Raw genomic sequence first — 72,089 nt, forward strand, 5'->3', positions numbered from 1 at the left:
TACCAAAGTTGTGCCAAAGCATCATTATATGTAAACTACACTTAAAAAGCTCTCTCTAACATTCACAGAAAACATTATTATTAGTCCAAATAAGTTATTATTGAAAAGTAATCTAACCACACCCTAATTCCAGCCTTTAAAAGGAACTGTAAAAATTATAATTATTAATTAAATTATAAGGATATGAAAATTTTAATAATTAATCTTTTAATCAACCTTATAAAGTACACTGAATTTTTCAAAAGGAGTAAATTCTAGTTTAACTAGTATAATAACATTAATCTCTTCCACATAGTTCAATATTAACCTGCTACACCTTATGCTTTTTCAGGGTCAAACCATTTCATTACAGAAAAGCCACACATTCACACATTTGGATCCCATAAGGCACCTTAATTTTCAAGAAGCACTTTCATTAGCAAAAGAGTGTCAAGAAAAAGTGGATTCATCTTTCTACATTCCCTTATTACAACAATGCCTAGAAAGTTGCTCCTTTTCAGCTACACAAATCATTCACTGTCACATAGTGAAAACAGGTAGCCATGAAGACCCTTTTACAACAACATTTCTTTTCAATGTTTATGCTAAATGTGGTAACATGGAAGAAGCTCAAAGAGTCTTTGATCACATGAAAATAAGAAATGTTGTTACTTGGACAAATTTAATGATGAGTTATGTGCAAAACTCAATGCCAAAAAATGCTATAAATTTGTTTCAAGAAATGTTGCATTCAGAGTGTTATCCTTCAATTTACACTTTTGCTATAGTACTTAATGCTTGTACAATTTTGCACTCATTGAAGTTAGGTGAACAGTTACATGGTTACATAATTAAATACCAAGTTGATTATGACACAAGCATTGGAAATGCACTTTGTAGTTTATACTCTAAATGTGGTAGATTGGAGTTTGGTCTAAAAGCATTTAAGAGAATCAAAGAAAAGAATGTTATTTCTTGGACTTCAGCTATTTCAGCTTGCGGCGAAAATGGCGAAGCTATGAAGGGTTTGAGACTTTTTGTTGAGATGCTTTTAGATGAGGTAAAGGTGCAGCCTAATGAGTATACTTTAACTAGTGTGTTGAGCCAGTGTTGTGAAGTTAAGTGCTTAGAGCTTGGTATTCAAGCTCATTCTTTCTGTATTAAATTTGGGTTTGAATCCAATTTGCGAGTTCGGAATTCTTTATTGTATTTGTACATTAAATGTGGTTATGTTGGTGAGGCTCAAAGATTGTTTAAAGCAATGGATGATATAAATTTGGTTACATGGAATGCTATGATTGCTGGTCATGGACAGATGATGGAACTTTCAAAGGATAATCTTTCTGCATACCAAAGTGGAATCGAAGCGCTAAAACTTTTCGCTAAGTTGAATCGGTCGGGCATGAAGCCTGATTCCTTTACATTCTCGAGTGCGTTGAGTGTTTGCAGTAGAATGATGGCTTTAGAACAAGGCGAACAGATTCACGCTCGGACGATTAAAACCGGGTTTTTATCAGAGGTTATTGTAGGTTCTTCTATGATTAATATGTATAACAAATGTGGAAGTATTGAGAGAGCAAGCAAAGTTTTTGTAGAGATGTCTATTAGAACAATGATATCATGGACTTCCATGATAACTGGTTTTGCACAGCATGGTTGGTCTAAGCAAGCTTTGCATCTTTTTGAGGATATGAAACTTGTAGGAGTTAGGCCAAACCAGATAACTTTTGTTGGCATTTTATCGGCTTGTGGAAGCGCTGGTATGGTCGATGATGCATTCGATTACTTCGAGATTATGCAGAAGGAGTATAAAATTAAACCTGTGATGGACCATTATGCTTGTTTGGTTGATATGTTAGTGAGGCTCGGTCGACTCGAGGAAGCTTTCGATTTTGTAAAGAAAATTATAAAGAAAATAGATCATGAGGCTTGTGAGTTTATTTGGTCAAACTTGCTTGCTGGTTGTATAAGCCAAGGGAATCTGGAATTGGGATGTAATGCTGCTGAACATTTACTAAGTCTCAAACCGAAAGATGCAGAAACGTATGTATTGCTGTTGAATACATACGTCTCGGCGGGGCGATCTGAGGATGTTTGTAGGGTGAAGAATATAATGAAAGAAGAGAAAGTTGAAAAGTTAAAGGATTGGAGTTGGATTAGCATCAAAGACAAAGTGTATTCATTTGAAACAAATGACAATGAAGAGGAGGAAAAGACATACTCTCCTACCATTTATCATAGTGAGAAGCTGGCCATTACATTTGGGTTGGAGAATTTGCCAAATTCTTCACCAATAAGAGTTGTCAAGAATACCTTAATGTGTAAGGATTGTCATAACTTTGTTAAGTACATCTCAACACTGACTAGTAGGGAAATCATTGTTAAAGATAGTAAGAGGATACATAAATTTTTCAATGGACAATGCTCGTGTGGGAATATTGGTGGTTACCATTTACCAATCAAGAGATGACCAAAAGCAGATAGATACATTTTCACTACCCAAAAAAAAGAAGATACATTTTTTACACCTTTCTACATTTAATTCTATAACACAAATGTTAACTCTATATATTAACAAGTTTTGAATTGTTCTAGGAAGTTAAGTTTTGAATTTTGATTGTAGCTTCACAAAACAAATTTTACCATGTATTAACTAGGTAACACATGAACTGTTTTACATATGATAATTAAGATATGCACAAATGGCTTGCCTATTAAAAGTAGTGTACAAGTTCAAGTGTAAACTATGATATTGGAAGTTCACTAGCTCTGTTTTTAGAATTTGAGCTAAGCCTAACCAATCCAAAAATTAGCTTTAGAGGAGAGGATGCCTTAATATTATAAATAGGCTTAATTGCACTTTTGGTCCCCCTATTATAGGTGAAAATCGAAAGTAGTCCCCCCATTTTGTTTGTCCCCAGTTTTAGTCCCCCAAACAGAATTTGAGTCCAAATCATGATGATTTGTGATTTTTTTAATGACGTGTCAATAGAAGGGTGACGTGGCAGACGCTTATGTGGAATAAACTCATTATTATATTATTTCTAATTAAAAAATATCATTTATATTTTTAAAAACCATTATTATAATTGTGACAATATTTTTAAAAATACAATTTAGTTGTTAAAATTAAGTTAAAAGAAAAACAGCTCCAATTCAACAAAACCCTAAATCAAAATCTGAAGCAGAAGCATATGAACTAGCTTGAACCCTAAATCAAAAAACAGCCCCAATTCAACAAAACTCCCAAATCGTAGATGAACTAACGGATAGGAATGAACCAAACAGACAGGAGCAGATGAAGCCACATAGGAATGGGATAATTCAGGGAAAACAAGAAGAAATAAAGACACAAGCAAGAATACAACACCAAATGCTGGAATAAGAAACAAACAAACGGGGAAAGAACTAACGGATACAAACATTGCCAGATAATAGGAGTTTTGGATGCTTTGGAACTTCAGAATCAGCTATTGGTTGGGTGTTTCAAGGCAGAAATGGCTATTTCTAGGTTTTTCTTTTGGTACGAAAAAGTCTAGGCAGAGAGTCGGTTGCTCCATTCCAAGGTTCAGGCATGCCTCAAGCCTCAAAGTAGGCTATTCATTTCTTTGTTTCTTTACTTCATTTGTTGCCTTAAAGTATTGATCCCAAACTGGGTTGAAGTGTTACTTGCATCATGAGAGAAAGAATACAGTTGGTTTCTTGAGATGAATGATTCATGGTTCTTTATCATTCTTTTACTGTTTCGAAAATGTTGATACCGAAACAGTTAGGCGAGAAACAAGTTCCTCTGGTATGTTGTAAAAATGGAGTTGGATTTGTAAGAGGTGTTTCATTGCAAGTGGCTCAATTAATGATATGTAACAAAGAAAATGGTTGAACCGTGGAGTTTTGTTAATTGGGGCTGTATTTTGATTTAGGGTTCAAGCTAGTGTTTATATGCTTCTGCTTCAGATTTTGATTTAGGGTTTTGTTGAATTGGGATTGTTTTTCTTTTAACTTAATTTTAACAATTAAATTGTATTTTTTAAAATATTGTCACAATTATAATAACGGTTTTTAAAAATATAAATGATATTTTTTAATCAGAAATAATATAATAATGAGTTTATTCTACATAAGCGTCTGTCACGTCACCCTTTTATTGACATGTCATTAAAAAATGACAACTCATCGTGATTTGGACTCAAATTCTGTTTGGGGACTAAAACTGGGGACAAACAAAATGGAGGGACTACTTTCAATTTTCACCTATAATAGGGGGACCAAAAGTGCAATTAAGCCTTATAAATATTACTTTAGTTATAGTTAATGTAGAATCTAAGATGTGACACACACCTCGTGTCCAAGTAAATAGATATGGAACATGTGAAGTTTGTAGGGCATTCTAGATCCTCTTCATTTGAAGAGAAAATTGTCATCTTTATTTTCATCCATTAAAATCAGACGCGTGGAAGGTAAATATATGATGGTCCAAATTTATTGCATACATTATTAATTAAAAAATGAATTATCTCTTCTTCTTTCGCGGCCCTTTCCATACCGATTAAAGATCTTCTCTATCTTTTACTCTCTCTATTTCTAAAGTTTTTTTTGTATAAATACATACATTTTGGAAATTGTGACTTTTATATACGCAAAACATTAGTAATTGAGCTATCCATTTCTTTTGAAAAATGGAGAGGATTCTAACTCTCTCATACTCGAGATTTGGCATTAACGCCCTTTGTTGTAATCTTTTTTTCCAATATTGTTTTCTTTATGAATAAATAATACAACTTGTCATCCGTAAGACTAGTTTAACTTGCAAATATCGATATCGTTAGGTTGGATATCATGTCTCAAGTTCGAACTCGATACATTTTGTGCAAATTTCTTACGATTTCATCTAAACAAAAAAAAAGTATGATTTCATCTTCTTTTCTTGATAATATGATTTTTCTTTAAAATGATGAAAATCAACCACAACAAAACATAAACTAATTGTAGTTTTTATACCAATTGATTATGGGGACAATGGAATCTTCTAGACATAATTGGTTCCTAAACTATTAGCCATGCATGGTTTCATGTTGTTGAATATATTAATGAACATGAAAAATGGTTCAATTATTTTTTTTTTAATTTATTCATTTATTTATTAATCAACTAATTGAACAAATTGAACCATAACCCGAAATTGTGACCCTCAACTCATTCTAAGAGGTGAAAATATAATGAAGTAGCAAAATGACACTGTGAAACAAGGCTGACTTGTAGCTTGTAAACTGCATATGGAAGTGCAAAATAAAAAACTCTCTCTAGTAGAAATTTGAAACACAAATGTGCTTATCAAAAATTTGAAACGCTAGTGGACATCTGCCAACAACAATTTGAAAGCATGAAATAGACGAGCTGAAATGAAATGAGACGCATCTATGTTTAGAAAGGTGACGTTTAGTGTACAAAGTTGTGATGAAAACATGAAATAGATGAGATGTGATGAGATAAAATGAAATGAAATAAAATAACATGAGAGGAAACTATTTATTTTTTTAGAAAGATGACATTTAGTGTACAAAGTTGTATACCATACAAAAAAATTACTTTTATACACTATTGACATTATCCCGTAATATAAATAAAGTTTATTAATTATTATTTTAGTCTTTTATTTTATTTGTTTTTTAATTATGTTTTGTTCGGTTTTTCTCCTTTAACTATATTTATGTTAATTAAGTTGATCATTTTCATTAATTTTTATTATTTTCTTCATATCACTCACCTTTAAATCCATAAACTAAAAAATCTTATATTTTTCAATTTAAGAACTTAGAAAAATTATCAAACCTATAACCTTCAAACATAATCTTTCAAATCTTTAACTCAAACTCATCTCTATAACATTTCAAACTCGTAAAAATGAAAAATTCTTTTTTTTTGTTAATTCACAAGAGATTTTAAACAAGAAGGTTTACTTCTCTTCATCAATTTCATATTTGTTTCTTAATTACTCGATTTATATAGTTGTGTTAGAAGTTTCTTTCAATTTTACAGATTCAAGATGTTTGAATTTGAGTTTTTCAATTTTTTATTGGTGTTTGGTTTTAGATAGATTTGTGTTTTTATGTGTGTATTGCGGTTATCACACAAGGTTGTGTTTCATATCTCTTTTTATATGTGTGCATTTGGCTTCCAAATTTTTTTTATTTTAAGGTCGTCTTAGAATTTCATGCTCAACATTGATTTGATATCATCTATGCCTCTTTTAAATTTGAAAGGTTTGAGGTTGAGTTCGAAGATTATAGATTTGATGAATTTTTTTATTTTTTTATATTAAATGGGTGATAAATTTCTTATTTTGGATGACGAAGATGATAAATTTATTAATTTTTATTTTAAAAAAATTATTTAAAGAAAATTAAAGAATTGATTTGGTCATTCACACGAAAATTCTAGAGAAGAAGAATTAATTTAGAGATTTTTCATTGTTTTAAGTTTGAAATATTATGAATTTGAATTTGTAAATTATAAATTTGATAATTTATAAATTTTAAGATAATAAGTTTAATGAATTTTCTGAATTTTAGATTGAATGAGATAAAAAAAATTATGTATTTATGAGCTTCAAGATGAGTGTGACGAAGAAGATAACAAAATTTAATAATTTTTAACATAAATGATCAAATTGACTAATATAAATATAGTTAAGGACTAAAACAAGACAAAAAATAATTAAAAACTAAAAGAAAATCAGAAAATAAATTAAGAGACTAAAAAATCAATTTAGCATATAAATAATATACATTTCACCCCTAAACTTATTTGTAAGACCGAGTATTTTAACTATTATTCAGATGGCCTAAGTATTTTAATTTCCCTCTTTTTATATTTAATAAAACATAAATCAAAAGAAATTCATTAAAAACAAAACTCAAATTAATCAGTATAAATTATTAAAATACATCACTACCTAAGATGACAACAATACACTAACATGGTTAATTAATATCAATAATCCTTTAAACCTTACAAACCAACAAAAACATGAACAACAAGGGTCAAACAGAAGGCAATATACTACCCTAACAATATTAATTAATTTAAATAAGTACTTAGTTTAAACAACTATTTTTTAGATTTTAAACCAATAAATTTTAAGAAAAAATAAGAGAGGTACTTGTTTATGCTAAATGTCACCGTGTAAAAAATGTGGTTTGAGAGGCATGTAGGAAAATGTTTTTACCTTTTTGGATTAGAAGTGTAGAAAATATTACTTTTTTTTTATTTTATACGTTGGTTCAAATAATTTTTTTAAAGTCTAGTAAAGTTGTGTCTACAATTTTGAATTAGTGAGTGGATAATGATTTCCTTTAAATGAATCATCTCTCAACTTTAGTTTTTTCTGGAAAACCTTAATAATCTATATACGAATAATCTTACAAAAAACTACAATTATTTTTTTGGTAAAATAGTGAAATTCATGTGTACAAGCCCACATATGATGAAAATAGGATTTGATAAATTTTTATTAGTCCCTATAAAATTTATAAATTTTGTTTTTAGTCTCCTTTAAAAACTCTTAACAATGTTTTTTTATTAATCCTTGGAGCTTGTAGCTGATGCAAACAATAAAAAAAATTAGACATTTTTTTAAAAAAAACAATAAGAAACTATGGAGAAACTAAATATATACCAAAACCAATAAAAATATGTGAAACTAATGTTCCATAACACAATTTGCTCATAGTAATATTTTTTAAAACTAAAGGACAACTAATAATTATTGATATTTTTATTTGCCTAAAAATCAGCTTCATCACTCCACAACATTCATTTTTGCAAACACTGTCGTTGATTTAATTCATCGCACTCCTTGCACATGATTGATACCTATAGAGAGAAAAGAAACATCACACAAAGTAATTAAGAAACAAATTTACTCTGAGCCGTATAAAAATATACACAATTTAGAAAATACACATAGAAATCTTCATAAATAAGAAATAAGTGGAAGATTTTTCACCCATCTTTAAATGAAAAATCATACATATGAAGAAAAAAAAATAAGTGAACGAAAAACATCATGAATTAAAAAAGAGAAACTTTAGAAAATAGGTTGTGTTGAGACAAAATCTCTCAAATGATTTTAATGATAACAAAATTACTTAAGAGATTATGATTGTGGTTAATAACTAATTTTTTGCTTTTGAGTAAATTCATATAAGAAAACAAGTTATTAATCATTAAGGCAAAAAGGAGAAAAATTTGATACAAATCTGGAGGATTGAAATTCCTGAGGATAGCCTCGTGAAGAGGATGAAACTTCAAATCTGCACAATATTTGTCCTCTCTAGAACAAATATTTTTATTCATTAAAGAAATGCACAACAGTATCAAAGAATGAATAAATAAAGCATTTGAAATAAAGACGTTAGAAGGCCAAAGGAATAGGTACGAGAATGGCCAAATCTAGACAAGAGGATGACAGTGCTAGACTGGAGGACGGTTCTATAAAGTTGAAAGCAACCCATCTAACATGTGCAAATGCTAAAATAAGACCTATTTATCATCCTTGTATGAATGAAAACAATGAAGAAGTCAATCCACAGAAAGGCAACAACAAACAAGCCAAAAATAGAAGCTTTCACATGTTATGAAAAAAACAGATCTGAACCTCGTATAAGAGGATGTCAGTCCTATGTAAGAGGGTAGCTCTCTATTCTCAACATCACTCTTAAAAATTGAACTCAACCTAGTCCTTCAAGTTTCTAAAAAGGTTGTAGCTCACATAGTTAAAAAAACAGCCTTACATGCTTTGAAGAATGAGAAAAGAAAAGAACAACTCAAGATCAAGTTCCAAGGAGGATGATCCTCCTGAGCGAGGATGGACTCAGCCAGTCCAAGCACAGCTGGATGACAGTTCTATAAATATGATGAAAGACCTTGGATCTTTTGTAATGAATTCCAAAGGTCATAAAGTGCTTGGCACATGGAAGGATCATCATAAGACTTCTATAAAAGGCAGCAAGCTCTTCATCATCAGATACACAACAATATTGCATAACAAGATCAAGGATCTTAAAGCTATCAAGAGCAATACCCATCCTCTCTTCATACTTTCTATAATCCTACATTAGATCTTTGTAAATCCTTTGAGAAAGTATTTAGAATCAATCACTCTCATATCACTTTGTAATTTTCATGTGAGATACACTTGGAAATAGTTGAAACTTGATTGTAAGTGTAACATCCTCTAAATTTACTATTTAAAAATAATTAGAAATTATCAATATTAAAATACGTGTGATAATTATTTGTCTTGTTCGACTTACATTAGTTGATAAAGTTGTTAGTAATAATTATCTAGTAGAAGCTAACAATGTAATTGAAATATGTTTCATTTCACCCCAATTAAATCTAGTAAGTAATTACCAACTAAGTCTATATATTTTATTTGTAGATTATAGTGAGTGACTCTATGGTATGGTCGTCCATAATTGAATGCTAAATGTATTATGTGTTGTTAACTCATGTTGCACTTAAATAAATTATAAATGCCCTCGCCATGTTTATTATATCTTCAGAGACTAAGCTCCAATCTTGATTGTGGTAATTTAAATAATGATTTGTCTTTTCTTCATTACAAATTTCGAGGACGAAATTTCTCTAAGTGGGGTAGAATTGTAACATCCCAAATTTCATTATCAACTATTTTATTAATTAAATAGGATTTTAAAGAAATTAATTTGGTGTTAAAATTATTTTAGAATATATATTGATTAGTTGTCCTTATATGTGTGAATTTCTTATGGTTTGATGATCGTATATATATTTGATTTAATGAGTAATATAAATTATAAATATTATGTTTAGTTACTTAATTTATTTTAAAATAGTAATTACTTAAATTACTTTTTATAAATATTAGTTTTGAAATAGTGGTAATACCTTATTAATAAAATTGTGTCAACAAAATTAGTTCTGGTAATAGTTGGTTTTATTTAATAATAATAATAATAATAATAATAATAACAACAACAACAACAACAACAACAACAACAATAATAATAATAATAATAATAATAATAACAACAACAACAACAACAACAACAACAACAACAATAATAATAACAATAATATTGTCTACTTTCTATTCCTCATTTAGGCCCAATACTAAGAAAAAGATACTGAAATCCTAGCCGCTACTACGAACCATATTTTACAAACCCTTTTATAAATAAAACCAAAATCCTAACCACCAATACCATCACCTCCTCTTTTTCGGCATCAAAAGCTTATAACTTATTTTCCTTGTGAACGACTTGGTGGGGCTTAGAGCTTTGTGCTAGGAAGAAAAGCGGCCGAGGTAAGGGTTTTTTCCCACACAAATTATAGTTAGGTCGTTAGTTGAATGACATGAAATAAATAATCGTGATTACTTATATTTTAAAAGAAAATAAATGTAGACTAATAAAACCCCAATTTTTGTGAGATTGAATTTAATATTTGACTCTTATGTAGTGAAGTATGAAATTTTATGCGATGTATGATAAACAAAATTTAATTGATACTATATATATTAGTTGGAGTGTGAATTTTATTGTTATATGTGTTAAAGTGTTAATTTTTATGGCCTATATGATATCAAACTTTTATCTTTATGTGATAGTCCTAATTTTTATCATTATTTGTCTATGAATATGTGATATTCATGATATGGATGTATGTATGTGTTCTTAATGATGTGTGAATAAGGTGATGATTTTAAAAAAGTGATTTTTGAATGCTCATGGCATAATTCTTAGTGGGTTGTGTGGGAGTATATCTATTTCACAGTGCATCTTCATGGCATGGCATATGCATTTTCGTGGAAGTTGCCTTAGTGGCAGGTTTTGATTTTCTGTGTGGAAGTTGTCTTAGTGGCAGATGTGATTTTATGTGTGGAAGTTGCCTTAGTGGCAGGACTATATCCGGATCATGTAGTTTTAGGAGCATTCATCATGCATATGTGTTGATATAAAATTTATTAGTTTGTGCATTTTTTCTTTTAAAGTGGAAAGTTTTTACGTTTATGAGTTTTGTGTTATTCTTCTATATGTCTTGCTTTGGTTTGATGTGGATGATGGAAAAAAATTGACCCTTACAACAACATTTTAGGTACTAATGAGTTCGAGTAGATTCAAGAGTAGTTAATGAGTATTGACGTGTGGCGAACGCGGTAAACATGGATTTTTCTTTCAAGACGATTTTGTAATAATAGAATTGTTCAATATTTTTAAGTTCTTTTGATCCTTTGTCACAAACTTTTAAAATGTACTAAAATTCTACAAATACGGAAGTGGTTTACCTTCCGTTAAAAATAAATGTCTTCATATTATTTTAATTTTGAATAAATATTTTCTTAATGATATTGAATAACGTGATTGTTACTATTTATGTAAAATGAATAAATGTTAATTATTCAAAAAAACAAAAGATTCATAAACTTTTCTACGAAATAAGTATTTTTTAAAGCAACGTTTTGGATTAAAAAATTCAGGGCATTACAGTATGGTATCAGAGCAATGATTCTCGGACTTTTGGGGTAGACGCTTCGTGTATGTCGTATATATTTTAACATTGATTGTGTTAATTGTTTATTTCCGTAATTATTAGACTTTACTGATTTTTAAAGTGCTATTATGTGGCACTAATTATGCTAACTGTTTGATTTTCCATTTTTTTTTTTTTTTTTATTTTAGTAAGTACATAATTTCCTATTATGTATCTTTAATTGTGTAATCTCCTTGAAATTCGTTAAAGAATATATGCCTTAAATTCCTATGGTTGAAAATAGTTTTAATTTGATTATATGCAATAATTGCTTTAAAGTGCTATTATGTCTTACTAATTATGTTAATTGTTTGATTTTCTATTTTTATTTTTGTGTTATTTTAGTAAGTACATAATTTCCTATTATGTACCATTAGTTGTGTAATCTCCTTGAAATTTGTTATTGAACATATGCCTTAAATTCTTATGATTGAAAATTGTTTTAATTTGATTCTATGCAATAATTGCTTTAAAGTGTTATTATGTGCCACTAATTATGTTAATTATTTTATTTTCTATTTTTGTTTTTGTTTTATTTTAGTAAGTACATAATTTCCTATTATGTATCATTAATTGTGTAATCTCCTTAAACTTTGATATTGAATATATGCCTTAAATTCCTATGATTAAAAATAGTTTTAATTTGATCCTATGAAATAATTGTTTTAAGTTTAATGATGTTATGAATTTAATATGATTACGTTACGAATTTATTACTTAAGAATTGATTTTTGTATTATGAATTTAATACTTGTGATTTGTTGATATTAGGAATTTATTACTTGTGATTTGATTTTTTTTTTAATAATTCTTTATATGTTATATGATTTAATACTTGTGAATTAATAATATTATGAATTTAATATTATGACATTACAAATTTACTACTCAAGATTTGAATTTTTGTGTGTTATGAATTTAATACTCATGATTTGTTGACATTAAGAATTTATTACTCGTGATTTAATTTTTTATAAATAATTGTTTATATATTGTAAATTTAATACTTGTGATTTAATAATGCTATAGATTTAATAGTATGACATGATGAATTTATTAATCGGGATTTGAATTTCTTTTGTTTGTATATTATTAATTTAATAACCGTTATTCATTGACGTGATTAAATTACTACTTGTGATTTGAATTTTTTAAATAATTGTTTGTATGTTATGAATCTAATGATTATGATTTAATAAGCTTATGAATTTATTATTATGGTGTTGTGAATTTCCTACTCGTGATTTGAAGTTTAAATAATTTACTACTCTTAATTTAATTTGATGTTATGCATTAATTGGTTCTATATTTATGACATTATCAATTAATTGCCATGAATTGACTTTTTTTTTAAATCATAAAAAGATTAGTTTTATTTTGCTATAATGTGGAACTATTGTGTATTGATTTAGATTGATTTGATTTGAAAGTATACAATAATTAATTGGTCTCCCATTTAATGACGTTATTAATTAGACCAATTGAATTATAATAATTATGAATATTCCTTAATTATTTCATTTTTGTGTTATAATTGAAATTTTTGTAATAACAACAATGCTTTAAACATCTAACCTATATAAAATTTTAGAATCTCCATATTAGGAGGGAAGAGTAACACCGTAAAAAGTGGTATTAGTGGATTCTGGCTAAGGAAAGACTTGGTTATTAAGTGGTTCGTTGACCCACCTCTCTTTCCTGGGAACCCCTCTTGTACATGAATTACCGTGTGACCTGAACCTGTTGTCCCCATAATAGAAAGAAAAAGTAACACCGTAAAGGGTTGTATTAGCAAGATTCTGGCTAAGGAAATATTTGGTTATTAAGTGGTCCATTGATCCACCTCTTTTTCCTAGGAACCCCTCTAGTGCACGACTTACTGTGTAACTTAGTGGCAAGACTATATCTGGATCATGTAGTTTTAGGAGCATTCATCATGCATATGTGTTGATATAAAATTTATTAGTTTGTGCATTTTTTTCTTTTAAAGTGGGAAGTTTTTATGTTTTATGAGTTTTGTGTTATTCTTCTATATGTCTTGCTTTGGTTTGATGTGGATGATGGAAAAAATTTGACCCTTACAACAACATTTTAGGTACTAATGAGTTCGAGGAGATTCAAGAGTAGTTAATGAGTATTGACGTGTGGCGAACGCGGGTTAAACATGGGTTTTTCTTTCAAGACGATTTTGTAATAATGGAATTGTCCAATATTTTTAAGTTCTTTTGATCTTTTGTCACAAACTTTTAAAATATACTAGAATTCTAGAAATACGAAAGTGGTTTACCTTCCGTTAAGAATAAATGTCTTCATATTATTTTAATTTTGAATAAATATTTTCTTAATGATATTGAATAACGTCATTGTTACTATTTTTGTAAAATTAATAAATGTTAATTATTCAAAAATACAAAAGATTCATAAACTTTTCTACGAAATAAGTATTTTTTAAAGTAACGTTTTGGATTAAAAATCTGGGGCGTTACAGTAAGCTTGGTGAGGCTAAAGAATACACAAATCATAATCATCCTCAGTGAGAGGTTGATCTGGTTGAACATTAGTGAAATCTCACAAGTGTGTGAGGACTGGACATAGCCTTCATTGGGTGAACCAGTATAAAAATTGTGTGTGTCATTCTCATATTTTTCTGTCACTCTTTAGCTCAACTCAAATTTGAAGGTTTGAAAAACCATCCTCGGGTTTGCGATCCTCTATTAAAAACACTTGAAAATTATTTTTTACAGAAAAATCCATATTCAACCCCCCTTCTAGTGATATTTAGCCACATCAATTGGCATCAGAGCAAAGTTCTCTAAAAAAATACACCTAACAGTGTAAGAGAAAAAGATCCAAAAGGAAAAATGTCAAAAGCTAAGTATATTCCTGCAGGAGGATCATCCAACCGACCTCCCTATTTTGATGGGACATATTACTACCACTGGAACAGTAAGATGAGACTATTTCTCATATCACAAGACAACAACATGTGGTATGTGGTGGAAAATAGGGATCACGTCATCAGAGCCAACAACACAGATGCAACCTCCGATGAGAAACCTCAAGCACAGTGGACAGCTGATGAAAATGCAAAGGTACTCCTAAACTCTAAAGCTCATTTATTTCTAACGTGTGCTTTGAGCAGAGAAGAATATGACAGAGTTGAAGAATGAAAAAACGCTAAGGAATTCTAGGACACTCTAAGGATACATCATGAAGGATCAAGCCATGTAAAAGAAGCGAGGATAGACATGGGAGTAAGATATTTCGAACTATTTTAAATGAAGGAGGAGGAAACTATTGATGAAATGTTCTCAAGGTTAACAATCATATTAAATAACTTGAGATCTCTTGGAAAGGTATACTTCGTTTAAGAAAGAATAAAAAAAATCCTATGAAGTTTACCAAAAGAATAGGGGCCAATGGTAACTTCCATTACAGAAGCAAGAGACTTGACCAACATGAAATTAGAAGATTATTTGGAACTCTAAGAGCTCATGAACCACTGTTGCTGGCAGACAAACCAAGCAAAAAGGGAAGAATGGTTGCTCTAAAAACCAGCCAAATAAAAAGTTCATCCTCCAAAAAGAATGAAGATGTTATAAAAAAAGGAAAACACATAGTATCCTCTATCTGAGGATGAGGATGAACTCGCTCTGATTTTTAGAAGAATTCAGAGGATGATAAACAGAAGAGGACAGAATAAAGGACCTCATCAAAAAGAAAAAATTGACAAAATTCAGATAATTTGTTTTAGATGCAACAAGATGGGACACTACAAAACTGTGTGTCTTCTCAACAAAAGGAACTCAAGAAGATTTCCATACAAAAACAAATCCATGATGATTACTTGGGATGACAGTGATGAGTCATCCTCTGAGCAAGAAAAGGAAGAAGAGGCCAACCTCTGTCTCATGGCAAAATCAGAAACTGGAAAGGTAAGTATTTCTGAACTATGTCCTACTTGTGAGAAATTAGAAATTGAATTCGATAGCCTCTTAAATGATTCAAACACTTTATCTCAAAAATGTATATTTCAAAAAAACCAACTTGTTGAGATAAAGAAACAAAATGAGGAGCTTCAAAAAAAGAACGATGAGTATGTTAAAATCATTCAAGATTTGCAGCATTCTCATTTTCAAATGTCAGAGCAACAAAAAACTTTTAATGAGAGGATAGTCAAAACTCATCCTCAACCTCCTGACGATGACACGGAAAAGGAAATTTTTGAAAACAAAGGTTAGGGAACTAAAAAATGACATTTCCAACTTTGTCAAATCTACAGAAACATTTCAAAAGATAATGAGGTCTCAATTTGGAATATTTGACAAGGCTTGTATTGGTTTTAAAAGTTCTCAAAAACAAAAATTGTATGAAATTTTTTTCTTGCCTAAAAAACAAGAGGATAGGCCAAAATGCACTTTTTGCAAAATATTTGGGCATACTTTCAAAATATGTCATGCTAAGAAGAAAGCTAACAATATAAAGAAAGCATTCTCATTATGTGGTAAACATGGGCACCATGATTCTATTTGTTATCACAAAATGAAAGTCCTCACAAGAGGAAAAACTAACCAACAAGGATCCAATGCTATATGGGTACCTAAGTCACTTTTAAACTCTAACACAGGTTCATCCTCTAATCAACAAAAGAAAGCCTTGGTACTTGGACAGTGGTTGCTCAAGGCATATGACAGGGGATAAGCACTCCTTTATGTCATTGGAGATATAGGATGGAGGATCAGTCACATTTGGTAATAATGATAAAGCTCAAAAAAAGGAACATGTATTATTGGTAAGAATAATTATGCGAAAATTGAAAATGTTCAGTATGTGGATGGCTTAAAACATAACTTGCTAAGCATTAGTCAATTATGTGATAGTGGATTTGAAGTTATTTTTAAGCCTACTCTATGTGAGGTTAAACACTCATCCTCGGGTAGAGTTTTCTTATCCAGTTTTAGAAAAAAGAATTTATATGAACTTTATCTAAATGATTTACATATTGAATCTTGTTTTGTTTCCATTGATAAAGATAAAAGGATTTGGCACAAACGAGCTGGTCACACAAGCTTAAACACTATTTCTAAATTAGCAAAATTTGAATTAGTAAAAGGTCTTCCAAAAATTAATTTTGAAAAAGACAAAATATGTGAAGCTTGTGTCAAAGGAAAGCAAGTTAAAAGTAGTTTTCACTCTAAAAATATTATTTCAACAAATCATTCTCTTGAACTTATTCACGTTGACCTTTTTGGCCCTATCAAAACTCCAAGTCTTAGTGGAAAAAAATATGGTTTTGTAATTGTTGATGATTTCTCTCGTTTTACTTGGGTTCTATTTTTAAAACATAAAGATGAAGCCTTTGAGGCATTCCACCATTTTTGCAAAAAGATTCAAAATGAAAAAGGATCAAAAATTGTCTCGGTGAGAAGTGACCATGGAGGTGAATTTGAAAATGAATCTTTTAAAAATCCTTGTGAAGAAAATGGTATTTCTCACAACTTTTCTTGCCCAAGAACTCCCCAACAAAATGAGGTTGTTGAAAGGAAAAATAGAACTTTACATGAAATGGCTAGAACTATTTTAAATGAAGCCAACATTGAAAAATACTTTTGGGCCGAAGCTATCAACACTGCTTGTTATGTTTCTAATCGTGCATCCATTAGAAAAAATTTAAACAAAACTCCATATGAATTATGGAAAGGGAGAAAACCAAATATTTCGTATTTTCATATATTTGGGTGTTATTGCTACATTTTAAATAATAAAGAAAATTTGGGAAAGTTTGATTCAAAATTTGATAAAGGTATTTTTCTAGGATACTCCACAACGTCAAAAATTTATAGAATATATAATCTTAGGACTCAAACTGTGGAGGAATCCATGCATGTTATTTTTTATGAGTTTGATGACTTGTGTTTAGAAAACATGGATAAAAATGAAGAAGATGAACATTCATCCTCTCAAGTACCCAGTCCTCACGAAGAGGATTAGTGTGACTCAACCTCTCAGCAACCTCCAAGAGGATGGAAAACAGTCACACATCATCCTCAAGATCTAATCATTGGGAATACTGCAAATGGTGTGAGAACCAGAAATTCTCTAAGAGAAAACACTACCAACATGACCATGATATCACAAGTTGAACCCAAAACAATTGATCAAGCTATTGGTGACAAATCATGAGTTGAAGCTATGATGGAAGAGCTTTCACAATTTGAAAGAAACAAGGTATGGAATCTTGTACCCCATCTTCTAGACAAATCCATTATTGGGACTAAATGGATATTTAGAAATAAACTAAATGAGGATGGAGAGGTTATTAGAAATAAAGCTAGATTAGTGGCACAAGGTTACAATCAACAAGAAGGAATTGATTATGATGAAAGATTTGCACCCGTAGCAAGACTTGAAGCAATAAGAATCATCTTAGCCTATGATACTCATAAAGGTATCAAACTATTTCAAAAGGATGTCAAAAGTGCATTTTTGAGTGGGTTCTTAAATGAGGAGGTGTATGTTCGCCAACCTCCTGGGTTTGAGGATGAAAAGAAGCCTAACCATGTGTTCAAACTCTCAAAAGCTCTTTATGGTTTAAAGCAAGCTCCCTGAGCTTGGTATGAGAGGTTAAGTTCTTTTCTAAAAGAGAATGATTTCATTAGAGGACAAATTGATACCACTCTTTTCAAGAAGACTCTTGAGGAGGACTTATTGATTGTTCAAATATATGTCGATGACATAATCTTTGAATCCACAAATGAAAAGATGTGTAAAGATTTCTCCAACCTCATGCAAAGTGAGTTTGAGATGAGTATGATGGGAGAATTAAAATTCTTTCTTGGTTTGCAAATTAAACAACTAGAGGATGGCATTTTTATATCTCAAGAAAAATACATCAAAGATTTACTTAACAAATATAGCATGAGTTCAACCAATAGTATAGGAACTCCTATGCACCCATCCTCCATACTCCACAAAGATAATGAAGGAACTCCAATATCTAAAAAAAGAGTACAAAGGGATGATCGGATCCTTGTTGTATTTAACAGCCAGCAGACCGGACATAGTCTTTGCAGTCGATCTTTGTGCAAGATTTCAATCTTCTCCTAAAGAATCTCATCTTACTGCAGTAAAAAGCATTTTTAGATATCTTGTTGCACAATAAATCTGGGAATTTGGTACAAGAAATGTTTCAATCTTGACCTCATAGCTTATTGTGATGTCGACTATGTGGGAGACAAAGTTGAAAGAAAAAGCACAAGTGGAGCTTGCCAATTTCTTGGTAAATCTCTAATAAGTTGATCATGCAAAAAACAAAGTACCATTGCTCTTTCAACTACAGAGGCAGAATATGTATCAACTGCACAATGTTGCTCACAATTACTATGGATAAAAAATCAACTTGAGGATTACTCTCTAAGGTACGCAAAAATTCTCATCCTCTGTGATAATACAAGTGCAATAAATCTGTCTAAAAATCTCAATCAACATTCTAGATCTAAGCACATTGAAATTAAACATCATTTTATAAGAGATCATGTTCAAAAAGGGAATTTCGAACTGATTTTTATTGACACTGAAGATAAATTAGGAGATATTTTTACCAAACCTCTCTAGGAGGATAGGTTCAAAAAGATCTTGCAGGAACTCTCAATCTTTAATTTGTCTAAAATTAATTGATTTATCTCTTTTATGCTCCATTATTATTATGATTATTTAAAAAAAATAATAAATAAAAAAATAAAAAATCCAAAAAATCTAATGTTTATTTTGTATATATACATTTTAGTCTAAAGCTATGAGGATGGCCAAAACCACCAGATGACAAAATGTCCTTATTGGTGTAACTTCCCTTGTCACATCAGACAAGAAAATTTGCATGCGCCTCCTCTCATTGACCAGCATGTGTGGCGCTGCCTATGTGCTTCACGCTCTGCATTTATTGCATCGACGGCTACATGTCCCTAGCCTGTCTCATCCATCATCACTATCATCTCCTAGGTAAACGGCTAAATTTATTACCCATTCCTCACACGTTTCCTCCTGTACATCTTCCATCCTCTTCTACTTATTTTCTCGTCCTCCATCAATCTCATTCATCAACCTTCAGTTTAAAAATTCCAACTCATCTGTTGCATTCCAATCTAAATTTTTTCAAATGGCTCATCTCCTATCAAGCTCCAGAAGATCCTCAAGATGTCTACTCAAGCACTGAGTCTAATTGCCATGAGGGAAGCCAATTTGAAGAAAATTCCCAACAAACCTTGAGCACCATTCCTTCCTCTCAACCATCTAAATTTTTTTCTTCTCCATCTACCACTCCCAAAATCACAGAAAACTCATCCTCCTTCGCTCCCATAAGGCGATCCTCTAGGATTATGTCTGGAGTTGTTTCATCTAGAAAGGCGTTTCCTCAGGACAACACATTTCATGTTGTCCACTCTGATGATTCAGAGACAAATCTCACTCCAGAATCTTCACCTCAACCTCCTCCTGCAAAATCTACCTCTGAAACTTCAACTCCTAAAAAGGTCAAACCTTCTTCACAAAAACTATCATCCTCATCTACAAAAATTTCTGAAAATACTCCACTATTTGATTCGTCCGAATTAGAGACTAATTATGTCTCAAAACGGCAAAACAAATCTGTAGTCAATGGTAAAATCATTGACCTTACTGATCTCAAACAAAAAGGATTTAAGGTGGAGGAAATTTCTGACCAACTCGGATGGACCTCCTTTTTTCAAATCAATGAACCTCAGTATCCTCGCCTTGTAAGGGCTTTCTATGCTGCTTCAAATGGTTCAAAAGGCACCACTGGTTTTAGTATGGTACTAAAAGGGGTTCATATGGAAATAAACCCCACTACGCTATGTCAAATTCTGGACATACGCGATGAAGAAGCCTGTTGCTTCTCGGATATGTGGTATTCTCAATGTGAAATCACCAAGACCTCTGTTCTCCAAAATAATCTCATCAAACCTCCAAAATCTTTAGTGGCTTCCAACCTCTTTCCTATGTGATGTATCCTCCACAACATTTGTGTACACTCCATTACGCCCAGAGCTGGAAGTAGGGGTGGGAATAGGTCAGGCCAGGCCAGGCTTTGAAAGGCCTGAGCCTGGCCTACGATGAATTTTTTAGGCCTAAGCCTGGCCTACAGCCTATCATAGGCTTTTTTTTCGGCCTGAGCCTGGCCTACGGCCTATCATGGTCTGGCCTGTAAGCCTATTTAAAAGCCTTATTCGCATTAAATTATTTAAATGTTATATTTTATATTTTAGTTTTAAATAGGTTAAATTAGGCCTTTATATGCAAGGAAAACTAATAAAATTATAATCAAATCTAATAAAATTATAACTAACAAGTTTGTAATGCAACAACCTTCCCATAAAAAAAACAAAATGATTTTTGATTTAAAAGAATAGATTCTTTCTTGAAACAAACGCACTCACTATTCTCTCAAACAAACTCAGCTTATTAACTGATTTTTTAAAAATACGAAACAAGCACCCTTTAAACCCTAAAAAATGATTTTTGATTTAAAAGAATAGATTTTTTCTTGAAACAAACGCACTCACTATGCTCTCAAACAAACTTATCTTATTAACTCTCAAACAAATCCTCTCAACCAAAATCATATTCACTTATATATATATATATATATATATATATATATTATATAGGTCGGCCTGTCAGGCCTAATAGGCTTTTTTATAAGCATGAGCCTGACCTATTTAATTAAACAGGCTTTAAAAACAGCCTGAGCCTTACCTTTTTATTAAACAGGCCAGGCCATAAGTAGGCCAGCCATAGGCCCCTGGCGGACGGCCTGGCCTATTCCCACCCCTAGCTGGAAGTTTTGAGAAGGTCACTAAGCTTGACCTCATGATCATTCATCATTTGATGTCCGACACTCCTTTTCACTAAGGACATGTTATTTTCTGCTTCATGTTGAATGATGTTGTGGTGGGTCGATCAGCTCCCTATGGGATGATCCTGACTAAGATCTTCAAAATTTTCAAACTCCCACTTGAGGATGAACCCTTTATTCACTTTAACAAACTTTCTCTATGGAGAATATCAAACAAATGAAGATTCAACATGATGTATCTTCTCATCTCAAATCATCATCAACTGACCCTCCTGCATCTAAGAAAAGGAAAGCTCGTCATTCCTTCTCTCCCTCTCAAAACTCTGAACAAGAAATTACTCAACCTCCACCTGAGGATGTTCCTTCTCCAATCATTCAGGAACCCATTGACTCCACTGCTCCCACTTCAGCTCCACTACGTGACTCTACTGATGATACTCCATCTCCATTACGTGACTCTCATGTCCCAACACCACCTCAGTCTCCACCAATCCACAATCTGACTCCTCTTCATGAAGTCGATCCTCCTCTTGAGGATACCTTCGCACCAACTCATCTTCAACTTATGGAAGATGGTGAGGAGTTATATTTTGATCTCAACTTGTCTTATCTTCACTTCTCACCACATAATTCCCCTACGGATGTGCCTGTGGCATCTCCTCCAAATGTGCATGTTGAAGAAGATGTGCTCCCACCACCAGATCTTTCGCAACCAATTTCCATTCCTCGTGCTGCAAATCTTGAAGAACCTTCCCAACCTCTCCTTGAGGTCACAGGTTTGTTCAGTTCCATTGATTCCTTTTTTACTACAATGACTCATAATTGTTCTAAGGACAAAGTTGGGAGCTCTCAAAATAAGAGTTTCAGTGTAAAGGATCAACCTAAGGACTCGACTCCTAGCAAGAGGACTGAGTAAAGGAAGAATCAGAAGCAGATTAAACTTCTCAAATCCATTAGGAAGGATCAGAAGAAAATTCTTCACATCCTCACTCATTTCCAGAACTCTATGGCTCAATTTGGTCTCATTCTTTAATGGGTTACCAAACATTTGGCCCCTACCATTGCTCTTGGAGATCTTCCTCCTAAGCTACCAGCCCAGCCTTCCTCTGTTGTTCCTGTTCCATCTCCTTCATCCTCGTCTGAAGAGCCATCCTCCTATGAGTAACTTTGTGTTTCCTTCTTTTTGCTGTTGCCAAATTCAAGGGGAGATAGATCATGATTATCTAGTAGTTGTCTTTGTGTTGAACTAACTGTTGAGTTGATTCGTTTTGTGTTGTTGCCTATGTATCTTGTTTGATGTTTATGATGTGTTGAACAAACTTTTGCAATATTGGTTTCATTAATATGAAGCTTTATTTATGGTTCAATTTTATTATCTCAAAACTTTGGCATATATTCAGGGGGAGTAATTTTTTTTTAGTTTTAAAAATTATTACACATATGATTGAGGGGAGCATAAACATTTTATCACATGAACTTGTCTTATTTAAAATCATAATCTAAAGAATTTTGTCATCATCAAAAAGGGGGAGATTGTTTAGACAAAATCTCTCAAATGATTTTAATGATAATAAAATTACTTAAGAGATTATGATTGTGGTTAATAACTAATTTGTACTTTTGAGTGAATTCATATAAGAAAATAGGTTATTAATCATTAAAGCAAAAAGGAGAAAAATTTGATACACAAATCTGGAGGATGGAAATTTTGAGGATGGCCTTGTGAAGAGGATGAAGCTTCAAATCTGCACAATACTTGTCCTCTCCAGAACAAATGTTTTTATTCTTTAAAGAAATGCACAACAGTATCAAAGAATGAATAAATAAAGCATTTGAAATAAAGAAGTTAGAAAGCCAAAGGAATAGGTACGAGAATGGCCAGATCTAGACAAGAGGATGACAATGTTAGGCTGAAGACGGTTCTATAAAGTTGAAAGCAACCCATCTAACATGTGCAAAGGCTAAAATAAGACCTATTTATCATCCTTGTATGAATGAAAACAATGAAGAAGTCAATCCATAGAAAGGCAACAACAAACAAGCCAAAAATAGAAGCCTTCACAAGTTATGAAAAAAGCATATATGAACGTGATATAAGAGGATGGTAGTCCTATGTAAGAGGGTGGCTCTCTATTGTCAACATCACTCTTCAAAATTGAACTCAACCTAGTCCTTTAAGTTTCTGAAAAGGTTGTAGCTCGCATAGTCAAAGAAACAACCTTACATGCTTTGAAGAATGAGAAAAGAAAAGGACAACTCAAGATCAAGTTCCAAGGAGGGTGATCCCCATGCGCGAGGATGGACTCAGCCAGTCCAATGACAGCTGGAAGACAGTTCTGTAAATATGATGAAAGACCTTGGACCTTTTGTAATGAATTCCAACAGTTATAAAGAGCTTGGCACATGGAAGGATCATCATAAGACTTCTATAAAAGGCAGCAAGCTCTTCATCATCAAATACACAACAATATTGCATAACAAGATCAAGGATCTTAAAGCTATCAAGAGCAATACCCATCATCTCTTCATACTTTCTATAATCCTACATTAGATCTTTGTAAATCATTTGAGAAAGTATTTAGAATCAATCACTCTCATATCATTTTGTAATTTCCACGTGAGATACACTAGGAAATAGTTGAAACTTGATTGTAAGCTTGGTGAGGCTAAAAAATACACAAATTGTAATCATACTCATTGAGAGGTTGATCTGGTTGAACATTAGTGAAATCTCACAAGTGTGTGAGGACTGGACGTAGCCTTCATTGGGTGAACCAGTATAAAAATTGTGTGTCATTCTCATATTTTTCTCTCACTCTTTAGCTCAGCTCAAATTTAAAGGTTTGAAAAACCATCATCGGGTTTGTGATCCTCTACGAGAGGATAGTTTTAAAAACACCTGAAAAATATTTTTAACAGCAAAATTCTTATTCAACCCCCCTTCTAGTGATATTTAGCTACATCAAGTGGAAGATATACAAATATTTATAAGAATAAGTAAACACAAACAACAACAAACATTGAATTAGCATATATAGAAAAATAATTAGTGAAGTGTGAATGAAAATCATACATACGAAAAAAAAAAAAAAAAAACTACATAGAGCAACACATATTTTTATTCATACAAATCTTTGTGGAAGAGATGGAGTATTATAAATAGCAAACAACCATAATAACTAATTGACCTTAAAAGTTTAAGTTTTACTAATGACATAAAAAGTTGTTATTGTTATTACTTACTAATTTCATACCATATTTAAGTTGTACTATAGTCAGTGTATTTAGTCTTGAAAATGAGTAAAATTCATTTGATTAATTATTATTATTAAAAAAAATCATACATTTTTTTAAATTATTTTTAGATGTGCACTATATTTGACAAAGTAACAAAACATGAAACAAAAAAGAATTAGAAATGACAAAATTAATATAACAATTTAATGGAACAATAAAGAAAGTTGGGGAAAATAAAATTAATGACATTAATGGAAAAAAAGTTTCATATCAATGAATAAGTTGTTTGCTATAAGAGAACCTTCACAAATTAATTTGCTAGAGAATCTGAACATCCTATTTTGTTATTTTTCATTCCAAAATTTTATTCAATTATTATTTACAAAATTGATTATATTAAATAATTAAGATTTTGTTAGATGTGAATGAAAAAGATTAGAAAGACATTAATTATTTTGTTTATCTAAAACTTGACATGTGTACTATTTTCTTTGGTGCAAAACAATTGTTTATATAGTAGATGTAGATTAATTTATATAAATTAGTTATATTTTTAATTTCTGTAAAAACATTTAATTTATAATTTTAAGATGTATAAAGTATGTGTCCTATGGACACATTATTTCAAAAATTTCATGTGCCAATATTGTTGAGATAAAATATCTCTCAAATGGTTTTAATGATAACAAAATTAATTAAAAGATTATGATTGAGGTTAATGACTAATTTGTGTTTTTGAGTGTATTCATATAAGAAAACAAGTTATTATTCATTAAGGCAAAAAGAGGAAAATTATGAGTTAAATCTGGAGGATGAAAAATGCTGAGGATGGCCTCGCGAGTTGATGAATCTTCAAATCTGCAGAATACTCATCCTCGCTGAAATGAATTGTTTTATTCATTAAACAAAGGCAAAACAATATTAAAGAATAAATTGTTTGATTCATTAAACAAAGGCAAAACTTTATTAAAGAATGAATAAAGAAAAGTTTTTGAAGAAAAGGAGTAAGATGGCAAAAGAAAGGTACGAGGAAGGATTACACTAGGATGAGTCTATGGTCAATATCTTGAAAAGCATCCCAACACCTTTGAAAGCAACCCATCATATCATGTGCAAAGGCTACAAACAGACCTATAGATCACTCTTGTGTAAATTAAAAAACAATATAAAATCAATCTTCAAAAAGGCAACAACAAACAAGCCAAAAGTGAAAGTCATCACATGTCTTAAAGAAAGGAAATAGAAAAAGACTTCATGTGAAGCCTTTACAAGCCTTGAAGAAAGGAGAACGAAAAAGACATCACATGGTCTTACAAGCCTTAAAGAAAGGAAAGAGAAAAGGACAGCACATGCCCCAAGTTTCCAGAAAATCTGCAACCTCGTACTTGAGGATGGACTGCATCTGTCCAAGGACAGCTGGATGGAAGTTTCGTAATTATAAGAAAAGACTTTGGGCTTTTTGAATTGATTTTCCAACGGTCATAAAAAGTTTGGCATATGAAATGAACATCATAAGACTTCTATAAAAGGCAGTAAACTCTTCTTCATCAAATACACAACACATTGCATTAAAAAGATCAAGGATTCTAAAGCTTTCAAGAAGCAACATCCATCCTCTCTTCATACTTTCTACAATCCTACATTAGATCTTTGTAAATCCTTTGAGAAAGTATTTATAATCAATCACTCTCATATCACATTGTAATTTCCACGTGAGATACACATGCAAATATTTGAAACCTGATTGTAAGCTTGGTGAAACTAAAGAATACACAATTTTTAATCATCATCTGTGAGAGGTTGATCTGTTTGAACATTAGTGAAATCTCACAAGAGTGTGAGGATTGGACGTAACCTTCATTGGGTGAACCAGTATAAAAATTGTGTGTATCATTCTCATATTTTTCTCTCACTCTTTAGCTCAGCTCAAATCTGAAAGTTTGAAAAACCCATCATCGGGCTTGCAATCCTCTGCGAGATGATAGTTTTAAAAACACTTGAAAATTATTTTTAACAGCAAAATCCCTATTCAACCCCCCTTCTAGTGATATTTAGCTACATCAAATATATGCCAACTCAGGTAACTGATTCAAAAACTTGGCATTCAATATATTACCATATTACCACATTTATGGACAATAATTAATAAAGATTATCGATTTGTTTGCTATGCAACTAATCCTCCAAATTATAGCAACATTACAAATACACGGTACAATATCTAATAATCATCAAATATCACTCTCAATACGATTAGAGTGAGATAAAATAAAATTATTACTAAATTTTCCATTAATATTACAATTATATTTGTTAGTGTAAAACAATTAAAATTGAGATAAAATAAAATTATTGCTCAATTTTCCATTAATATTACAACATATATCTGTTAGTGTTAGACTATATTAATTTGATTTTTTGATATCTAATAATTATTAATAACTTTGCTACCTAATAAAACAAAAAAACTTAGATGAGAGTAATTTACAGTTTAAACAAATAGACTACTATTATAACCTAATTAGTAACTTTATGAGATAATTGAGTAACATAATTCAGTTAATTAAATGACATGAAATAACATTTCCAAAACAATTATGTAAATATAAATGAAATTTATGTGGTTTATAATTTAAAATATCGATACTATAATATTGAAGGTTTTATAGAGAAAAATAAGTTTAGACAAATAAATTAATATAGAAAAATAAGTATAATTTAAGAATAATATAAGTGTATATTATACTTTTAGAAGAATTTTTAGAATACACATCAAGTTTATATTAAATTTTAACATAAAAGCGTAAATATAAAAAGAAAAAAAAGGAATAACAACCATAAACACAAAAAAAAAAAAAACTTAAATATAAACTTAACACTTATTTAAATTCATAATACAAAATACTAACATAAAACATAATAAACACAAAAGAAACAAAGTTATAATAACATAAACAAACTTAAACTGAAATATAGCACACAGTATTAAATTAAAAACATAAAAGACTATATTTCAAAAACAAAAAAGAAGTAATGAATACCAACTATTTTAAGTCACGTAAACATATGATGTGATATCCGAACCAAATAATAAGGTTATAAATTAAATAAATTTGTAGTCTTTATAAAATTGTTATATTTTATTTTTAATATTTATAAAAATAATTTGCACTTTTTAATTACTACAAATTTAATTATTTTCAATTTTAATTCATACCGTAAACATTAACGACATTTATTTTGTTTGAATTCTATTGGAAATATTTTCAACTTTATAGGAATTAATACTATTATGAGAGCTAGTGGAGATTATCGCAAAAGAGGAGTTAAAAATTTATATACAAAATGTTCTGATATTAATTGCTCACCAAAGGGCAAAGTCTAAAAATATAATATGTTTCTATGCATTTTTTTTCAATCATATTGACATGCCCAAATTGTAAGCTACAAGAAAGAGAGCAACTCTCATGCATCAACAATGAATTTTTACTTATTAAAAAAACAATGAATTCTATTATTTAAAACAATAAATGTTATTTAATTTAATTCAATATCATAAATGCAACAACTTTTCGATACTTAATTAGTCTCTTAGTACATGAAGGATTATATTCGCATATGATGGATGTTGTTACAATTTAATTATATGACTCACTTGATAATGACATTTATATGAAAGTCACTTAAGGATTTAATTTGTCAAATACCAATAGTTCAAGATTTCAAGAAGACTATTCCATCAAATTGAAGAGGTCTCTATTTGGGATCTCTCTATGGGATAAAACAACTTGGAAGCATGTGGTATAATAATCTCATTGAATATTTATTAAAGGATTGATATAAAAATGATTTTATTTGTCCTTGTATTTTTATGAAAATACAGGACAATGAATTTTCCATAATTACTATCTATGTCGATGACATAAATATTATTGGAATTTCTAAAGAGCTTTTAAAAGGCATATAATACTTAAGGAAAAAGTTTGAAATGAAAGATTTGGTAAAGACAAAGTTTTGTTCTGGGATTACAAATTGAACATTTGAATAATTAATTTTTTTTTTTTGCATAAAAAAACTTACATAGCAAAAGTGTTAAAATGTTTCTATATGAGCAAATCTCATATGTTGTCTACTCCAATGGGTGTTAAATCACTAAATATACGGAGAAAAACCATTTCTGACTCCGAGAAGAGGATGAAGAACTAATTGATCATGAAGTACCATATCTCACTCTGAATCAAGCACTAATGTACCTCACTAATTATACATGTTATGACATATCATTTTATGTCAACCTATTATCAAGATATAGTTCTACACCTACACAAAAATACATTGGAATAGAGTTAAACTTACACTTTGTTATCTTAGATGTACAACAAATGCCCAAACTAATTAATTGGTTACACAAATGCAAGTTATTTGTTTACAAGTGGAGGTACAACCATTTTATGGAGATCTGTAAGACAAACCATAACAATGACTTCATCAAATCATGTAGAACTTTTAGCACTACACGAGGCAAGCAGAGAATGTGTTTGGTTAAGGTATTTGATTCAACGCATACAAGAAAATCATGGTTTATCTACCAGAATAATGAATGTAATAATAATTTACGAAGATAATACTATATGCATCAGTTGAAGGAATGATATATTAAAGAAGACCGAACAAAACATATTTTTCTAAATTCCTTTTCACTTAAGATCTCCATAAGAGTAGGGAGATAATCATTCATCAAATTTATTCTTGTGATAATATTGCGTACATTTTCACATAATCACTCAAAACTATAATTTTCGAGCAACTAGTATGAGTCTTTGCCGTCTTAGAGATATTTGTATGGTTGAGGGGGAGAAGTAAATACACCATATAATTAACAAAAAGATATTATACTTTTTTTCCTTCATTATAATTTTTTTTCATTGAGTTTTTTTTTTCTAGTAAGATTTTAATGAGGGATATCTTTCATGAACATTTAAGAGGGAATGTTAAGTCCATTAGGGAATGTGTATTTATTTGCGCCGATAATTAAGGCTAACATTGTAATAGAAACTACATAATAAAAGAATAATCTTATTCATTCTCTTTCTCGTTCATCTTTACTCCTTTATATTTCACCTCATCGCATTCCTATTTGCAACAACTCCCGTTGTCGCATTTGCAACTCCAACCGTCGTGTTCGTAGTAGCTGTAGTCGTCACCTACGGCCGTCGCGTTTGCAACAATTGTCGTCACGTTCGTAATAGTTGTCGTGGTGTTCAAAACAAGAAAAAGAAATGAAATGCAAGCTTTGAGAAAATGGAGAACAAATCTCAAGGAAAAAGAAAAAGAAATGGATCTGAAAAGAAAGAAAATCCTAAATCCTAACTTTGGAATGACATAAAGAGAATGGAAATTCATGCACGCGAGAATAAGAACAAGTGGTCCGTGCATTTGTTTTGCTTTTTCTTTATTTGTTTTATTTTAGGTTTAAATATATATTTGATCTTCGTAAATCTACTACTTTTTATTTTAGTTTTCATTATTTGAATTTAATCCCTCTAAAATTAAAGACAGTTACTTTGATCTCTACCGTCAAATCAACGTTAAAAGAATGAAGAGTTTTTAAAAAATTCTTTTTTTAATTTTTATTCATATTTTCTTTATAAAATAACACTAATTATTAAATAAATAATAAATAAATAAATTTATTAATTAATAATATCAATCATTTTAATTTTTAATATATCATAAAAGATGATGTGTTGGCATATATAAGTGTCATGACAATTTAGATACCAAAATCGATTATCTCTGATTTCATGAGAACTAAATCCAAAAGAAGATATACATGAACTAAAATATAAAAATAATATATTTACATAGACTAAAAACATATTTAAATTTTTATTTTATTTTAATTAATATTAATTAATTAAAAAATAAGTTGACAATTTTAAATAAAATTCAGAGTTAATCAAATCAAAATCAAAAGAAAGTAAAAAAATCTAAAATTAAAGATTAAAATTATAATTTTGAAACTATAAAAAATAGATTTTTAAAATTTGAAAGGCTAAAAATATATTTTTGATTTAATTTAATTTATAAATAAAATAACTAAAATGTCTTTATTAAAATTAAAAAATTACAATAATACCTAAAATCCTAAAATTTGTTTCTTTCTCCTCTTCCCCTCTCTCCCTCTTGACTGCTCGCTGCTGCTGCTCACTCACACACAATTCTAACCCTACTTTGTCTCGTTCTCTTTCACTCGCAACACAATCTCACGGCGGGCGGCACCGGCGACTACTACTTTCTCAACTCTCTAATTTCTTGTTCCAACAGTACTGGCAAGGCGGTGCTGGAATCCTACGTCGTGAGCTTGCTACCGGAAAACACCAACAGTGGTGAGTTTAGTGACTTGTTGAAACTGAATCCACATTTTAATTTAACTTCAGCTTTGGTTGCTGGTTGGGCCGGTTCTATATGAATTAGCCATTTTTGATCTTTCTGACCCAGTTCTTGACCCAATGTGGAGACAGGGTATGCTCGTTATGTATTTTCTAACTTCGTTGTTTTTTGTGTATGAAGAGAAAATCATCCAAACGGAACCCTAACATTATGAAGAAGGCTCGACATGCTCCTCCTACTTCTTCTTTTAACCTGAAAAGGTAATACTAATACTGATAATATTATTAAATTTTTATTAATTGATTAATAGTGGTTGATTTTATCATACTCTCATTGCGTTTTACAATTTATCAGTGTAAACGTTTTTCTTAATTATGAAAAAGTACACAAGAATGTGAATAAAATTCAAATGCTCCTATTTCGTGCTGAACCCTCTCTGGCTTTTTATATTATATTATATTATATAATAATAATATTAATAATAATAATAATAAAGCTTGACGTCAATTGTCCCGTAAATACAACTCATATATGATAGGACATTTAATTTGCTGGGGTGCGGGTTCAAATTTGGGATACCTCTCTTTCTCAACATTTAGTGTGTGTGAGTTTCGCCTCCAGATTCTTTAGAATAAAAAATGCTTGACGTTAATTCTATTTTATGTGTATTTGTGAACTTTGAGCTACACTTGTCTATGATTATTTACTACAAATAAACCATCAATTTAGTTCTTAAAGTATCATTCTCTCCAATTTGTCCTTCAACTATATTAATAGGCAGTCCTTAATGTATATAAAAGTCACTAATTTACTACCTGCCATTAAGATGTTAAGGACTAAAATGATAGATTTTCATATACTTGATGGACTAAGTTGACGGACTTCATATACTACAGATACTACTTATTATATTTGTAGACTTTAGGTACTAAATTGGGGAGAAAGTTATAGTTAAGGGATTAAATTGACTTAATTTAATACCTTGTTTAAATGACTTTTGCTAATTTTGGAATTGCATCTGCCTTCCATTTCTTGCGTTTTGCCGTGATGTTTTTGAAACTACAAATTGTAGCTTGAGACTTAATGCGCAATCAACAATTTCTCAAAGCAAATACAAACAGACACTTAACGTTTTATCATGCTCATATAATAACATTGTTTTGAAATTTGCATTGCTCTGCCCCCCTTTCAGGAAAAGGAAAGAAGGTAAAGATAACAAAAAAAAGAAAGAAGGAAGAAGGGAGGAGAAAGAGACAAAGGTTGACTTTATTAAATCTAAAAGCTTGCTAGAGGATGACCATGATGACCTAGAAGGTTTTGATTAAACATGTTTATAAATTACATGTTTACATGGAAGGAGGGAACTTTGATTTGTGTAGCAAAGTTTTACTTCTTAGGTTCACACGTTTCATTTGTGTTTTGTATGGCTTTATTATGGGGTTTGTGATCAGGTTCATGATTAGATGTTACATAAATAATAGAAGTCGCATGATTATGAATAAAAGCAGTGCGGTATAGACAAAGTTTGAGTAGCACCCATTTTAAAAATTATGGAAGAGTCAGGTCTTGGGCAGTTTGACGTATGTGGAGAAGACTCGTAGAAGCACCTGTAAAGAGAGAATACTAGATGGAGGATAGATAATTAGTTAGAGACAAAGGTTAAGGAAAACTGTAGGTCAATTCATTGAGAAATCCTTGGATTTAAGTGCTCTATTATTAGGCATAAGTTATCATCTAAGCATTAAGGCATATGTGATTTGTCTAGCTGATCTCACCTAGTGGGGAAAGGGTTTGGTGGATGTTGTTCGCCATCATAGAAGCAGAAGTCCAAGTAAAATCCTTTTGATATGCTGTGGTTAATGATTTGTCTGCTAAAGTCTTCCCTTATTTTCAATAGCATAAACTAATTATATAATGTGGAATGTCTTTTTGATGATTTTGTTGATTTTATTGTTCTTAGGGTTTGACGATGATTCTCCTAGAAGCAATGTTGTTGAAAGCTTGCAGCAAGATCTCGATGACAGTGATTCTGGATTAATAGAAGGTTCCGAGACTGAAGAGGATGCTGAGTTTTCTCATTCAGATGAAGAGGATATTAGGACAAATGGCAGAGCAACATCGGAGGATTCAGTGCATTTGAGGTTTGTTAACATTATTTCTGTTTTCTCTTTGGGTTAGAAAAGTTTTGATTTGAGAGAAGAACAAATTAAAGTTAGAGGAGGGGGTAGGGGAAGTTATCCTTGGAAATGTGAAACAGAGTTAAGTGGCTAATAAACCCTGCTTATTTTGTGCATTTTTTTTTATTCATTTTTCACAACTGATTTCCATGCTATTTTTTTTATAATATTTATGATTGTGTCCTCTCTTATATGTTCTGTAATGAATCTGAGTAATATTTTTGTATTACTTGATCATTATACAGAGCTCATCACAAATCTATATCCTTTTAGTTTGCTTAATCTGACAATGTTTTTTTCATTCAGCTCTTTTGATTTACATTTGCAACATAATTTATCAAAAGAAGAAATCGACAACCTAAAGAATTTGAAGTTCAGCTGGGGTGTACCAGTTATAGGTGTCCCAAAATGCAAATGGATAGGAACTGGCGAAAATATCTTGGAGGTATATATTGCTATTGGTATACCCAATATTTCATGTCTCTGTGGCCTCATTTTGAAAGTGAAAAATTTAGTAATTTTGTAAATTGTAACCACATGCCGATCAATTTTACTAATCATTAAGAAATGGGGAATGGTTATCCCGGACACACAGCAGTGCAGCTTCTTTTTTTCTCTTTACAATGATGCCTTAGAAAAGATAATGTAATGCGTTAGATGGGAAATTGCTAGAGGGTTATCATTTGTCTATGTTGTCCTTTACCCAAAGTTTTTTGAAGTAAATAGAACTAATTGTTGACTATCTGATTATATTCTGATAATTTTTTCGTGGGATAACTTTTAAGTTGATAATAATAAATTGAGTTTATGACATGTTGATTAGTTGTCCCTGTAGTCAAAATACACGATTTGTGATAGAACCCAGAATTTACAGAATGAGAATGGAATTTTATTGAATGAAAGTGATGAACATCAAGCTCTACAATGGTGAAATCAGCAAGAAAAAGAAAACGAGAGTTCCAAGAACTCCTACCAGAGCATAATCTGCTCCTAATCCAGAGAGAGACTCTCCTAACAATATCTTTCTCAATGATTTTCTAGCTACCCTTCCATCCCTCTTATAACAGAAATTCCCTACAAATCAGGGAGGATTCTAACTGACTGAATATTCCCTCCCTTTCTAACAGCTTCTAGAAGCTGTATGTGTGTGAATTGGGCCTAAGAATTGGGTCCTCAAACCCAATGGACCGTGGTGTCCTATCAGTTTGTTTAATATGTAATAGGCATTGTATGGCATAAGTCTGTCCTTTAATGTTAAATTTTTCCTTTTCCACCTAGTGGGAAAAAGGATTTGGTTGCTGGTTATTGTTTTTAATTTTTGCCCTGTCATTAACATTATGGCTTTGTTTAATTTTTTCCCTGTCATCTTGGCTTTGTTGAAATTTTATTTCATGCAATTTTTACACACCAAGAAAAGTCATAAACTTACATCAGATTATCAAAGATGTTCTTCCTTCAATTTTTCATGCGTTAAGTACATATTACATTCTTTGCTGCTTTCTTTTTTAGGATTTGAATATCAACTCCTGTGCTGGTCTGAAGGAAAAGTTATATGAGCATTGGATGGATGTCTCCAAAACATCTGGAGGCAAGGATATTAATTCACCTAAACAGCAGATGTTTTTTTCGCTTTGTAAGTTGATTTATAATGTATCAACTATGTTGTTAACTTTTAGTCATTTGCATGTAATCCTAACCACTGAATGGTTAACTGTTTCACATTAGTTTTCTTATATTTTTATCTTTAAATGATTGCTTCACTGAGGGTGCTTTTGAGATGAAGTTTCTTCTAATTTTTGGTAAACATTCAAATTTCTTCTCTTTGCTAAAAAAAAATCCGGTCTAGTAAGAGGAATGTGTTGTTGGTAAAAGGGAATAGCATAAAGCCAAACAAAGAAGCAAATAATTTTTCCATTTGTTGCGGTTTTATTTTATCCTGCATGATAAAAAACGAAAAGGGTAAAACCTTGTAGATGTTACAGTTTCACTACTGGAGATACTATCAAATTACTTTTAAAAGCTTTTTTGATGTTTCTGATTTTTTTATAAATATAGTTGTGTTTGTTCTCACTATGATTGTGTCCGAGGAGTGACAAAGGTGTGGTGAAGCGAAGAAAAAAAGTGTTTTAGGGGACACTTATATGAGATATCTACCACATGAGATATGAGTGTCGGAGTCTGATGCACGTTGGACATGGCAAAACCCAAAAGTGGCGGTGCTTCATAAGTGCTCATTCTTTAGCTAGCACCTTTAGGAGCTGATTTTAAAAGGTCTTCCAGCCATCTCAAGTTCCCATTAAGAATGTTTCCCTAAGTTAGGTATTATGTATGACGTTTTTCGAGATCAATGAGCCGAAGTATAACTCTTACCTCCAACCAAATTAATCAAAGAAACTTGATGCAAACACTTTTCACAAAAAGCCTGCTTTTAAATGCTACTTTACAGGTTTTAATGTTTATTTTTATTTAACTATCTATAAGTGTCTCTTCTGATTATAAATAATTAAATCGTTGAAATATTATTTGTATATTGTTTTTTTATTGTTTCAGCAAGACTCACTAAGTTGAGTTGGTGTTCCTTTTTATGCATTATTTTTTAGTGGTCTGCTGTTATAGGTGAATCAGGCATTATGGGCACCTGTGTACATCACATATTTTTATCTTTGATTTTTTGTAATCATTTTGTGGGCATTCACTTCATGTTGACTTGGTTCCAGGCAACAGTTACCGGGATATACTTCACTGTAACAAGAGACCATTTTATCTCAAAGGCCTTGAAGACACAAGCAATATGGATTCTTACATAATGCATTCAGTAAGCAATTTTTGATTTCATTCTATATGAAATATGGGGACTGTTTACATAACTGACTTAATAACTATTTTGTACAGCTCAATCATATATTCAGAACTAGAGACTGTGTGAAAAAGAACGATGCCAAACTGACTAGGCTTGAAGAGGGTGCTGATACCGATAGATTCCGAGATCAAGGTTTTACTCGTCCTAAGGTATTGGAGTCTTTTGTCTTGACTGTTTCCTTTTGATGGTTTTTTTTATAAATATTTTTTATAATTGAACTTTTCAATTGATATTCCCTTCAAATGAACTCTTAAGTAAAAGTTTTATGTAAGAAATGTGAACCGTAATTAATACTAATAGATATAATTTTCTGTTGTGTGATCCAGGTTTTAATTTTGTTGCCGTTGGCAAGTATTGTGTATCGTGTTGTAAAGAGGCTTATACATCTTACACCTTCAGCTTACAAGGTAACTTAGTCTTTTGTGTTTCAAATTTATTTTTGACGCAGTCAAGTGATAGAAACTGATATCCATGTAGAAAAATAGGAAAAGATTACAATATACAAGATTTATACAGATTTTCTTGCCAAAAGTTTTAATCCCAATTCCACAACGTGCCAATGTTGCGTTCTCTCAGCACTATCAAGTACACACACACAAGATTTACTATTTAATATTAGAAGCTATATAAATAAGGAAACTACAGAAACTAATAATATGCCTGCTATAAAAAGTATACGCCACTAAATGGATTATATTCTCTCTAAATAGGAGATGCTTTCTAACATTTTCTTGTTTTATTTACTTATGAATTTTCTGTCTCCTCTCTGTACATATTGGGTGTACCTTTTCTGTATCAATGGATTCAAAATAAAGCTCGTTAATACTTGTTAACATTATCCATCTTATTGTATTCCATTTCCAAGATCTAGATACAATATTTTAGTAGTCCTTGTGACATTTATGTTTGTTTTCTAAGGTCAATGTTGAGCATATGGATCGTTTTTCCACTAAATTTGGAGGTGAGGAACATCAAGACAACAAGGAAAATGGTCAGGAGTTTGAAAATGCAGACCCTCAGAAGTCATCCAAACCAAATGACTTTCAATTACTTTTTGGAGGCAATAATGAAGACGACTTTATGATCGGCATCAAATTTACTAGGTAATTACACTCATATAGTGGTTAACAATTTTTATTGTTTTCCGGTTTCCAAGACATATTTTGAAAGCTTGTAGAAGTCTCCCATCCCTTTTGTTGTTATAGTCATCATCCCTTTTATTTGTGGTTATTTTTTTCAATTTTTGAATGGATGATGGCGATTGTTGGTGTAAGCATAGTTCATTTTCCGAAGTCTAAATTATATCAGTTGATGATCTACTTTAATAACCTCTTTTGCAAGTTTTGGTCCTTTCAAATACATCATTTTTTGTTTTAGTCCCTCTAATTTTGTTTTGGTTTTTAGTCCTTGAAAATATACCACTTTTTGCTTTTGGTCTTTGTTGTTTAGTTATAGTCCCTGCAACATTTGTTCACATATGAATTGATCCCTAAAATATGTGTGAAATATTCATTTTAGTCCATATGTAGCTCATATTGGAGGGAAATTAAATGTTCTACTTATTATAAAGATCAATTCCAACATAATCAAATATTGCTGGACTAAAATAAAACAAGGACCAAAAGCAAAAAATGATATATTTGCGAGGAGGACTAAAAGAAAATCGCAGGGACTTAAAGCAAAAAATGGAATATTTGCAGAGACTAAAACATATTTAAACCTTTTAAATTTTGTAACTTCCATCGGTAGTGATGTTTGTAATATATGAAGACATGATATCTTGGATCATGCCATTCCAGAAGCTGCTTCAAAATCACACAGTATTGTGAAACTACAATACATTATTATGACATGATATCTTGAGGCACTGTCACATGCAAACTCTAAAGGCCTATTTTTTATTAATAAGTTTTTTGTTCTAATTTTATATACACACGTTTAGTTACAAAAAACGCCCCGTAGATTTCACTTTGTTTCGTACTTTAAAAGATTTGCTTAGGAAATAGTGAAACAACATTGTTTTGTTATTTCCTACAAAATATTTGAAAGCATAAAACAATATGAAAGCAAGGTGACTTTTTTAATTTAAAGTGAAATTAGAAAATGAGAACAAAAATTGTTCTGTCGATTGTGTTTTACTGACACAAGCCGGTCAGAAAATTCCCATCTTATATTTTTTCCCTCTCAAAAGTGCCATCTCAACGAATGGGAAGTTTATTTTTTCAAACTCTGTATTTGTTGCAACATAATGTAGTGCACATTGATTATCTTATTTTTAATCTAAGTTTTATGCTCTGTCTTGTGCAGGAAGACAATCAAGTTATTCAGTGATTTCCATACCTCAGACATTATTATTGCTTCATCACTTTGTTTGGTTAATGTAAGCCAATTGTTTTTCTTTTCCTTTTTAAATTTATTTAGTTTTTTAATTCATATTTGACAATTGATTAGAGTTTGTTAGTGTATAGGTCTAGCTTCTTTTTTATCTTGTGTATATGTGCATAGTCTACCTTATTGTGTACCAAGGTTAGTGACAGCTGTCACAAACTCTCAACTATCTCTTTGTGCTATAAATAGGTATTCTCAGCCTATTCTGTTCATAAAAACGTTGCACAGGTTAATCTCAGTTTATACCTTTTCTGTTTCTCTCTACTTCACTCTCTGAAGTATGAGTCCTAGATACAATTCTTACCAAGTTGTGCTTGATTCACCCAAGTTTTCCTTAGAAAAATATTGTTGATATCGAGTTGTTATAGAGGCCAATGCTGAATAGAAGCAATAGGGAAGAATAACTGGAGATATGCTTTTTTGGTCAAAATAGAGAAATTGTCATCATGATATAGGATGAAGATCTATGTGTAGCCTTTCGATGCCAAGTAGGCCTTGAGTGTATCAACTTTACCATCAGGTAAACTTTGATAGTGAAAATCCAACAACCTACAACAATTTTGCTTTGTGGAAGGGAAATGAGGTCTTTATGTATAGACTTAGATTATTAGGATTAGTTAATAATAGTTATTTGGTTATGAGGTTGTTAGGCCTCTTGTGTATAAATAGTGGGCTATGTAGTTAGTTTGCGACATCTTTGAATATTGTAAAGTTAGTTGAATAGAGTAGTGACTCTATTGTCAAGGGGAAACACTTGGAGGAGAGATGTTTTTTCATATTATTCCTTATCTTTTCTTAATGCAAGTGTTCTTCTTCTAATTCTTTTGGAATCCAATTCTTGGGTTCCCAACATTGAGTGCATACCTTTTTGAAGTGTAATTGAAAACATCAAGCTTGAGAGTCAATGGTGGAGGAGCCTCAACAATTGGATCCAGAAGAGAGTCATTCCCATCGCTAGAACGTAGGCGGTAAAGGTGGGTGTGATCAGCATTAACACATCTGGAAAGGACGTGTAAGAGGTAGCTTCTTTGGAACATGAGACAACTCTGGCGGGTGAAATTCAACAGGTACATAAGGTAGAGGAAATGGTAATGTAGGTGAGATGGTGAGAAACAGTTCTATGAAAAAATTGTTCTGAGTAGTTTTAATAAGGTATCTATTATTAGGTTCAGCTACCCCATTTTCTTGAGGGTCATGAGCACAAAGGTGTTTGATGAAGAATGTCATGAGAAGCCAAAATGTTTTGAATTTAGATAAATACTTGAGCATTATCACCATGTGAAGTGTAAATTGGAACACCAATTTGATGTTTTCTAAATGAAAGACTTGAAGATAGCTAGCAGCTTAGTCAATTTTCCATTTAAAATAACCAGCTATATGAAGAATAATCACAAAAAATGTGACAATATTTGGACCCTAGAGTGGACATAATTGACTTGGACCCAATAAATCCAACTGAACCATAGCAAAAGGAATGTAGCTTGACAAGGGCACAATTAGGAAAAAGAACTACAAATGTGTAGGTCAAATCACCAGTCAATACGTTGGCCGAGCTTGTGGCAATAGTCACACTTAGGATAAGAATTGTGTTATAGGGGTCAACTTCGATTACTGCTTTAAGACTAAGGCAGAGGAGTCATCAGGTACATGAGGCACATCTAGATCAGAAGATGATTTTCTTGCCACACGCACAAGATAGACCACGAAAAATTGAAAGTGGGTACAGTGGGAGAACTCTAAGTCTGATTACGAATCGCTCACTACTTTGTAGGTAATCCATAGAAGGCAAACAATATGAAAAAGGTCTATTGTTGCTCAATTTCCTTGACTTGGGTGGCAATCCTGGGAGAAGATTTCATTAAATCATGCACAGGACCATGAACTAAGCCTTTAAAACAAATTTACAAGTGATTGCCAGAAAGTTGTAGAGCAAGCTGGTTGAAAGTTGTAGAAAGGGCTGCTGGATATAAATGGTGGGTAGCCTGAAACGACAGGCTCTTGGTTCCATATTAAGTTTTTTATATTGGGCATAACTCATCCATACAAAACCAGTTTGTAAGGTGAGGTGTGTCTTTCTTTATAAATTCATTTAGACCTTTTTTAGAGGAGAAGAAATGACAAGATGGGAAAGCCCCTTTTTCGTTGTCGCTCAGAATTTTAGGGTGAAATGACTGAAACGTCCACAAAACACAGGGAATAACAATCATAAATTGAGGGAAAAAACTGCTTTTTTTGTTGGGTGAAATGATACAAATGTCTGAAAAATTCACAAGTTTACATGAACTTCACTGTAGCGCTATCTGACTTGACCGTTGTTGGTGGCGTTACTCCAAACTGCAACACAATTGGTTTCCCGTAGAGCCTAGGGGATACTGTTGACTACAAAGATCAATTTGTACAATCAAATCCCTCGATAATAGGGATAACATCAATCTCAAATCATATCCAAATCTATCCTATTTACTACAGAATATTTACAAAATATCATTACGGAGTTTCAAGTATCTCAACAATAACTTTGTCGTATATTTTGTCCGTCAGTATGAATTTAAATGGTTTTTGTTTATTACCAATCCTCTCAAGCTTATGCCATCTTGCTGAACTTTATTTTTATTTTTTTATTGTACTGTTTATATAAGCTAACATCAGATTGGTCTGAATGTTAGAAAATTGAAGAGGCAGGGAGAAATAAGGAAAAAGATGTAGATTTTCTTTCCTCCATAGAGGTGATTGCCCTACTTTTAATTGTTCTGTTATACTTAATACTATTTCTATCCGGACAGGCAGATACCCTGTATATGAATCATTTGGTATGTAGTTGACTAAAGTGTATGTTTTTCAATAAGCAGGTTTTGATTATTGATCATGCTGATGTAATAGCAATGCAGGTTTGTATTGTTTGTTTAAATTATTACAACAAACTGATTTTAGCCATGATTTGAACTACTGTATGAATTTTGTTTCTATGTTGAATCTTGTCAGAATTGGTCTCATGTGCATACTGTTATTGAACACCTGAACCGCTTACCATCTACACAGCCCAGAACAGATGTTATGCGCATTAGGCCATGGTATAATCTATATTTCGCTTTTCTTCATTGAAGCTGATTTTTCTTGTGTTCCCACTCTCTCTTTGATCAATATAAAATTTCTATGCTTGTTTTCCATTGTTGTTTTCATTTCTTTTATTCTGGCATAATGAAAAATTATTGTCACTTACCTAAATAGAGAGGCTATTTGTTTTTGTTTTCTGTTTTGAAAAAATAAAATAAAATTCATCCTATAAATAAAACAGAAAGTTAAAATAAGGGCGAGGGGTAAATAGAAAAGCTACTGTTGAAGTTATGGGTTTTAGATAAACGAAGGAGAAGAAAAAGAAGAAATATAATAATTATAGTGAAATATGCCTGATATTGATTTAATACAAAAGACTAAATCCTGATATTTATAGTGAAATCAAGAAAAAATCAATATAATATTGAAATCAAGACTAATACGTAGACTCAATTCTAAGTAAATGGGAAAATCAAGAAAAAATCATAACAGTAATAAGTAATATAATATTCTAACATTTAATCTAATCTTAAGAGTTAATTAAGATTATAAACTGATCCTAGTAAATAACTTAAAATACTCTAATATAATATCAAAGATATTATAAGATATTTTATAATATTCTAACAGTTACAATATGGGAGGAGGGCAATATATGCTTTTACACTGAAAATAAAAGAAAAGTTTTAGAATCGCTGTTATCAATCCCAAATAGTGGCCAACCCCTCAAAATGCTATAGCGAGACAGCAGGATAAGTGAACTTAAACACTATAGCATGTTCGTGTTGGCATACTGAGTGCTTGGATGTTCATCTTGTCCTCAAAAAGTTTTTTGCTTTTATTAGAACTGTTTTGCAACCCATGTCAGTAGTAAAACAAAAACTATTAGTGTGATATCTCAGTATTATTTCTTCCGGAGAGACAAGACTTGCACTCAGGCACTCGTCTACAAACAGGAAAGCTACAAATATGCATTATATATACCACTACAAGCCAAAAGAGCGCAATTGAGTTTAAATTGAAAAAATTATTTTTAGGTTAAAGCTGAGTAAGTAAGAAAGAATTCATGGCTTTTTTTCATGCATGCTATTTGTATATTCTATATTTCTATTTCTATTTAGTTGGACAATACCGAAGGACTGCCCTGCTTGTAATAGAACTCATTAGAGTATTTTAGTTTATCTCCCATGATCAGTTTTCATATTATTATCATGATTTATGTCTTGATATTTCTCTCTGTTTAGTCCTTTGTATCAAGTTTGTTGAAGTTGTGGGATTTTAGAAAAAATGAGGAGAGAAAATAATAAGGGTTTGAATATTATCGATAATAGCTTCATACTGATTTTATTACAAAAGACTCAATACCAATCTCTATTTATAGAGAAACATAGATTCAATCCTAAATCAGGAATAAATCATAATAATAATGAGATATTCTAAGATATCTCTATGATTATAAATTGATCACAGAAAATAAATCAAGATACTCTAATATAATATAAAATATATTTTAAGATATTTTCTAATATTCTAACAAAGTTTATTATCAATCATCTTACACAGTATTCCCATTTCTTATTTCTTGTTCTTCTGCTTTTATCAAATACTCATAACTTCAACACATTGTTTATGTGTTGCATGGACTGCATGGTACTCATATTGTTAGAGGTGATGGGGTCTGAAATGAGATATACATTCTGTTTTATCTACCCCAGAAATTTGAGATACGTAATTTTGTATTTTGTTGTTTAGGTATCTCGATGATCATGCAAAATTTTACAGACAAACAATAATTCTGGGTTTTTATTCCAATCCAGGTGATGAACCTTCCTTCTTGTAGCCCTTTTTTTAAGGAAACCATATATAGTCTGTTGTCCTGGACATGTGTCTTAACATTGTTCTTCCTCTTTATTCTTTTTAATAAATGGGGCAGATGTTAGTATTGTAGGCTTGAAGAATGAATATTTTTTTGCTATACATGGTGATCCATCCTGCCTTGCTGAGATGGTTTTCATCTATTTGAATTTACACTACAATCATCATGATAGTCTATCTCCAATTATACATTTGGCTAGAGAAAACATTTTATTTTTATTTTAGGTTTTCACTTTTGATTACAAAATTTCCAACTTGAGGGAGGATTATTGGATAACCTGTGGTTTACTTAACCAAGGTTATATGGAAATTGATTTATTACTAGTCGTTGCTATTGAGTCTTTTTTAACTTGCATTATGGAATTATGCCTGACATATTATAACCCCCGCATTTCTGTCTTGTAGAGATAAACGCATCATTCAATCATCAGTGTTCTAATTATGAGGGGAAGGTATGTAGCATATTTGCACTTGCTATCCGTTTTCATGGTGTCGAGGTTGCAATCCAGGATGACTTAGAAATATGTCATGGCTTAGAAGTTCTCACTACATCAAAATCTCAATTTTTTCCTGCTCTTTTGTATTTGTTATTCTTATATATACTACTCAACTCAAGGGCATAATTGATATGGCTCGTTATGCATAGAACATTGCAATGAAGTGTTTGGTTCTGAAGCAATAATACCAATTAAAATAATTGTTATTCACAGGTGAAGCTGATGTGTGAATATAAAGGTGTTCTACACAAGGTGCTCCCTGAAATTCGTCAGGTATGCATTCTCAAAATTGCTTGCTATTTGTGAAAGTCGTGTGCATTTGGTGCTTATATGCTGTTGTGATGCACTGAAGTTCTATTTGATGCATGCTAGGTCGCGAATTAGGTCTAGGTGCATTTTGATTATCTAGTTGGCAATGTTATTGCTCCTCAATTTCCTTGGATCTTATGTGATATTGAAATGGTATTTCAATTTATTATTATTCAATAGTACATTAAAAACACAGTCATTAGTGGTTTTTGGTCTGACTCAACCCAACAAGCTAGCTTAAGAGGTGTGGATTTCTTGAAAATCACAAGTATATTATTCTGTTGTTGTTCATGAATTGATACACACACCTCATGAATCTATTCAAAGGCTTGTGAATCAGTTCATGGCCCTCTTGAATTGGTTTACGTGGGAAAAAATCTCCAAAAACGCCTTTCCTTACGCACTTAGGTACAAACTACCCTTTTCTGAAGCAATGCCAGGCTAAAAATACACGTAAGCACTTATGCAGACACATAACTAGCCAAGGATTACAAGGTATATATTAATCAAATCACTCAGTCAACTAAAGTATAATATTGAAAATTGGGGTGATATAGTTTCAACACCCTTTTGCCTAGGACTGGCATTTAGACAGTGGACAAATACGAGTGGCCTCGTAACAAATCTATTATAAGCTCTGATACCATATTTGAATTTGGGCTTTACGCCTCATGTAGCCCCAAAAGCTAGCTCAAGAGATGAGGATTGGCCAAGTCTTGTAAGGGCTATTTTGACCATGTCTCAAATTGGTGTGTCTCTCTTGCGTCCCAATCTGGGGTGTGAACAAATGTGGGTGGTCCAATAATCACGGGTTCTCATGACTAGGATTGGGAATCTAGAGTAAGGAGGACAGCTGGACGTGGGAGGAGGGTGCTGTTGTTTAAAGTTGCTTCACAGGGAGTGTACCAGACATGTAGTAACAACCACATTCAAATGGAGGTAGCTGGGTTGAATGGCAGTGGTGGCAGGGGTTCATGTTGCTGGGAGAGGTTTTTGTTTTCTTTGATACAGCTGGGATAAGTTTTGGGAGAAAAGATAATGGGGTAAATATTATGATTTCAAAACAATAGGGGATTAAAATAATTTTAGATTTTCTATAGTATCCCTTTGTATTGTGCACCACCCTAAACCATCTATTATGGTGTTCCGCAGTAGACAATGCCCATGGAGGATAAATAATCCTAAACTTATAGAGTAAAGATTCTTTCTGTTAAATTGCACATAAATTTTAATTTTATTGCATATTGTTTATGATATGCATGTTTTATTTGTATTCAGTTTATCGGGTTCTGTCGAGGGTGCTCCCAAAATCTTTACAAGCCCAGGGGATATTTATTGGATTGTTGCTTGTAGTTAAGCCTAGCATATAGCTGGATTATGATTGTGTTTTTTGCAAATCGTGTTAAGTAATGCTATGGAGGTTGAATATTCATTCTTGTCCTGATTAATTAGTTTAATACACTAACGCTCCTTTATTATTGAGTTCAGGCTTTTTTTTCTTTCTTTCTCCTGTTTTATCAATATTTATTCACATATACCTCTGTAGGCTTGTTCCTTACTCTTTATTCTATTCAGCTAATACTTATTCTAAATATTGAATTCTGTAGATTTATGAACGGTTTAATATAGACTCAATTGTAGATGCTGATGATGCCCGTTTTGATTATTTTGTTAAAAAGGTATGTATTCTAGAATTGTGGTTTTGAAAATCTATTGTTGAGTTCAAGTAATTTTAGTTGTCCATTCTTTTTTTCTATCAATTTGCAGTCATTATTAGTTTTTGTTGTGTAATTTGGCTCAAGTCTGATGCAATTAGACATAGTTTGCAACATTTTAGACGGAAAATCCGTTATTGATAATGTGAATTATATCGTATGAATTGTTAGTTATATTTCTGACATATTAAATCATATTGAGGCATTATGTGAATCATTCTTGCAGGTTTTCCCAAGAATAAAAGATTCTGATCAGGTGAAGTTCTTAATAAACTTTCGTTTATTTCCCAGCGTGTATGTTTGTTTTGATTTGAATTTATAAACAGATAATTATACTTTTAATGGAAACTTTTGATGCAGGGAGGGATTATGCTATTTACCAGTTCTTACTTCGAATTTATTCGAATCCGAAACTTTTTAAAGTCACAAAGTGCCTCCTTTTGCCTGCTTGGAGAGTAAGGAGCCATTTCCATTCTTGTGCCATCATAGCATGAATTTATCAGTTTGATTTTTATTTGATCATAACTTCAAAATGCATTTTTTATCTTCTTAAAATGTAGCTCTCATGTTCCATTGTGATTTATGTGTGGGTTTTTTTAATTTAGGTATACAAGCCAACGTGATATTTCTCGTGCACGTCTTTGGTTCTATGAAGGGAAAAGAAAAATTATGCTTTACACAGAGAGGTCTCATTTTTACCACAGATATAAGGTTGTGCACGGAGAAATAGATTTTCTCCTCCCTTTCTTTCATGTAGTTATTTTCTTTAGTATTTAAAAGTGGTATGTTTTGGCAGTTTTGAAATTATTTTTATATGCTCTTATTTTCCTCTTACTCAACAGATTCGAGGTGTTCAGAATTTGATCATTTATTCGCTCCCAGAGAGGAAGGAGATTTACCCTGAGGTAAGCATGCTTGTAAATAAAGTAGTATATTTCTCTCTGTCTCTCTCAAGTCTCAACAATTCACCGAGGAAGTAGTATAAAATAGATGTGTAGTAGGAATCCTTCAAGCTAAAAGTAAAATTTGAGGAAAGAATAAAAATGTATATCAAAAGAGTAATCTTGTTCTTTTGCATGAAAAACACTAAAAACCTGTGCTCAAGGACCCACGATGAAGCTAAGAAGACAAGCCGTCACATAAATTGTTTAGAGGAAGAATTTCATGTCTGAAAGTTTTGGAATTATATCCCAGTCAAATTTATTGGTCTGCGCTAACATAGCATAGTCAAGAAGCTCTTTATCATTCTTTTGAATCTGTTTCTGTAGCCTGTGAATGAAGAATATTTAGTTCATGGCTTATTTTGTCTGCTGATATAAATTTGCATTAGATTTGATTCTCATTTTGTCTTTATGAATGACACTGAAGTGAAAAACACAATCTAAAATCTCAAGTCTTGTTCTTTTCACCGAGATCCCTCTTTTCCATTTACAGATTGTAAATGTGCTTGATGGGTCTGACAACATGGCATGCACCGTCCTTTTTTCGTGCCTCGACAAGTTTCGGGTAATGCCTCACTCTCTTTAATGTCACTTTAGTATTATGCCACTTGATGGATTCAATAGTAGCTTTTGCAGTGCTTGGTAATAAAATTTATGTAGCAAGTCTGATAATATTATTTTACTTGTGATTTTCTTCCCTTATTATTTTTGACCGAATTGTTTTTATGTCCTTTTTCATTTTGGGACTACATTATAGCTGGAAAGAGTTGTTGGAACTACTCCGGCACAAAGGATGTTAGCTGCAGAGAACCGTGTTTTTGTTTTTTCCGATTAGAGTTCGGCTGTACTCCAAGGCTGTAACAATGCTAAGTAACCTGAGTGTGTGTCGTGGTTTTATGTCTTTGAAACCAAGAGGCTCTTGAAATTGGTTTCGACGGGAGGATGAAGTCAATTTGGTTTTTTTTGAGGATGCTTGAATGAAGAATGAAATGGTACTGACTCTTGCTGAACAAAAATCATGGAGGATAACTTTTCCCTTGGGAGTTTTTTTTTCTTATCCCCCTTGGTTTATTCAGTTTTATGTAACAATAGAATTGTGAAAGGGACAATAATTTAGAATTGGCAGGGTAAACTCTGAGAATAATACATTGGGAGTTCAATACACAAGCGGGGGTGTTAGATTAGATGACAGAATAGCTTGGTATAAAATATTTATTTCTACAGAAAAAAAATATTTATTTCTAGAAATTTATTATTATTGTAATGAATGAAATGAATTATTGGTCTGTATTTTTATTGATTTATTTTGACAGATCTTTATTTTTATTTGAAGAGCTACATAAGTATTCTTCCACATTTGAAATTTTAAATGGAAAAGAAATATCCTAACTAAAATATCTCGATAATTCTATATGAAAATTAATCCATTTGTAGGATCAAATATACTTGTTAGTGGTGTATCTTGGTATTTGAAATATATCTTAACGAGTGTTTTGATGATTTAATGGATTAGAGATGTTTACTCTGTGATAGTCTTAAAAATAATATTTTAATATACATTTTAAATTTTATATCAGATATATATTTTTTCAAAACTTTTTTTTTTCTTGTAAATCATTTTGTATGGAGTATAATCAATAAAATAAAGTTTCTAATTTATGTTCCCTGTGGCAATTGAATGTTAGCAAGTGCTTTAGTGTGTCAAACAATATATGGTTCATCATTGATACATGTTTAAAAATTAGTTGAAATTCTAACAATAATCTATGATATTTTATAGAAGTAAAAACTTATGGTATATCTCATATTTATGATGATTGAGATGATAATTTAATTGATGTTGAGACCATTTATTTAAATACGCTTTAAAATTTCCTTTGTTTGATATTGAATAAATGAATCATGCATGAATACATAAAATTCCTTACTACAACAAATTCAATCCATTATTTATATTATGATATTTTTTAATTAGTATTATAATGTTCTTTTATTTATATCTTAGAACTTCCTAACTAGAGATATACACACAACAACCAATCAATCAGAATGATGACGCTCAAATATTAGAGATTCTATATCTACAACTTCATTAATGTGTGTATGTACTAGTGTTTGACTCAGAAATATTATTGGATCACATCTTTAAATAACATTTTAACTTATATAAATTTTATAAAATTTACTATTAGATTAAAAATATATGTCATATAAATTATTTATATAAAATTTTACAAAAAATCTAAAATTATTTAATATGTTATTAAATCTAAGGATAAGGTCATTAAAACAACTGTTTTAGGCCTTCTTAAATACATCCTAAAAATTAATTTTTTTAGTTAATAAAAAAGTCTAATATTTTTTATTTATTTAATAAAAAGACCTTACGTGATACTATTCTGAAAATTAAAACGAATAAAATTTTACATAAATTAACATTGTCTCAACAAATATTAAATCAAATGACTTTATTATCCATGGTAAAAGAAGCATTATAAAATATTAATTGTATTAATTTAATAAATAATTTAAGATATAAATGTCAACTCAAATATATGAATCAGATTTAGCTGAAACTTTTATTGAATCGCAAAAGATTTATAGATAAATAACTAAAATTAAAAATATCGATGATTGTTCGTTCATACAAGTTTGAAAGATTTATTAGTAGAAAAAATGTGTTGATAAACTTATTGATATAAATTTTACTAAAGATGAATCTTCAAAATACTTTTATTCATGACTTTACGTTAAAAAATTGTCGACAGAGAAACACGTTATTTGAATAAAACATTTTGTTTTTTTTTTTTGTTGCAAATTATTAATTTAATGCTATTCTAGACAAATAAATTGACTAATAAAGGTAGTAGGGATTGAAGAAATATAAATTGAAAAATCATGAGCCAAGTAGTGAGTACATTGTTAACATGAGTTCTTAGAGTGGTATAAATACACTATTTTCTTTAACTAAAAGGTGAAAAATTCTAGATGAGTTCTTATGTTGCTGTAGTTATTAAATTTCTATAGTTATTAAATAAAATAATAATAATTTATTTGTTAATTTTAAAAAGATTTCTGATAATTTTGTTTTACGTCTCATAATACGTTGAGCCGACTCTGTTATTAAGATATATTAAAATCAACATCTTATATATTTTTATTAAATTTCGTTAGTCTCAATCATCAACAAATTTTTTTTAGATTTTCGTATGAGCTGTATGATAAAACTTTTAATCCAACTGTGAATTTTATAAAATTTATATCCGATAAAAAGTTATTAAATGGTGTAATATTAAATTAAAAAAAAAAATATGTGTGTGTTATCTAAGTAGAAAGTGTCAAACCAAGACAGGTTAAACTGGATTTAGATGAAGCTAAAGCTATGTTAGGTACTGAACTCAATAAATTATTAGAAAGGTCAAGAAAGTAATAGTAAGAAAATAATTAGTTTTGCTTGTAAAATAAAAATCGGCGAGTTGCCTAGAAAACAATTGAAAGGTTGAATTATATGATACTAGAATACTTTATGCGGATTTATAAATTTTAACATATTAGTATTGTTTTGAATAAAATTTTAAAATTTTAAAAATAATATGACTTATTGATTTTGTTTGTAGAATAGTTTTTCTAACTCAATTTATTTAAGTAGTTTATTTTTTTTTTAGTTTTACTATTATTTAAGTAATTATTACATATATCACGCAACGCATATCATATTCTAGTTTGTAGAAGCTTGCATAATCTGCACTTTTGTGTGATCACCTAAAGCAGTGCTAACAATCTTAGGTTCTATTTGTTAAGGTTAAGAAATGAGCTTATAACTTATAGTATTTTTTGATATGTTAATTCAAGTAATTGATAGCTTATAATATTTTATTTGAATTTTACCCTTATTTAAATTATTTTTACCCTCTTTAATTTATTTATTATAATTTAAACTAAATAATTTAAAAAATTATAAATAATTTTAAAACATATTTGATTAATAATTCTTTAATTATAATTTTCAATTATTCATAAATAAATTAAATTTTAAAATGGTTAATATTTTAAAGTAAATAATTTATTTATTTATTCCAAGTATCATCTTGCCATCATCAATCAAGATCTTTTATCTCAAATTCATCATATTTAGGAAGTTGATATAATAATGTAACCTATAGGCAACTTGTTCAAGCAAATTTTGCAGTGACATCAACTAATATAGTAACACACATTTTGAATATAGTGTAGACAATGTAGTGTAGACAAATTTTGCAGTGACAACAACTAATATAGTGTAGACAATGTAAGTATGCATCTTCAATTAAACAAAAAAAATACTAATAGTAACAACAACTAATAGTAACGCATGTTTTGAATATAGTGTTGCCAATGTAGTGTAGACAAATTTTGCAATGATAGCAACTAATATAGTGTAGACAATGTAAGTTTGCATTTTCAATTAAACATACAAAATACTAATAATAACATCAACAAATATAGTAACGCGCGTTTTGATAGTAACGCGTTTTGTATGTTGAGACAAAATCTCTCTCAATTGGTTTTAATGATAACAAAATTAATTAAAGATTATGATTATGCTTAATGACTAATCTGTGCTTTTGAGTGTATTTATATAAGTAAACAAGTTATCATTCATTAAGGAAAAATAAGAAAAATTCTGAGTTAAATGCTAAGTATGAAAGTGCCGAGGATGGCCTCACGAGCTGGAGAAAACTGCAGTTCTGCATCCTCACGGTTTTGAATTCATTAAACAAAGGCATAAAAGTATTAAAGAATGAATTATTTGAATTCATTCAACAAGGGCAGAATAGTATTAAAGAATGAATTGTTTGATTCATTCAATAAATGCAAAATACTATTAAAAAAGGATTAAAGAAAGGCCTTTGAAGAAAAGTTGCAAGAATGCAAGAGAAAAGTACGAGGAATGATGATACTAGCATGTGCCTATAGTCAATATCTTGAAAAGCTTTCCAAGACTTTATGAAAGCAACTCATCATGTCATAGGCAAAAAGACTATATGTACCATTATGTGATTAAATAAGATTATAAAGTCAATCTTCAAAAAGGCAACAACAAACAAGCCTTATATAACTTGATCACATGTCTTAAGGCAAGGAAAGAAGAAAGAAGGCATCACGTGAAGCCTTCACAAAGCCTTAAAGAAAGGAATAAAAAGGACATCACATGTTCTTACAAGGCATTAAATGGAGGAAAGAGAAAAAACTCACATGTGAAGCTTTGTGAAGCTTTATGAAGCCATTGAAGAAAGAGAATGAAAAAGACTCCACACAATAGTCAAACATTAAAGAAAGGAAAGAGAAAAGGACAACACATGTCCCCAAGTGCCAAGAAAATAGTACCTCGTACTTGAACATGGAATGCATATTTTCAAATGAGCTGAATGACATTTTCGTAAATATGAAAAAAAGCCTTGGCATTTCACAAATGAATTTTCCAACGGTCATAAAAGGCTTGGCTTATGAAATGAACATCACAAGAACTCTATAAATTGCAGCAAGCTGATCTTCATCAACAACACAACACATTGCATTAAAAAAGATCATAGATCTTAAAGCTTTCAAGAAGCAACACATTATATCTTCATACTTTCTACAAATCCTACATTAGATCTTTGTTAATCTTTTGAGAAAGTATTTAGAATCAATCACTCTTTTATCACACTGTAATTTCCACGTGAGGTACACTTGGAAATATTTGAAATCTGATTGTAAGCTTGGTGAAGCTTGAGAATACACAAGTTGTAATCATCCTCGGTCAGAGGTTGATCTGTTTGAACAATAGTGAAATCTCACAAGGGTGTGAGGACTGGAAGTAGCCATCTTTGGGTGAACCAGTATAAAAACAGTGTGTGTCAATCTTATATTGCTTCTTAACTCTTTAACTCGTTTTAAATTTGAAAGTTTTGAAAACCCATCCTCGGGCATGCCATCCTCAGCAAGAGGATAGTTTTTAAAACACTTGAAAACTATTTTTAAACAGCAAAATCCCTATTCAATCCCCCTTCTAGTGATATTTAGCTACATCATTGTATTTCTTCTATTTAAACAGAAAACAGATAACCATATAGCGCGCCTTTTATAGCACTTACTAAATACAAACGCTCTTGTAAATATATTTTAAAAATAACGGAGCATATAACAACACTTTTTTGACAAGCGCTGTTGTAGAGTCATATAGCGTTTGCACATAATTTTTACAAGGCTTTTACAGTGCTTTTACACAAGCGCTGTATAATGAAGCGCCCTCACATAATGTTTTGCAACGCTTTTTTGACAAGCGCTGTAAAAGACTTGCACTTTCAAATAATTAAATGACCTATTACAGCGCTTTTTTTACAAGCGCTGTAAAAGACATGCACTTTCAAATAAATAAATGACCTATTAGAGCGCTTTTGTTACAAGTGCTGTAAAAGGTCACATAATTGAAGGACCTATTTGAGCGCTTATTCCACAAATGGACTGTAAAATCATTCACTCATTCACTTTAAATAAAAATCATTTACTTTAAATAAATAAAAAAAATTTAAAACAAAATTACGAACCCTCATCACCTCTACTCTGGGAACCCTTTTCTCCTCTACGTATTGTGCGACCATCTACTGCTCCTCCTTTAAAAAAAATTGGATACATTGTCTCAGGTATTTATAATTTGTTGTTGTCACAAAAACTAATAAATTGTTACATAATAAATCTTTTCTTTTTGAAATTTGTTGATCTGTTCGGTTTTGAAATTGTTACATAATAATGGACATTGGTTTCGATTTTCCAATATTAGATATGTGTACTATATATTGGTATAATGTTATCAGTAGCTTATTATTTTTGTAACTGCATTTATATAGGTCATATAATATGGACCGAAAATGGATGCCTGCCAATCGATTGTCAAAAGAGTATGAAAATGGAGTGAAGGAGTTTGTTGAGTTTGCAGTGAAGAATGCAAAAGATCCAAATAGAGTCGTTTGTCCTTGTTTAAAATGTTGTTTTGGAAAACGCGTTAGAGAAGATGAACTAGAAGGACATTTAGTATGGAATGGAATTGATCAAAACTATACATGTTGGATAAGACATGGTGAGAAAAAAAAAGGAAACATTAATTTTGAGAATTGTTTGACATATGCTTCAACTGACTTCGATACAGATACATATGAAGAAGATCTTTGGGATTGTCCTAAAATGTTTGAGAGTTTGTTGAGTGATGCAGAGAAACCATTATATAATGGTTGTACTAAATTCACAAGACTGTCGGCGATATTAAAGTTGTACAACTTAAAAGCGAGTAATGGATGGTCTGATAAAAGCTTCACAGAATTATTAACACTCTTAAAAGATATGTTGCCATATGATAACGAACTTCCCAATCGAACCTACGAGGCTAAACGAATTTTGTGCTCTATTGGCATGAGTTACGAAAGGATTCATGCGTGTCCTAACGATTGCATTTTATTTCGAAACGAATATGAATTACTTAAGGCGTGTCCAAAATGCAATGTCTCTCGTTATAAGAAGAAATAATCTACTCCAGCAAAAGTCGTGTGGTATTTTCCTATAATACCTCGATATAAGAAGATTTAAGCGCATGTATCGCAGTGAAGAAGATTCAAAACACTTGACATGGCATGCAAATGAAAGAATTAGAGATGGAAAGTTCCGACACCCTGCAGATTCCCCATAATGGGAAAAAATTGATCACGAGTATCCTGAATTCGGGATAGAGTCAAGAAATCTAAGACTTGCACTTTTTACTGATGGAATGAATCCACATGGTCTTCAAAGCATCTCACACAACACGTGGCCTGTGATTTTGTTAATATATAACCTACCTCCATGGTTATGTATGAAGCGTAAGTTTATGATGTTGTCTCTGTTAATTTCTGGACCCAAACAACCGGGGAATGATATCGACGTATACTTGACTCCTTTAATTGAAGATTTAAAAATTATGTGGGAGACAGGTGTGGAAGTTTATGATGGGTATAAGAAAGAATGTTTCAATTTGAGGGCTATGTTGTTCGGCACAATTAATGATTTTCCAGCATATGGTAATTTATCAGGATATAGCATTAAAGGTCAGTGTGCATGTCCTATATGTGAAGAGAGTACAAATTGGATGCGGTTGAAACATTGTAAGAAGAATGTGTTTCTTGGACATCGTAGATTTTTACCTTATAGTCATCAGTATCGTGGGTGGAGAAATGCATTCAATGGAAAATCAGAGGAAGGTAAAGCTCCTTTAGCACCGACTGGATATCAAATACTTGAAAAAGTACAAGGTTTGACCAATAAATTTGGCAAACCTTTTGCGGGAGAGCTGGTGAAAACTGGGTGGAAGAAAAAGTCAATTTTCTTTGAATTGCCATATTGGAAGTCATTGTATATAAGACATTTCCTCGATGTGATGCATATTGAAAAAAATGTATTTGATAGTGTTATTGGTACGTTACTCAATGTTCCAGGAAAGTCTAAAGATGACATCAATGCAAGATTGGACTTGGTCGATATGGAAATAAGAAATGAATTGGGTCCCATAAAGAAAGAAAATTGCACATATCTACCTCCAGTCGCTCATACTCTATCTAGAAAGGAAAAAATTGTTTTATGTAAATTTCTACACGAAGTTAAAGTTCCAGAAGGATACTCTTCAAACATTAAAATTTTGGTTTGTATGAAAGACCTCAAGTTAAAAGGTTTGAAGACCCATGATTGTCATATTCTAATGGAGCATTTGCTACCAATAGGTATACGTTCCATTTTACCTGAAAAAGTTTGACGAGCCTTAATTAGATTAGGTTTCTTCTTTAGGGAAATTTGTAGTAAAGTGATCGATCCTCAGAAATTACCGACATTGCAGATGGAAATTGTTGTTACTTTGTGTGAGCTTGAAATGTATTTCCCACCCTCATTTTTTGATATAATGGTTCAACTTACTGTTCATCTGGTTAAGGAGACACGACTTTGTGGGCTAGCTTATATGAGATGGATGTATCCGATAGAACGATATATGAAAATATTAAAAGGGTACGTAAAAAGTAGAAGTAGACCAGAAGGTTGTATTGCTGAACGGTACATTGTTGAAGAAGCTGCTAAATTTTGTACTGAATATCTGTCCAATGTTGAATCCACAGGGCTTATAAATACCTTATAAATATTTCTATTCCACATTTTATTCTCACATTTTCCATATTTGTATATTAATTAATGTATCCCTCAAAAGGCTACTGTTGTACGTAGCGAGTCCTGGATGAATTGTTGGGAAATACAGTTTTCCCGTTCATCTCACAATATATTATACTCATGAATTCAAACGCTCTTTCAATCCTTACCTTATTTAGATGTTTTCTCAAACACAGAAATCAATGGAAGTTTTCAACTGCAACAGTAGACCGACAAGGTACAACGAGCGAATCCGAATAAACAGCGAGTTCACAAAATCGTCGAGACACGATTGAAAAATTATGCAAAGTATAAAAATAGTTGTTAAATAATTAATAATAATTTTAGGAAATTAAAGTGGAGTCAAAACAATGAGAATAATTGTAAAAAAAGTCTTACCAACTCGTTTGAGCGCCAAAATGGTACGACTTCAATTTCAATGAAAAATGCAAATGAGTAGTTTCTTCTTGAAGGTTTCGACAAGAGGAATCCAAAAACGATACCATTTTTTTGAGTCGACAAATGTGGTGATCGGAATTCGCCAAAAATAGCTCGTCCAACGAAAGATATGCAGTTGTTTTTTATGAAACAGAGCCACAATTTATAAAATTGACACCAAAAATGGATTTAGTGGGCAATTTTGTGTGGACAGAGATTGGGATCGATTCAAACGATTAAGAATTGGTGGGAATGAATTTGAGAGAAAAATTGTTTCGCTGCCATTAGTCTGATTTTCAACTTTTATTTTTTTAATTGCAAAATGAGTGGTGTAGATAGCAAATATAGAGGTACAAGAGTAAAATTGTAAGGTCCAACACAAGATAGTAAAGTCTGAGGCAGCGGGTGTAGGAAATAAAAATCCAACCTGTAATAGCTCAAAATTAATATGCAGAAGTAAAAAAATAAGGGTGTAAACAGTCGTCTAGTCAAAAATTCATTTTCTAGGAAATCTAATTTTAGTCAAAACTCTCATTCACATAATAATATTTTTTCTTAACATAGATAAATCTAATTTTAGTCAAAACTCTCATACTCAAAATAGTAACTATAATTATTACTATAATATGTTTTCAAAATAATAACATAAAAATACATCATCTTCATAGATTAGTCGAAATGATAAAATAAATAAATCAAACCTCAAAAAGTTATATTAATTACTATATCAAAATGAATATGTATAAAATCATCTTACCGTAACAACTATATAGAAATAAATAAAATCAATATCAATATTACTAATATCTCAAGATAATTATTTATAAAATAATTAATTAAAATAAGATAAATTTAAAAATAATTAAATATAATTGTGTGCACACTTAACATTAGTCAGCATACAAGGAAATATGAAATTAACTACAAACAGACATATGCGTAAAATCGCCTAAAATCTTATATTTTAAAATGTGTACACTATAAAATATAAAAATATAATATTTGATATTTATATTACTCATTTAATCTAACATGTACAAGATTAAAACATCATATAAAGAAAATTAATCCTAAATTTAATTAACTTATATTCTAAAATAATTTTAACACCAGTTTAATTATTTAAAATTATATTTCATCAATAAAATAATTTATTATAAAATTTGGATTGTTAAAGTACCTTTATCGTCTCTTCAACCAAGAATCGTTCAAATTGATCCCCAAAAGAAGACTTTTTTAAAAATTAACCTTCTATGTTCATAAGACTAGACTTTATTTCCCTCACATTGACCCACAATTTAACCTTGACATCAACACCTATTGCTCCCATCGCACCAAGGATCTTAAATTGAACACATTCCACATAATTTAAATGGTTTAGTTTTTGAGGGAATAATTTTATTTCGTGCGATGGGATATTTGTTTTGGCATATTTCTACTATTTGTTCATTTATGATCATAAATTTGAATTATCATTTAGATTCAGTTTTAAAAAGTTGGTTATCTAATAGGTATAGTAAAGAAGAGGATCATGAATTCATTATTTTTAATAAAAACTGTTGTAAAAAATTAAAATTATTAATAATTATTCAAGATGGATTTTTATCTTGACATTTGTTGATAAAAAATAATTAATTAATTGTCCATAAATTATAAATAAAGGAACTAAATGAGATTAAAGAAGCGAATCTGTTATACAAATAAAAAAGATCACATACATAAGTTTACATAAATAATAATACATGGTATGTAAAACATATACCATCACTATTTTTTTGAAAGGTATACAACGTCAATCTTATTATTATTACTATTTTGCATATTTATAGTGTATGCTTTATTTTATATTTTATTTTTACAACTAATAATACTTTAGCCTTCTATCTAACCCATTCCCATTCCCATTCCCTTTCCCTTTCCCTTTATTCCCTTGTTTTATTTCTCCTCATTGGGCTTTTCTCAAACCCTTCCCATTTCCTTTTCCCTTTCTTCCCTTGCTATTTCCTTTGCCTTCTGCTTTGCTTCCTTTGCCAAAGCTATTTTCTTTTGCTTTGCTTCCTTTGCCAAGCTTTTTTCTCCATCAATGATTTCCATATTTTCGGAAAAATTTGTAAATTATTAGTTCTCTTTGCCCAGTATCCTTCAAATTTCCTATATTTCTCTCTATTCTTCTGTGCTTCGCTTTCCTTCTGCTTTGCTTCCCTTTCCTTCTGCTTTGTTTCCCTTTCCTTCTGCTTTGCTTCTTTCTTCATCATCCTTTCTTCCCTTGTTTTATTTCCCGCACCAACGAGCATATTTTGATCAAAAGATTCTATATCTATGGGTTTTCGCCCACCATCAAGCTTATCTACCAAAACATTTTTCTTTGACTCTTTTGTATATTGTTTACCTTCTTTTAATGTCTCTGTTGCCACAACAGATAAAAGAAACAATGAACAAAGGAAACACAAATTAAAAGCTTTGATTTTCATCACTACAATTTTTAAGAATTTAATTGTTGTGAAACATATGAATATACTCGGCAAGATAAATAGGTATGAAAATCAAAAGTAGATTTATTAAATAATATATTATTTAATTTTGATTTAGTCATTTAATTTATATCTCATTAGCTACTTAACTTTCAAGTTATAATACACTTACATAAATATAATGTTATTTATTATAAGTTATGTTAAAAATATATAATGTGGCCTTTAAGATATTAATATGTGTATAATAGTGTTGATGTGGCAAAATACAAAAATAAATATATTTTTTAAATTCATTTTTCTAAAAAATAAAAAATTTTAAAAATTCTTCTAACCTAAAAAACGAAAAGTCAATGTGGTTCTTAGAATTTTTCTAAACAAAACATAAAAGATTAATATGATAATCATTTATTTTTATAATTATCGCACTCATATTATTATACACACTACGTGAAAAATGTCATTTTATAGCACGCCTTTTACAGTGCTTACTAAATACAAGCCCTGTTGTAAACATATTTTAAAAATAACGGAGCATATAACAGCGCTTTTATCACAAGCGCTGTGGAGAAAGCGTTGTTGTAGGGTCATATAGCGTTTGCACATAATGTTTACAAGGCTTTTATAGCGCTTTTACACACGCGCTGTAAAATGAAGCGCCCTCACATAATGTTTTATAGCGCTTTTTTGACAAGCACTGTAAAAGACATGCGCTTTCAAATAATTAAATGACCTATTACAGCGCTTTTGTAACAAACGCTGTAAAAGACATGCGCTTTCAAATAATTAAATGACCTATTAGAGTGCCTTTGTTACAAGCGCTGTAAAAGCATCGCGCTTTCACATTATTAAAGGACTTATTACAACGCTTATTCTACAAGCGCTGTAAAATCATTAATTTTAAATAAAAATCATTTACTTTAAATAAATAAAAATAAATTTAAAACAAATTAACGAACCCTCATCACCTCTACTCTGGGAACCCTCATCTCCTCTACGTACTGTGCGCCCTTCTACTGCTCCTCCTTTACAAAAAATTGGATACATTGTCTCAGGTACTATATTTATTAATTTGTTGTTGTCACGAAAACTAATAAATTGTTACATAATGAATATTTTCTTTTTGAAATTTGTTGATCTGTTCTGTATTAAAATCTTTTCTGTTTTGAAATTGTTATATAATAATGGACCTTGGTTTCCATTTTCCAATATTCGATATGTGTACTATATATTGGTATAATGTTATCAGTAGCTTATTATTTTTGTAACTGCATTTATATAGGTCATATAATATGGACCGGAAATGGATGTCAAAGGCTTTTAAAAAAACAGTCATATAACATAAGAAAACAAAGAGGTCTTTTACAGCGCTTGTCCTTCTGCTGTGTTTCCCGTTCCTTCTACTTTGCTTCTTTTTCCATCATCCTTTCTTCCCTTGTTTTATTTCCCGCACCAACGGGCATATTTTGATCAAAAAGATTCTATATCTATGGGTTTTCGCCCACCATCAAGCTTATCTACCAAAACATTTTTCTTTGACTCTTTAGTATATTGTTTACCTTCTTTTAATGTCTCTGTTGCCACAACAGATAAAAGAAACAATGAACAAAGGAAACACAAAATAAAAGCTTTGATTTTCATCACTACAATTTTTAAGAATTTAATTGTTGTGAAACATATGAATATACTCGACAAGATAAATAGGTATGAAAATCAAAAGTAGATTTATTAAATAATATATTATTTAATTGGCTTTCGAGAATATTGAGCCATTGAAGGGTTATTGAGGTAAGTAAAGTGTGTAAACTTTGACAATTACGAGGTTGTTTGATAATTTCTTTAATAATAAACATAATTCTAGGCTTTTGGTAAACATAATTATCATACGTTGTCAATAAAAAATAGTTATTGACACGATAAAAAAAAATTACTCTTTTAAATTTTTCTCAATTTCCTTTGATGTCTATAATTATTATTTATTTATTTTTGATTTAGTCATTTAATTTATATCTCATTAGCTACTTAACTTTTAAGTTATAATACACTTACATAAATATAATGTTATATTTTATAAGTTCTGTTAAAAATATATATTGTGGCCTTTAAGATATTAATATGTGTATAATAGTGTTGATGTGGCAAAATAAAAAAATAAATATATTTTTTAAATTCATTTTTCTTAAAAATAAAAATTTTAAAAAATTCTTCTAACCTAAAAAATGAAAAGTCAATGTGGTTCTTAGAATTTTTCTAAACAAAATATAAAAGATTAATATGATAATCATTTATTTTTATAATTATCGCACTCGTATTATCATACACACTACGCAAAAAATGTCATTTTATAGCACGCCTTTTACGGTGCTTACTAAATACACCGCTGTTGTAAATATATTTTAAAAATAATGGAGCATATAACATCGCTTTTTTGACAAGCGTTGTGGATAAAGCGCTGTTGTAGGGTCATATAGCGTTTGCACATAATGTTTACAAGGCTTTTATAGCGCTTTTACACACGCGCTGTAAAATGAAGCGCCCTCACATAATGTTTGTTAGCGCTTTTTTGACAAGCGCTGTAAAAGACATGCGCTTTCAAATAATTAAATGACCTATTACAACGCTTTTGTAACAAACGCTGTAAAAGACATGCGCTTTCAAATAATTAAATGACCTATTAGAGTGCTTTTGTTACAAGCGCTGTAAAAGCATCGCGCTTTCACATTATTAAAGGACTTATTACAACGCTTATTCTACAAGCGCTGTAAAATCATTAACTTTAAATAAAAATCATTTACTTTAAATAAATAAAAATAAATTTAAAACAAATTTATGAACCCTCATCACCTCTACTCTGGGAACCCTCATCTCCTCTACGTACTGTGCGCCCATCTACTGCTCATCCTTTACAAAAAATTGGATACATTGTCTCAGGTACGATATTTATTAATTTGTTGTTGACACGAAAACTAATAAATTGTTACATAATAAATATTTTCTTTTTAAAATTTGTTGATCTGTTCTGTTTTGAAATTGTTACATAATAATGGACCTTGGTTTCCATTTTCCAATATTCGATATGTGTACTATATATTGGTATAATGTTATCAGTAGCTTATTATTTTTGTAACTGCATTTATATAGGTCGTATAATATGGACCGGAAATGGATGTCAAAGGCTTTTAAAAAAACAATCATATAACATAAGAAAACAAAGAGGTCTTTTACAGCGCTTGTCCTTCTGCTTTGTTTCCCTTTCCTTCTGCTTTGCTTCTTTTTCCATCATCCTTTCTTCCCTTGTTTTATTTCCCGCACCAACGGGCATATTTTGATCAAAAAGATTCTATATCTATGGGTTTTCGCCCACCATCAAGCTTATCTACCAAAACATTTTTCTTTGACTCTTTAGTATATTGTTTACCTTCTTTTAATGTCTCTGTTGCCACAACAGATAAAAGAAACAATGAACAAAGGAAACACAAAATAAAAGCTTTGATTTTCATCACTACAATTTTTAAGAATTTAATTGTTGTGAAACATATGAATATACTCGACAAGATAAATAGGTATGAAAATCAAAAGTAGATTTATTAAATAATATATTATTTAATTGGCTTTCGGGAATATTGAGCCATTGAAGGGTTATTGAGGTAAGTAAAGTGTGTAAACTTTGACAACTACGAGGTTGCTTGATAATTTCTTTAATAATAAACATAATTCTAGGCTTTTGGTAAACATAATTATCATACGTTGTCAATAAAAAATAGTTATTGACACGATAAAAAAAAATTACTCTTTTAAATTTTTCTCAATTTCCTTTGATGTCTATAAGTATTATTTATTTATTTTTGATTTAGTAATTTAATTTATATCTCATTAGCTACTTAACTTTTAAGTTATAATACACTTACATAAATATAATGTTATTTTTTATAAGTTCTGTTAAAAATATATATTGTGGCCTTTAAGATATTAATATGTGTATAATAGTGTTGATGTGGCAAAATAAAAAAATAAATATATTTTTCTTAAAAATAAATTTTTTTAAAAATTCTTCTAACCTAAAAAATGAAAAGTCAATGTGGTTCTTAGAATTTTTCTAAACAAAACATAAAAGATTAATATGATAATCATTTATTTTTATAATTATCGCACTCGTATTATCATACACACTACGCAAAAAATGTCATTTTATAGCACGCCTTTTACAGTGCTTACTAAATACAAGTGCTGTTGTAAATATATTTTAAAAATAATGGAGCATATAACAGCTTTTTTTTTGACAAGCGCTGTGGATAAAGCGCTGTTGTAGGGTCATATAGCGTTTGCGCATAATGTTTACAAGGCTTTTATAGCACTTTTACACACGCGCTGTAAAATGAAGCACCCTCAATTAATGTTTTATAGCGCTTTTTTGACAAGCGCTGTAAAAGACATGCGCTTTCAAATAATTAAATGACCTATTACAACGCTTTTATAACAAGTGCTGTAAAAGACATGCGCTTTCAAATAATTAAATGACCTATTAGAGTGCTTTTGTTACAAGCGCTGTAAAAGCATTGCGCTTTCACATAATTAAAGGACCTATTACAACGCTTATTCTACAAGCGCTGTAAAATCATTAACTTTAAATAAAAATCATTTACTTTAAATAAATAAAAACAAATTTAAAACAAATTTATGAACCCTCATCACCTCTACTCTGGGAACCCTCATCTCCTCTACGTACTGTGCGCCCATCTACTGCTCCTCCTTTAAAAAAGATTGGACACGTTGTCTCAGGTACTATATTTATTAATTTGTTGTTGTCACAAAAACTAATAAATTGTTACATAATAAATCTTTTCTTTTTGAAATTTGTTGATCTGTTCTGTTTTGAAATCTTTTCTGTTTTGAAATTGTTACATAATAATGGACCTTGGTTTCCATTTTCCAATATTAGATATGTGTACTATATATTGGTATAATGTTATCAGTAGCTTATTATTTTTGTAACTGCATTTATATTGGTCATATAATATGGACCGGAAATGGATGTCAAAGGCTTTTAAAAAAACAGTCATATAACATAAGAAAACAAAGAGGTCTTTTATAGCGCTTGTCCCACAAGCGTTTTAAAAGACCCTTTTAAAAATAAAATAAGGAGGCCTTTTAGAGCGCTTATTTGAAAAAGCGTTGTAAAAGGCTTTTAAAAAAAACAGTCATATAACATAAGAAAACAAAGAGGTCTTTTACAGCGCTTTTCTCACAAGCACTGTAAAAGAGCCTTTTTAAAAATAAAATAAGGAGACCTTTTAGAGTGTTTTTCCAACAAGCGCTGTAAAAGGCTTCTAAAAAAACGTTGTAATAGGGTTTTATATATAACAGTAAACCGCTTCAGTTTCGTATTCATTACGTAAACTTCACTATGATCTCCTCTTCATCGTTCTTATCTTCCTTTGCGAACCCTATCATCTCTTCCATTACGAACCTTATTTCCACGATCATCTCTAGCTGTTCGAACCATATTTCCATCCACAATCATCTCTCCCATTACACACCATCTCTTTTCATTGAAATACGCAACCCTCATTACGTATTTCTTTGAACCATATTTCTGCGAACCGTATTTCTGCGAACCCTCATTTCTGCGTATTACGTATTTCTTCGAACCCTCACTATTCAGGTATTGATGTTATTAATTTTTTGTTATCACTAAAATGCATGTTGAGCTTGTTGAAGTTATACTGATACTGACACGTACTTAGACAACTGCATGTTGAGCTTGTTGAAGTTATACTGAACTACATGTTGAACTTGTTGTTGATAAATGGATACCACCAAAGATTTAGATTGTCAAAATGAGGAACTTGTCAACACAAAGACTTACGAAAATGAAGTCAAACACGGTGCAACCATAATGCAAAAGGTCATAAAAGGAAGGAGCAGTGGCATAAAATTTGAGGTATACTATACTTTGTTTGCTGTTTATTTTTTTTTATCTTATTTGAAAGCATGAACTTCTTATATGAGTTTATTAGGTTGGATGGAATGAGAGTGGTCAGCCAATTGACCCCAACAGCTCCATGTTTGTAAGTTACATTGGGCTGTTGTTCGTCAGAATATCCCCATTACCATTGATGATTGGAGAGATAAGGCGTTGAAGGATGCGAAAGATATATTGTGGAATGATATACAAGTAACTTTTTTGATCCACTCTTTTGTCATTTATAATTTTTTCCATTGTAATACTTTACTCTTTACTCAAACTATATCTTTATTTCGCTTGCAGACTGCTTTTGTTCTTGATGAGGATAGAAAGAATTACGTCTTGAGAGTTGCCGGGAAAATACACCGGGGTTTTAGATCTCACCTCTCAAATTTCTATCTAAAAGATAGTGAGGGAAATATGAATGCAGAAGCTCCAAGAATATATAAACATTATATATCAAATGAAGAATGGAGTGCATTTGTATCAAAACATTCCGACCCCGCGTTTGTACTAAATGATTAATTTATTAACATTTGTGTTTTATTATTCATATTCATAGCGTATTTTAAATTTTTACATGATTGTTATTTTTTTTTATATAGAATATAAGTAAGGAAAATCGCGAGAGGGCGAGAAATCTGACGACCCATACAAAAAATCACGTATGGGATATGCACGTCTAAAGCAAAAACTTGTAAGTAATTAAACATCACTTTTATATAATGAAGGAATTTGTATTGTAAACTATAGTTTATAACTAATATTTTGTTTATGATCTTAACGAATAGCGAAAAGACACCCAATCCGATCAATCGTTGGGTCGTCATATATTGTGGAAGAAAGCTCGTGTAAATAAGAAAGCTCGTCATATATTGGCGTAACTCCTAAAAGCTATTTTTCACAAGAGAAGCGCCAAAATCCATCCAATGAGGAAGTATTAGAGAAGCTCAAACTCCTATCAGAGCAAGTAGCACTCTTGGTGAAGACGAATAAAGACAAGCAACTCTCGGATCAGCTCCAAATGGAGAGTGAAAATGCGAGTTGCAACATTAGTCTCAAAACTCTTCCCGAGGTAATTAATTACTTACTTATGTAATTACTTAAGTATTAACCATTGATTTAGGGTGTCACTCCATGCGTTCTGTACTTATCCTCCCCTACTCATCGGAAGGTCGGAAAGGGAACATTGTACAATACTTCAGGAGAAGTATTGCACAACACAGCGATCCCCGCGGGCTACGTCAAAGTATCACATGTCATTGCTTTGGAACCAAATGCACCGTTGCCTATACTGGACAACGATGCATATATGAGGTTTTTGGGCGAAGCAGTTGGTAGTTATGTGGCATGTCCCACACATCTTGTTGCCCTTGATAAGGTATGTTTAATTAATTGAAATGTATGCTTAATTGATATGTATATTTAATTGCTGATTTTTTTCCGCTACTAACTTTAATTTCACATTTATATTTAGATTCTGAAAAAGCATAAAAAGAATGATAAAAATATTCCCATAAATGAGTCAATTACATCGCCCGAAAAGGTTTGTCACATTTATTCCCTAAGGTTTGTCATTTTTTCAGATTCAATAAACTAACATTTAATCTCATTTTTTCAGATTCATTCAAATAAATCACCCGCACAACAAAATAAAGCCGGCAAACCTAAAAAATTGGAGGGTAATAAAGCTGGCAAACTACAAAAGTTGGAGGGTAATAAAGGTGCCATAGTTGCAGCTAAAAAACTGGATCGGGAAAAATCATTCGTTGCTGCTCCTAAAATAAGTCAGCCCTGCCTTGCTAAATACGGGACGTGTCTTGACATCCAAGTAAAAAGGAATATGAGCATCAACAATGATTCACGCATCATAACCATGAATAAAGCTATATCCGGAGATGAGTATGAAGAATTTCTTGAAAAGGAGCACATATATGAACTTCTCAACCATAAGGAGTTGAGTGATACTGTCATCAACTTGTACATAAAGTAAAAAACTACTTTTAATTGCATTTATTGGTAATTAATTAAATTTATTGATAATTAATCTAAGTTGAAATTTTCATTGAAGGTTTTTGTATGAGAAGTTGGTGTGCTTGCGCAGATTGTCAAATAGATATTCATTCTTGTCTCCGCATAAGCTTTCGATGTGTAAACTCGATCCAGTGAATGTAAAAAAATACATTGTAGATATGTTATTAGGAAATATAGAGAAGGATAAGTTGTTCTTTGCACCATATAATTCAGGGTATGTAATTATATATTATTTACTTATATCTTTTTTAATTTATGAGATCTTATATTTATTAGTTGTGTAAACAAAATTGCCAACCAAATTTTTGTTGTTGTAGGGCACATTGGATGCTATTTGCTATCAATGCGACATCTGAAGTTGTATACTATTTAGATCCCTTGCACGACAATTACAACAATCACTCCGATATAAAGACTATGTTCGACACGTAAGTAATGTGTTTGTTAATGTATAAATAATGTGTTTGTTAATGCTATAATAATCACATTATTTATTCGATAGTGCTTTACAAGTTTTTCGAGCTCAAAGAGGTGCTACAATGTCGAAGAAAAAGTCTAATAACATCACATGGATTCCAATAAAGGTTTGAAATATATGCCTTTAAATTTTCATTTACAAATATTGTTGGACTTTAGTCCTCTTAATCCTAATTTTGACATAATTAACAAACATACAATGTTCATACATCATATGATAAATCTAACATTTTAACTGAGCAAGATTTCAGGAACAACAACTCAACCCTACATACTTGAGACAATTTCTTGGAACTCAAGAAATCAACAAAAGTTGAAAATCTACTGAACAAATTGATTAGGAAATCGATTTCGTAAAAGGGTTGTAAGGAAACATACTATTTGTGGTTACACAATCGATTAGGCAATCGACTGGCACAATCAGAAATAAAAATTGTGCAAGTCAGTGGCAACCTGATTTCTAGGCTAATCGATTGGCACATCGACTGTGCGAATCCCAAAGTAAAGACTGATTGAAACAAATCGATTGGGCAAGTCACAGGGACAATCCATTTACTAGGCTAATCGATTGACAAATCGATTGCGTAAATGATATTTCAAAAGCAACATGACCTGTGACAAACAAAATCGATTGGACAATCTATTGTGAGAATTTCAAACATGTTAAGTTTGGTATCAATCGATTAGGAAATCGGTTGAACTAAACAACTGGTAAGAACTTTTCAGGAAAATACTACCAAATCGACTGGCACTTCGATTAACATGAAATTAGCTAAGTTCCTGTTTTAAACACAATTGATTGACAAATCGATTGAAACAAATATTTTGAAATCACAAGAAACTTAGTTTGTGGCCAAATCGATTATGTGACTTAGTAAATCGATTAAGTAATCGATTGGTGTGATTTTATTATTGGAACAAAACACCTGACATCGATTATCAATCGATTCATATAAGTCTGCACATAATTTACTAAAAAGTGTTTTTAAAAGAATCAATTGGGAAATCGATTAGTTTATGTAGTTTCAAGATTCAAGAAAAACAAGACTCGCGATAATCGATTGGCAAATCGATTAGGCCCGTTTTATCACTTTAATGAATCGATTGGTAAATCGATTTATTAGTTGTTTTTCAGAAACTATATAAACAATCTTCAATCTTTTTCTCATTAATAACTTTCAATAACTTTGAACACTTGAATATACTTCAGAACACCGAAGAACTCTTAAGAACATTTTGATAACATTCTGATATTGCTTTTTCATATCAAGACCAAAAGATTATTCATAATCAATAAGAGAGCTGAAAAAGAAATTCTTGAGAGAGAAAAAGGCAATGATCTCATAAACACTCAAATGAACAACCAGATGATTGTGTGAGATACATTGATCAAGATTGAAGACAAACTCTGTACTTCTTTTATTTCTTTCTGTAAACAAAGTTTTGTAAAAAGAAACAACTGTGAAAAATCCAGTATGAAAACTGGTGGCGATCTTCGTTGATGTAAAGATCATCAAGAAGGAGCTGGACTTGATCTTGTGTGAGTCTGTCGAGTGACTGCAAGGATCAAGGGATTAAGCAATAGGAAAGAGATTGAGTTAGATAGATAGGTTTCGAGGAAACTGGACAATCTGTAAACAAGTCTCAATTCTTTCTATTGAAGAAAAGCTGAAATCCAGTTGGATTGTCAGGACTGGATGTAGGTTGTCTTATTGACAACTGAGCCAGGATAAATCTTGGTGCATTCTATCCCTTATCCTTTTACTTTTAATTGTTAATCTTGTATGCTATGCTATATCCGCTGTGTATGAATCTGAATAAATCTTGCATCGTATGATTGTATGTTCGATCTTAATTGTATGCTAGACGTATTCGGTTTTCTATATTGTTTTAATTTGATAACGACTGTCATATTCTGTAATTACGAGGTCATAATAATAAAAAAATATATGCCTTTACAATCAATGCACAAATTTTTTATTGACTTATATGTTTTATTTTATAGTGCTCTCGTCAAACGAACAACATCGACTGTGGGTACTATGTATTGAGATTCATGAAGAAGATTGTTGATAGGAATCAAACTATTATCCTAGAAACGATATGATATTTTCATTATTTGATTTTCATAAATAAATTATGTATATATTTGATTCTAACTTATTTATGTTCAATTTTTATATTGCACAGTACTTTGACAATTCCAGTCCAACATACTCTGAGAAAGATCTAATTGAATTAAAGGAAGACTGGTGTCAGTATGTGCTTGAAATGAAAATTATTTGATTTTCTGGGAAATAGCATGCTGCAAGGGATCTGAATATTATATGGTAGCTAGTTTTGTTCTGTGTAATAATGTTAGTTATATGTATATGAATAGGGCACAATATTTGAATATGTATATGAGTATGTGCTGTTGTACAATATCTAAATTGTATATGTAGTTAAGTTATATATATATATATCTGAATATGTTCTGTTGTTTTGTAAATTAAGTTATAAGTTAAGTTATATAGTTATGTTTTTCTGTACTGATTGTGTGAACTGATTCTGAATATGTTCTATTGTTGTGTGAACTGATTGTGGATGAAAATGATTTTGGAAAAAAAATTAAAAGACAACGCTTTCTAAAAAAATGCCCTAAAAAACCAAAAAGCGTTTTTAAATAAAATAAAAAATGCACCTTTTACAACGCTTATTTGAAAAAGCGCTGTAAAATGTGCATTATAATGCATATATTGAGTGCACCTTTTACAACGCTTATTTGAAAAAGCGCTGTAAAATGTGCATTATAATGCATATATTGAGGGCACATTTTACAGCGCTTATTTGAAAAAGCGTTGTAAAATGTGCATTATAATGCATATATTACAGCGTTTTTTAAAAGAAGCGCTGTAAAATGTGCATAACAAGCGCGCGCAATATATCTGCATATTTTACAATGCTTTTTTATTTTAAAAAGCGTTGTTGTATCTTTTTACAGCGCTCGATTCTACAACATTTTTTTTTATAAAAAAAAAGCGCTGTAAATGACTTAAAAAAAGCGCTGTAAAATCATATTTTTCGCGTAGTGAACATTTCGATCATACCAAAAGTTTTGTATGATTTTAGACAGTATATGTATATTTAAACATTATGATGCTACCAAAATATATTTAAACATTTCGATCCTACCAAAAGTTCTATATCAAGATGAGTGGTGGTGGAGAAGGAGGTGAAGAAGGACTTGATTTGCAATTTACTCCAACATGGATTGTTGCTCGTGTTTGCACCGTCAATGTTGCCGTTTCATTTGTCGTTGATCGTGCTCTTCGTTATATTGGCAAGTTTCTGAAGAAGAAAAATAAAAAACTACTCTTTCAAGCCTTGCAAAATATCAAAGAAGGTTTTGCTTTTTTCATTCTTCTTATTATAATTTCTTTAATGTCTTAATCTCTAAAAATGTAAGACAATTTATGATTTTATTAATAATTTTGTTTTTGTATTTATGCAGAGTTGATGTTGTTGGGTTTATTTTTCAATTTTTGAATGTAACACATAATAAAATCACAAAAATATGTGTTTTTGAGAATTGGACTCATCATATGGTTCTTTGAAGTCTTGTTGGTAAAACGATCTGCTAGACATATTTTAGGTGATGATCATCCATCAACAGAAGAAACACTTGGATACTGTTCTGTTATGTTGAAAAGGAAATTTTGAGTTTTGATCCTTTTTATCTTATTCAAAGTTTTAAATTTTGGCCGCAATTTTATCACAATTTTTGCAATTGTGGAAAATTAAATACAAGATTATTAAAATAAGGAAAATTGCAAAATTCATAATTGTGTTTGCCATGCGGTTGCAATTGTTGAAACTTTTGAACATTTACATTAGACACAAATTTTTTATATATATAGTTTATTTATTTATTTATTTGCCATTCAATTATATTTATTTGCCATTGAGTTAAACTATGGTTGAATAATTGAACTGATTGAACCATAACTCAAAGGTTTTGATTTAAGATGTCTTCTTGTTGTTTGAGATTGGAACACATATTTATATTTCTAGGTTGATTTTGTTCCTGTCATTGTAAGTCTCTTCCTAGCTTTGTTTCCATTGACATCTATGCATACTCGTATATATTTTACTTTACTTATTAACAACTTTGTTAAATATGCAAAGGCACACTTATAAGTTAAAGATAATTAGACATATATTGCCGGTGTAAACTAGTTATTAAAGTACATATATTACATTATGACATTTTTTCTTTGGGAAAACATGTGCTGTTCTTAATTCTTGTTTATTGTTCTAATTAATAAAGTTTAAATATATTTTTGTTTATTGTAGATATTGTAGATATATTTCATTTTGATTTTAGTCAATGTAATTTTGTTTTGTTTTGTTTATACCCTTGTAAATTCTAACAAGTTTTAAAAAATCATTTATGGATTTTTTTAGTAAAAAAATAGAGACATGACTAATTTTGGATGAAATGGTACATGGTGACTATGTAATTGTTGTTGACTAGACAATATTAAATATTAAATATTAAATATTTAAATTTATTTTATTAATTCATTTAATTAAAAACTTAAAACTAATTAATTAATCAATAAACCAGTTAAATAGTAAAAACTCAATAATCTTTATCTTCAAACCCAACTTT

At 30.8% G+C, this 72,089-nt stretch overlaps 2 protein-coding genes across 3 annotated transcripts in view; both read left to right on the top strand.

Moving 5' to 3' along the window:
• Window positions 1–2,682, top strand: part of LOC101510864 (putative pentatricopeptide repeat-containing protein At3g15130) — a 3,071-nt gene extending 389 nt beyond the window's left edge. The window contains exon 2 of the mRNA XM_004490413.4: window positions 332–2,682. Within this exon, the coding sequence (XP_004490470.1) occupies window positions 332–2,449 (2,118 nt within the window). The 3' untranslated portion in view covers window positions 2,450–2,682. The remainder of the gene's footprint in view (window positions 1–331) is intronic.
• A 28,122-nt stretch (window positions 2,683–30,804) lies between these two features.
• Window positions 30,805–48,182, top strand: LOC101511184 (protein NUCLEOLAR FACTOR 1). 2 transcript variants are annotated; one of them, XM_004490414.4, is made up of 24 exons: window positions 30,807–31,050; window positions 31,235–31,314; window positions 32,247–32,368; window positions 33,015–33,195; window positions 33,538–33,676; window positions 34,741–34,864; window positions 35,949–36,046; window positions 36,124–36,240; window positions 36,418–36,498; window positions 37,010–37,194; window positions 38,399–38,471; window positions 41,146–41,205; window positions 41,329–41,367; window positions 41,462–41,550; window positions 43,286–43,350; window positions 43,814–43,860; window positions 44,119–44,178; window positions 45,822–45,893; window positions 46,156–46,185; window positions 46,290–46,384; window positions 46,535–46,640; window positions 46,772–46,834; window positions 47,364–47,435; window positions 47,628–48,182. In XM_004490414.4, the coding sequence occupies exons 2-24, from the start codon at window positions 31,265–31,267 to the stop codon at window positions 47,703–47,705; spliced, it is 2,046 nt and encodes a 681-aa protein (XP_004490471.1). In that variant the 5' UTR covers window positions 30,807–31,050; window positions 31,235–31,264; the 3' UTR covers window positions 47,706–48,182. The 2 variants fall into 2 exon arrangements, 1 of the variants encoding a protein (XP_004490471.1); XR_012162025.1 differs by lacking the exons at window positions 46,290–46,384; window positions 47,364–47,435; window positions 47,628–48,182 and having other exon boundaries at window positions 30,805–31,050.
• The last annotated feature ends 23,907 nt before the right edge of the window (window positions 48,183–72,089 follow it).

Source organism: Cicer arietinum, chromosome 2, assembly GCF_000331145.2.
Source record: "Cicer arietinum cultivar CDC Frontier isolate Library 1 chromosome 2, Cicar.CDCFrontier_v2.0, whole genome shotgun sequence".
Classification (NCBI taxonomy): Eukaryota; Viridiplantae; Streptophyta; class Magnoliopsida; order Fabales; family Fabaceae; genus Cicer; species Cicer arietinum.

What these genes read in the sequence shown, in the direction of transcription:
- LOC101511184 (XM_004490414.4), top strand. Translation starts at nt 31,265, where the DNA reads ATGAAGAAGGCTCGACATGCTCCTCCTACTTCTTCTTTTAACCTGAAA. An exon ending in CATCACTTTGTTTGGTTAAT is followed by an intron (nt 38,472 to 41,145) that starts GTAAGCCAATTG and finishes TCTGAATGTTAG; the next exon opens with AAAATTGAAGAGGCAGGGAG. An exon ending in TGCTCCCTGAAATTCGTCAG is followed by an intron (nt 44,179 to 45,821) that starts GTATGCATTCTC and finishes TGAATTCTGTAG; the next exon opens with ATTTATGAACGGTTTAATAT.